At 49.7% G+C, this 72089-nt stretch overlaps 1 protein-coding gene across 2 annotated transcripts; it reads left to right on the top strand.

The window, feature by feature from the left end:
- The first annotated feature begins 36396 nt into the window (after nucleotides 1-36396).
- On the top strand, nucleotides 36397-63261 carry LOC140405567 (ovarian cancer G-protein coupled receptor 1-like). 2 transcript variants are annotated; one of them, XM_072494132.1, is made up of 2 exons: nucleotides 36397-36793; nucleotides 60691-63261. In XM_072494132.1, the coding sequence occupies exon 2, from the start codon at nucleotides 60794-60796 to the stop codon at nucleotides 61775-61777; it is 984 nt and encodes a 327-aa protein (XP_072350233.1). In that variant the 5' UTR covers nucleotides 36397-36793; nucleotides 60691-60793; the 3' UTR covers nucleotides 61778-63261. The 2 variants fall into 2 exon arrangements, with proteins under 2 accessions (XP_072350233.1, XP_072350229.1); XM_072494128.1 differs by having other exon boundaries at nucleotides 36398-36789.
- The last annotated feature ends 8828 nt before the right edge of the window (nucleotides 63262-72089 follow it).

The raw sequence follows: 72089 nt of genomic DNA, 5'->3' as shown, positions 1-72089 counted from the left end.
TCATTTGGTCATCTACACGCGAAAAACACATATCAAGATTACAAAAAGTATTTCAACCTGTGCACAAGTAGGGTCTAAAGCTGAGCAGAATCAAGTGTAGTTTCAGCATTTCGACATTAAAATTCCTTGGAGACCAGGGACTGGATTTTCCAAAAATGGGGCTATGTCCCCACGCCAGCGTAAAAACGCTGGTGTTTCCTTAAGAAAGTCCTGAGCGATTCTCTACCTGGATTCTCTACCTGCAGGGAGCTGGCAGGGCCCTCTGCTTCTCGCAGCTCTACCTGCGGATACGGGGCCCCGCACTTCCGGTCGGGAGTGCGCGCATGCGCACGGCTGCCTGCGGTGGCCGCTCCATGCAACATGGCAGACTCTTACTGCGGACCGTCATCAAAAATGTAGCCCCCCCCCCCAACCGAGATTGCGTGGGCCCGCGGGTCCGTGCTGCCCAATTGCTCCCCTGGCCGTCAATGAGCCCCTCCCCCACTCCCCCCGGTGATCAATCCCCCTGCCCCCCGACTGAATCCGCAGCCGCCACCCAAGGATCCCGACGATCGATACATGTTTAGAACTCGGGAACTCGGCCAGTTTTGCGTGGAGAATCACGGGGGGAGCCTTTGTCGGGTCAATGGCCCTCTACCCAAGCCGGGGACCGGAGAATCGCTTGAGTGGCGCCGGTCCCGATTTCTGGGTAAAGGGCCATTCTCCGCCCCCGTGCCAAACACGATTTCAGCGCGGAGGCTCGGAGAATCCAGCCCCAGATTTCTGAACATGGTGTGCGACCTGACAATGACAAGATTGCTGGCATTCAACGAACGAAAGTTCCAGAGGACAAGAAGGCAGTTCTACGTTTCTTAGGTGCTGTGAGCTTCCTGCGCAAATTTATTCCAAACCTTCGAAATTTGAGAAAGAAGTCTACTACATTCGATTGGACAACCGATCATCAAAACACAATGGCTCGACTTCAAATCTCAGTTAACAACTGCACCTCTTCTTTCGTCCTTTGATCCAAATAGAGGGACAAAAATTTTGACTGATGCTAGTCAGGACGGAATAGGCGCAGTTCTGTTGCAAAAGGACAACACCTCGTCTTGGTTACCTGTTGCATACGCATCCAGAACGATGACTCCAACAGAACGTCGATATGCACAGATTGAAAAAGAGTGTCTTGGATTACTCACAGCAGTATTAAAGTTCCATGATATGTCTATGGACTTCCTACCTTCACTGTGGAAACAGACCACAGACCAGGATTCGGATTCTGTATGATACGTACTGTCATAATATACACCAGTATATCATGGTGCAGACACACACTGATGGACACAAGTGGGACCAATCAACACACACAACACCGTAGCCAATCACCAGTTAGAGCACACACACTATAAAGACAGGGGGCATCAGAGTTCCCGCTCATTCGAGCTGCAGCTAGCTAGGAGGACAGAGCTCACAGCCTGCAGCACAGACATTCACCATGTGCTGAGTGCATCGACTGGTTAGGACAAGGCAGAGGTCTTTAGTTAAAGCTAGTATCGTGTTAACCCACAGTGAGAGTATGTTAAAAAATTAATGATTCAATAAAATAGTGTTGCACTATTTCAAGTGTTGGTGACCTGTATGTGTTCCATGGATCCAGAGCACCCAACACAACACGTACCACTTGTACATATCATACAGAAGGATCTCAATGATATGGCTCTGCGACTCCAGAGACTATTGATAAAGCTTAGAAGATACAACTTCAACCTTATCTACACTTCTGGAAAAGACTTGATAATTGCAGATACTTTATCATGCTCGATCACTTCAGAGAGTGAACCGTTTGAATTCATTTAGCATGTAGAATCTCAAGTACAGCTGTGTGCTAAAAATCCTCCTGCCTCGGATGTGAAAATCAACCTCACCCGGGAAGAAACAGAGAAGGATGCAATGCTTCAACGAGTCATACACCATCTCAACAATGGATGGTCGAAAGGGCATTGTTCTCAATTCAGAAATATTCAAGAAGATTTGACAGTTGTGGATGGGCTGTTACTTCGGCTTGACAGAAATACTAATTCCAGTGTCTCTCCGACCCATGATGCTCAACCAAATTCATGAAGGTCACCTTGGCATTGAAAAATGCAAGAGAAGGGCAAGCCAAACTGTTTACTGGCCAGGTAGTAATCATAAGATCACAGATCTGGGGCGAGATTCTCTGACCCCCCCCCCGCCGGGTCGGAGAATCGCCAGGGGCTGGGCCCGCATGGGCCGAAGTTCCGCTGCTAAAATGCCAGTCCCACCGGCGTAGATTAAACCACCTACGTACCGGCGGGACAAGGCGGCGCGGGGGGGCTCCGGGGTCCTGGGTGGGGCGCGGGGCGATCTGGCCCCGGGGGGTGCCCCCACGGTGGCCTGCGATCGGGGCTCACCGATCCGCGGGCGGGCCTGTGCCGTGGGGGCACTCTTTTCCTTCCGCCTTCGCCACGGTCTCCACCATGGCGGAGGCGGAAGAGACTCCCTCCACTGCGCATGCGTGGGAATGCCGTCAGTGGCCGCTGACGCTCCCGCACATGCGCCGCCCGGAAATGTCATTTCCGGGCCAGCTGGCGGGGCACCAAAGGCCTTTTCCGCCAGCTGGCGGGGCGGAAATTCGTCCGGCACAGGCCTAGCCCCTTAAGGTTGGGGCTCGGCCCCCCAAGATGCGGAGCATTCCGCACCTTTGGGGCGGCGCGATGCCCGACTGATTTGCGCCGTTTTGGGCGCCAGTCGGTGGACATCGCACTGATACCGGAGAATTTCGCCCATGGTTCTTGGAATTGAAACTTGTCAGAAGTTTCAACCTGCGCAATGCAAGGAGAAGTTACAACAACCTCTCCATGGGCTAAAGTTGGCATTGATCTGTTTCACAGCAATGGTCATGATTATGTCCTTCTAATCGACTATTACTTGAATTTTCCAAAAGTCATGAAGTTAACAGATCTCACATCTCGATCTGTCATCAAAGCAAGTAAGGAAACTTTTGCCAGACATGGTGTTCCTACCACTGTCATGTCTGACAATGGGACATGCTTCGACAGTCAAGAATGGGTAGAATTTCCTCAAAAGTACAACTTTGCTCATATCACATTGAGTCTGCATTACCACAGTGTTACAACCTGCATTCATACCATTGGCTGGGGACTAATGACAATCCCACAATCCTGTGGGAGTATGAGCTTCCCCAATGAGGGGGGCGGAAAACCATTAGTAAACTCCAAGTATAAATAAAGCTGGCCATTTTGGAACCAGCAGGAAGGAGTGTGCAGCAAGGGAAGTTGCTGTTGCTGTTGCTGTTATATATATATGTTATTGTAAATAAATGTTATTTCTTTGTATCCTTAAAACTCGTGCTGGATTCTTCGTGGCCCTCACAAAACTGGCGACGAGGGTTAAAGTGAATCGCTGTCTACACTGCTGAAGCCACCTCCCTGGGTTTTTGTTGGATACAGGTTGGAAGTTGTTTTCTATTATACCATGCCTCTGTATGGACGTTTGGATGTTTTTGATGCTGCGCTGGAAAGCTGGAACCAGTACGCACAACGGATGCGTTACTATTTCCGGGCAAACAATATCACCGAAAACGAGCACCAGGTGGTCATATTGCTCACCGCCTGCGGCCCGCATACATTTGGGGTGATTAGGAGCCTTACGTACCCAGCTGCGCCGGACACCAAAACGTTTGATGAACTTGTGAATATAGTGGGGCAACATTTTAACCCAACCCCGTCCACGATAGTCCAGCGTTACCGGTTTAATACCGCTGAGAGGACCCCTGGAGAATCCCTTGCCGATTTTCTATCAAGGCTACGCAGGATTGCGGAGTACTGTGACTATGGTGAGACCTTGTCAGAAATGTTACGTGACCATTTGGTTTGCGGTATTAACAATGCGGCCACCCAGAGAAAGTTGTTAGCTGAGCCAATTGACTTTTCAACAGGCCATTCAAATAGTATTGTCCCGAGAGAGCGCAGAACGAAGAGTGCAGGAGCTACAGGGAATGGAAGTGCATGCCTTGGGGCGCAACCCCTTCCGTCCGAAAACGCCCCCCCCGCACTCCTGCGGTACCTTGGGCGAGGCAACGTCTGGACCGGCGCCAGTGGCCATCGGACATTCCTCCCCGAAGGGAGCCTTCTCCAGAACCAATGGATGAGGAGCCATGTCCGTGTCAGACTTGTAGGCGCCGACCCCGTCGCGGACACCCGAACCGGGGCCGTCGTTCCGACCGAAACTGGAACCAGCCCAGGGGCCGTACCTTCCATGTGGATGAACCTGCGGCGACTACTCCTGAGGATGTGGAGATGGAGGACGACTGCCTGCAGCTGCATTGTGTGGCAGCTCCCCGTGTGGCCCCCATTAAGGTGACAGTACGGGTCAATGGTCACCCGCTTGAGATGGAGTTGGACACTGGCGCAGGGGTCTCCGTGATCGCCCAGAGGACATTCGACCGCATCAAGCAGGGTATACAGACCCTTACATTAACCGACTCACAGGCCAGGTTGGCCACCAACACGGGGGAACCACTGGACATTGCAGGAACGACAATGACCCCTGTTGTTTATGGATGCCAGGAGGGGCGTTTCCCACTTATCGTGGTGCGCGGCCATGAGCCCAGCCTGTTGGGTCGGGACTGGTTGCGCCATTTGCGGTTGCAATGACAGCACATCCTCCAAACAGTTTCTGAAGGGTTGACTGAGGTGCTAGGACGATACCCAGATGTATTCCAGCCTGGTTTGGGGAAAATAAAAGGGGCCGTAGCCCGTATCCAGGTCGAACCAGGAGTCACGCCGCGCTATTTCCGGGCGCGCCCGGTGCCTTACGCCTTGCTCGAGAAGGTAGAAGGGGAGCTCACTCGTTTGGAGAGTTTGGGTATTATCAAGCCTGTCCATTTTGCTGACTGGGCAGCACAAATTGTACCTGTAATGAAGCCAGATGCCACAGTTCGCTTGTGTGGCGACTATAAACTTACAGTGAATACGGCTTCCCGACTCGACCAATATCCAATGCCTCGCATAGAGGATCTCTACGCGAAGCTTGCAGGCGGACTCTCCTTCACAAAATTAGATATGAGTCACGCCTACCTACAGTTGGAGCTGGACCTTGCCTCCCGACCATATGTAACGATTAATACACACCGGGGCCTGTATGAATATATACGGTTGCCCTTTGGAGTATCCTCTGCCTGAGCTATTTTTCAACGTGTCATGGAGGGCATTTTGAGAGGTTTACCACGTGTTGCTGTCTACTTAGATGACGTTTTGATTACAGGGACGTCGGAGCAGGAACATTTGGAAAATCTGGAGGCTGTCCTTAGATACTTTTCGGAGGCTGGGGTCCGTTTACGTCGCACAAAGTGCGTATTTCAGGCAAAGGAAGTAGTCTACCTAGGTTATCGGGTGGACCGCGAAGGTTTGCACCCCGTCGCAGAGAAGGTGCGTGTGATTCAACAGGCCCCCGCCTCGACTGACACTTCGCATTTTCGTTCTTTTCTCGGTCTCGTAAACTATTACGGGAAGTTCCTCCCCAATCTGGCAACTACGCTGGCTCCGTTGCACCTTCTGCTAAAGAAAAATCACACCTGGGTTTGGGGTCAGCCGCAAGAAACCGCTTTCCGGCGGGTAAAGCAACAATTGTCGTCGTCTGGGTTACTAACCCACTATGATCCTGGAAAGCCTTTGCTCGTCCCATGTGATGCATCCCCGTATGGTATTGGGGCCGTCCTGTCCCACAAGATGGAGAACGGGGCCGAGCGACCGATAGCTTTCGCCTCCCGCACATTGACTGCAGCGGAGAAAAAGTACGCACAGATCGAGAAGGAGGGCCTGGCAGTGGTTTTTGCGGTGAAACGTTTCCACCAGTACGTGTATGGCAGCCATTTCACTATCGTGACTGATCATAAGCCTCTGCTGGGATTTTTCAGAGAGGATAAGCCAATACCGCCCATTGCTTACGCACGGATCCAGCGCTGGGCTTTGTGGCTTGCTACATACGAGTATTCTCTGGAGCACAAACCAGGAATGCAGATAGCAAATGCCGACGCACTGAGCCGATTGCCTTTATCGACTGGCCCCATGTCGACCCCCACGACCGGTGAGGTGGTTGCAACCCTAAATGTTATGGACACCTTGCCTGTCACGGCATCACAGATCCGTGAGTGGACCCAGTCGGAGCCAGTCCTGTCTAAGGTTCGGCACATAGTCCTGTATGGTGGGCAGCATAGACAGCTCCCAGGCGAGTTGCGGGCATTTTCCTCCAAGCTGTCAGAATTCAGCGTGGAAGACGGCATCCTCTTGTGGGGGACGCGTGTGATTGTCCTGGAAAAAGGCCAAGAGCTGATACTAAGAGACTTGCACAATGGGCATCCAGGTGTGACCAAAATGAAAATGTTGGCCCAGAGTTATGTCTGGTGGCCAGGCCTCGACACCGACATTGAGAAGGTGGCCCAAAACTGCTCCATTTGCCAGGAGCATCAGAAGCTTCCGCCGGCCGCGCCCCTACATCACTGGGAATGGCCAGGACGGCCTTGGACACGCTTGCATGCAGATTTCGCAGGCCCTTTTCAAGGATCCATGTTCCTTCTATTAATCGACGCCCAGTCTAGATTTCATAGATTTCATAGAATTTACAGTGCAGAAGGAGGCCATTCGGCCCATCGAGTCTGCACCGGCTCTTGGAAAGAGCACCCTACCCAAGCACACACCACCCTATCCCCATAACCCAGTAACCCCACTCAACCAACACTAAGGGCAATTTTGGACACTAAGGGCAATTTAGCATGGCCAATCCACCTAACCTGCACATCTTTGGACTGTGGGAGGAAACCGGAGCACCCGGAGGAAACCCACGCACACACGGGGAGAACGTGCAGACTCCGCACAGACAGTGACCCAGCCGGGAATCGAACCTGGGACCCTGGAGCTGTGAAGCAATTGCGCTAACCGCTATGCTACCGTGCTGCCCCGATGGGGTAAATGGATAGAGGTGCATAAGATGCAGGGGACAACATCCTGCGCAACAATTGAAAAGATGCGTTTGTCTTTTAATACACATGGCCTCCCCTAGGTGCTGGTCACAGATAACGGCACTCCATTCACAAGTGAGGAGTTTGCGAGGTTCATGAAGATGAACGGCATACGCCATATCCGCACTGCCCCTTACCACCCGGCTTTAAATGGGTTGGCAGAGCGCGCAGTGCAGACATTCAAAAGAGGCCTAAAGAAGCAGTCTTCCGGATCAATGGACACGAGACTGGCTCGCTTTTTGTTTACGTATAGGACCACCCCCCATGCAGTGACTGGGGTAGCTCCCGCAGAACTCCTAATGGGCCGGAGACTTCGCACCCGCCTTAGTATGGTTTTCCCGGACATTGGCACAAAAGTACGCCGCACACAAGAACGGCAGGGACAGGGATTTTCTTGGCACATCATAAATGTGTTCAATCAGAACGATTATTTATTGTTTGACACGTGGGAAGATAACGAATAGATCTATGTGCAAACTAAGTTACTCAAGTCTCTAAGGGGCTACTCTAAGTGCGACTGTCCAACTAACCGTGCTATCACCAACTGCTGAGTCACGTCAGTCCCATGATGCATGACTGGCGTCACCCACTGGCAGGACGTCAGACCCGTGATTACATACTTTGATAAATTGGCTTTATACATTTGCAAAGCTATATACAGATGCATATCACCACACCTGATGTCTGCACCAACGCCTTCGGCAATGCTCCTCAGTGACTGGGACATGTTCTACAGCGCCTCGGCAATGCCCACCTGCGTTTGGGACAAGCTCTACAGCGCCAAGGCCATGCCCTTCTGAGAGCGGGACATATCCACCTCACCAAGGTCAGCCTGGTACTGGGTCACATCACCCAGAGAGTCGGATATTCTGCCGACATCCTCAGCCATTGCCATCGACACCTTCACCAATGGTGTCGCCGTCGTGCACCAGCTCTCCACTGCGGTCGCCACTCTAGCAGTGTTGGTCTCGGTGCCTCGCATTGCCGGCGACATCTCCTGCACCCGTAGCCTCTGAGGCTCCTCCAATCGGCTATGTACCTGCTGGTGTGTCGCTGACATCTCCCTCTGAATGTCCGGCCACATTCTATCGTTTCCATCAGTTCCAGGTAACCCTGTACCAGAGGCTCAGCATCAGGCTGGGGCCCAGTTGGATCCTGGATCCAGCAGACCTCCGACTGCTGTCACGGCTGGGGGTTCCAGGCCCAACCTGATGTGCATCAGCAGCTGTGTGGTGCTCACAGAATGTCCCCCAGAAGCCTGACAAACATTTCCACCGAGGTGCATGTATCTGCACTTGCGGAGGGTGGGGATGACAGCTGAGATGCATTGATCGTGTTTTCCTCGGTGCTCTCCTCCGAGGTGTTCTCCTGGGAGTACACCTGGTCCATATGGGAGAAGTAAGAAAACTCCTTTGCCCTCAGCCTCCCAAACCTCCATGTGACAACCCCCCATTTCCCCACCCCCACTCCGCATGCATTCCATAAGCGCCCTGAGCTCCTTCGCCACTACCGACCTACCGACACCCTTGAAGGCTTGGGCCTCGGCCGGTCCAAGCTCAGTTCTATGACAGTATCAAAATCCCGCCCCATAATCTTCCCTAACACCAGCCTCATAAAATCCTCATCATCCTAATTTCGGGGCACAGACATTAACCAGGATCCACTAACCATCATATATCGCCACCCCCCCCACCCCCCAAGCCCGGCCACAGAGCTCCCCACCTCGAATGCAACCCGCTTATAGACCAACACGGCCACCCTTCTCATCTTCATATCCAGCCCTGAATCCACCCATCCCTTTCTTAATCTCGTCTGTCCCCCAGCTCCAAGTGCATCTTCTGCAAAAAGGCAATGTCCGCCCTCAAACTCCTCAGATGCATGAACACGCAGGACTGCTTAACCGGCCCATTCAACCCCCTCACATTCCATGTGACCAGTCTGGTTGGGGGGTTCCCCGTCCCCATCCCCTGCCGATCAGCCATGTCCCTTTTTGAGCCAGCCCCTGGCCCACATCACACAATCCTCCAAGCCCACCCTTGGATGTCCACCACCATCGATTTCTTCCCAGCTGTGCCACACCAACCACACCCTTGTCAGGCCACCCTCAAACAAAGAATCAACTGCATCCCCCCCCCCACTACGCCTGCCTCCTGGCAACCCCCAATCTCACTCGCGTTAACTAGCCTGCCCAGCTAGCATGGTGGCCCCTGCTCAAGGCCACCAACCATCCCTCCTCCCGCCAGTTCCCCAACCCCTGACCATCCATCCCTAAAGAGTAACAAAAGGCACACTATCATTGCTCTCCTGTGAAAACCTTCCCCCAAACGCCCAACACCAAACACTTAAAAAAACACACAAAACTCCTCCAACGTTCAATGTCCTCACACTCCTCCCAGTCCACGGTCCTTCATAAATTCTATCGCCTCCTCTGGTGTGTCAAAATAAAGCTGTTACTTCTGGAAAGTCACCCACCGATGGGCCAGTACAACTTCACCCCCTTTTTAAAGAGGTCAGCCGTAACCCGGTTAAACCTTCTCTTCGCCAGCTCTATACCCAGGTCCTGGTACACCAACAGCACGTTCCCTTCCCGGGTACATTTCCTGGTCTGCCTTGCCCGCCAAAGGATATTCTCCTTGTCCAGATAGAGGTGCAACTGCACCACCATCGCCCACGGCTCTCACCCACTTGCGACCCCCTCCTCAGCGCCCTGTGCGCTCGGTCGACTTCTGTGGGCCGGTCAAAGGCCCCCTCCCCAATCATTTCTCCAACATCCTTATCACATGCACCATAGCTCTGCACCTTCAATGTCTTCAGGCAACCCAGCAATCCTGAGGCTTTGCATTCTGGAATGATCCTCCAAATCCTCCACCTTCTCCCTCAGCTTTTTCTTGCTCTCCTGCATCATTCCCACCTCCGCCATCCACAAGGCCAACTGCTCCTCGTGATCCTCCCACTGCCTCCTCCACTCTCTGAATCGCCAGGCACTGGGACTCCAGCCTCTGCTCCACTCGCTCGCTCCCAGATCTCAGCGGTCCATCACCTTGGCTAGGTTCACCAGGGCCTCTTTCCTCTGCTGCCGAAACCCATTGTTCAAGAACTCCACCAACTGCTCCGTCGACCACTGGGCAGGCTGCGCGCCCCCCTTGCCTTCTGCCATCTTTTCCTGTGGCGCATCACGAAGACTCTCCTGTCGCAGCAGCTTTCTTCCCAGCACCACTCCTCATCTGTGGATCCATCCACCAGCCATACCAGACAAGTATACCTTCCCCAAGCACTCCTGCACCTCTTGCTCTCAAATAGTTTGCCCTTCGGGCAGGGAAAAAAACAAAAAAGATCCGCCTTCAGCTGGAGCCAGCAAATGTAGGACCACTTCATGGTCGCCTCCTGAAGCCTTCCTTATATATTTCTAAACACTCAACTTGTCCCGAAGTGTTTTCCTCCTGCCCTGATTTATATATTGGGTTTTATATAGTACCTTTTACATCCTCAAGACTGCAATTTGTGAAGTGTAGTTGCTGTGAAAGTGTAAGAAAGTGTGTCGGGAAATGCTCGACAAACAAGAATGAGAGGATGAGCAGAAAATATGTGGTTTTTAGTAATGGTTAATTGGAAATAAACCAACTGTTTGTGAGTCATAGGTCTTAGTCACTGAGATATCAGTTTTTAATCTCTGAAAGCATCTCATTCGGTCACCATATTTGGGCCAGGGATCGCGAATCGTGATCAGACGGAGAATTGCGCGTAATCCAAAAATTGAGGTTTGCACCCGTTGCCAATTCTGACTCCATGCTCCGGACCTTGCTGGCGACAAATTCAAAGTTTGTACCCCACGCCAGCGGGTCCATGCAAAAGTGTCATTTGCATGGATTTCAATATCATTAGCGGGTTAACACCTCTCCATGATGTTCTGCCCCTCTAAGGTGGTGGTCACGCAGACACGGACTGGTGCACGTATTTAAAAGCGTGGTCTGGGTGCCATGGCTGCTGAGGGGGAGCGAGAAGGTAAGAAAACTCTTTAAAACTCTCCATAATTGTCAGTCTTGTCAGGAGGGGGGGGGGGGGATGACTTGGTGTCCACTCTGTCCCTCTCGGGATCAGGGTGGCCTGACGCAGACCTCCATTGCTGCACAGAATGTGTTTCAAATGTACCCCTTTGGTGCTACTCACAGGCCCCAGGATGTTCACTTTGCTGACTGCTCACTGTGTCCTGTGAATGTTCAGTGAACCTCTGGTCATCTGGGAGCCTACCCAGGCCGCTCCTCTGGAACCCTCAGACCCCAGGTGTATCATCAATGGGATCGGCATGGCCAAGTTCAATCAGTGGGCCAGCAGGTGGGAATCCTCAGTGCACACCTCAGAAGCAGAGCCCCACTGCAGGGGGATAGCAGAGCTCACCTCCAAACAAAGAACACATGCACCGTGGCCTTTGGCACCCTCCCTGGCGCACTGCCCTTCAGGGCAGAGGTCTCACCAGTTACACTATCAGCTAGCCCACCCCTCAGGAGCACCAGCTGCCAGGGCACCACGCCCCTGCTCCCATCCTTCCTTCCCCTTGTTAGGTTGTCACAACTTGTGTGTCAGGGCAGCACGGTAGCACACGTGGCTAGCACCGTGGCTTCACAGCGCCAGGATCCCAGGTTCGATTCCCTGTTGGATCACTGTCTGTGCGGAGTCTGCATGTTCGCCCCGTGTCTGCGTGGGTTTCCTCCAGGTGCTCCGGTTTCCTCCCATAGTCCAAAGACAAGCAGGTTAGGTGGATTGACCATGTAAATTGCCCTTAGTGTCCAAAAAAATGGTTAGGACGGGTTATTGGGTTATGGGGTTAGGGTGGAAGTGAGGGCTTAAGTGGGTTGGTGCAGACTCGATGGGCCGAATGGCCTCCTTCTGCACTGTATGTTCTATGTTCACACCCAGGATCCACATCAGACTCTAGCTAAGCTCCCGCCAGACACACTTTCCTCGTTTACCCCATCTGTAGGGCCTGCCCACACACAAGCAGCGACTGGTGGCACGCGGTAATCTTCCCCATCGAACAACTAGGTGGGAAACACGACAGAGCCGATCACTGACACGGGTTGCGGCAGCCACTGGTACCCCGGCTGACAGGGACGGGCAGTGAGGATAGAGGATCCCCACATCACAGGCCTGGTGGCACTCACTGATGGGGACAGGGGTTCAGTGCGGACAGGGTGGGCGTGGTCGCGGGGGACATATTGGGAATGCACAGCAGCACAAATCAGGGTTTTGTAACCTGTTGATGTTGGATGATCAAGGGAATTCTCATCTTGCAAACATGGTTTATTTTTGCCTCCTCTGCAGAGAATGAATTTCGGAGTTCAGCCAGCTATGCTTGCTATCCACCTGGCCGCAGCTGCCTTTGCAGATGCACAGAGGCTGGAGGGGCAAGGCCAGCTCAGGGAGAACCATGCACAAGAGGCGTCTGCCCCAGAAGAGCAGGGGCCAGCCAGTGAGGCTTGAGTGGCAGCCATTCAACCGGCCGAGGAGGTGCGAAGGAGGTGCCGCATCAGGGCACATTATAGGCACCTGCCTTTGAGGAGCTGCTGTCTGTGCTGCAGAAGACTAACCATTGAGACCGTTTGCCACCTGTGCCCGGTGATGGCACACTTGACACTGTGGGGGTTTGGAAGATACCTGCTCCCATCAAGGTGACGGGTCTTTCGAGCGGGGACCTTTGATGGATTTCACAAACATCTGCACTCAGGTGCATCCGTGATAAACCGGATGTCCTATGAGCCTACACAGAGGACGATATAACCTTCAGTCTGGGCCAAACCCATCAGGGTGCCCAGGCAGCAGGATTTGCCGCCACTGCTGACATGCCCCAGGTCCAGGGGCTGATTGATGGCACACATGTCCCCCACGAGCATCGGTTCAACAGGGGTGCTCTACATCAATAGAGAGGGGTTCCACTCCCTGAATGTGCAGTTGGTATGTGATCACCAGCCACAGATCATGCACGTCTGCACCCGATATCCAGGCCGTGTGCACGATACTTATATCCTGGTGCACTCTTGAGGTTCACGGCACCTTCAAGGCACTTTCTCAGGTGTGGGGTTGGCTATTGGGTGACAGTGCTTACCCACTGAGGTCAAGGCTAATGATACCTGTCTGGAGGCCCCAGACCGATGCAGAAACCCGTTATAATGACGCTCATGCAGTAACCAGGAGCTTCATTGAGTGGTGCAACGGTGTGCTGAAAATGCACTTCTGATACCTGGACCTCTCTGGTGGGCCCTCCAATATAGCCCCAGGAGGGTCTCATGCTGGCTTGCTGCGTCCTTCATAACATCACCCAGCAAAGGGGCGACATGCTGGAGGAGGTGTAGGAACGTACGGCCTCATTTGATGAGGAGGGTGTCCAGAACGAACCGGGCGTGGAACCCAGGCTGGCAAGGAAGGCAACTCAACGTGTGCTCCAGGGCCGCTGCACATGGGACAACTGATCAATTCCCAAAATGCCAACAAAGAGGCCTGGACACCGGCAGCTCTACTGCCCTGTCCTATCTCTCTACTCCTCCCCACCCTTCCAAATGGAACCTCTTTCCCCAAAACTGCCCACACCTTCCCTGCCCCTCCTCCCTTCACTCCACCTTCCCTGCCCCTCCTCCCTTCACTCCACCTTCCCTGCCCCTCCTCCCTTCACTCCACCTTCCCTGCCCCTCCTCCCTTCACTCCACCTTCCCTGCCCCTCCTCCCTTCACTCCACCTTCCCTGCCCCTCCTCCCTTCACTCCACCTTCCCTGCCCCGCCTCTCTTCACTCCACCTTCCTTGGCCCTCCTCCATTCACTCCACCTTCCCTGCCCCTCCTCCCTTCACTCCACCTTCCCTGCCCCTCCTCTCTTCACTCCACCTTCCTTGGCCCTCCTCCATTCACTCCACCTTCCCTGCCCCTCCTCCCTTCACTCCACCTTCCTTGGCCCTCCTCCATTCACTCCACCTTCCCTGACCATCCTTCCTTCACTCCACCTTCCCTGACCCTCCTCCATTCACTCCACCTTCCCTGACCCTCCTCCATTCACTCCACCTTCCCTGACCATCCTCCCTTCACTCCACCTTCCCTGACCATCCTTCCTTCACTCCACCTTCCCTGACCATCCTTCCTTCACTCCACCTTCCCTGACCATGCTCCCTTCACTCCACCTTCCCTGACCATCCTCCATTCACTCCACCTTCCCTGCCCCTCCTCCCTTCACTCCACCTTCCCTGACCATCCTTCCGTCACTCCACCTTCCCTGACCGTCCTCCATTCACTCCACCTTCCCTGACCCTCCTCCATTCACTCCACCTTCCCTGCCCGTCCTCCCTTCACTCCACCTTCCCTGACCCTCCTCCATTCACTCCACCTTCCCCGTCCCTCCTCCCTTCACTCCACCTTCCCTGACCATCCTCCCTTCAATTACACCTTTCCTGTCCCTCCTCCCTTCATTCCACTTTCCCTGTCCCACAGCCCTTCACTCCTTCCCATCATTCCAGCTCCCCTCACCCCTCTGAGAGTCCTACCAGCATCACCACATGTTGTTGGCCCTGGATTGGCAGTATCAGCAGGTCTTGTCCATGGGACGGAGGAGGATGCCGAATCGCTGTGAGATGAGCTCTGGTGCTCTGCATCGTTATGACAAAGTCTGACTCTGGGCTTTAGGATCACCTTTCACTGTCTGCCCAGGTGATCCCTGCGTATGTGTTGGCCAATCCATCTCACGGGCCCATATGTCCTTTTAGGGGGAGGGGTGTTTTGAGATGGTAAGCAGTTAGGGCTAAATTATCATACAGGGCGGGCTCACACTTCTGGTCCCGCACTCTGCCACCTCTCGTTGAGGGTGACACCAGGTAGTACATTCAAATGTCATGGGACCCTCCAGCCCTCATACCCGCTCCAACCACGCACACCCTTTGCATCAGGGCCTACCCCATCCCTAATACCCTTCAGTCAGAGGATTGAGTAAGGCCAGAATGTTGGTGTAAAAAGTGTTTGACGGTGACCATGTGGGCCGGGATTCTCCGATATCGCGGCCAAGTGTTGACGCTGGCATCAAAACTGGCGCGAGCGACGCCAGCGTCAACGGACCTCCAGGCCCAGTAATTCTCCTGTTCTTCGGGGGCTAGAACGGTGCCGGAGTGCACAGTCGGCACGGGTCCGCGCATGCGTGCAATGGCACACGCTTGCCGTCTCCGCGTCGGCCCCCACGCAACGTGGCGGAGCCCTACAGGGGCCCAACGTGAAGGAACATAGCGCCCCCCCCCCCCTGGAATGAGCGTGCCTACCAATTGGTAGCCCCGATCACGGGCCTGGCCATCGTGGAGCCCCCCCCCCCCCCAAGAGTCGGATCCCCCCGCCCCGCAACCAGGACAGCCCCCGCAGTCAGAATGCCGAGGTCCCGCCGGGTGGGACCATATGTAAACCACGGCGTCGGGACTCGGTGGGCACTCGGCCCGTCGAGCGCGGAGAATCGCCACGGGGCCGCTTTCAACAGCCTCTGACCGGCGCCGCAGCGACCGCGTGGGCATGATTGGAGAATCGGCGGCCCGGCGTCGGAGCAGCGGGATTCTCGCACCCCCTCCCCCCCCGGCAATTTTTCGACCCGGCGCGGGCTCGGAGAATCCTGGCCCATATATATTGTTGTGCCCTAACCCCTAACTCTCACCTACGTGCTACACCCGTGCCAACTTAAGTGGTGTCTAACTTTCTAATTTGATGTGGCCAACTGCTCCTTCTAGGTGTTACCCCAGACAGCACATCAAGAGTGGAGATGGCCTGCTGCCTGTCTCTCCTGCTCCTGCCCACCTGTGATGCCTTTGGCGGTTGTCCTCGGGAAGAACTGGACCTGGATGGATCCGATGTCCGCGGAGTCACAGCTGAGGTCATGTCACCCAGATCTTCCTGCTTCCCATCAGATATGCTAGCACCAGGTGGGGGGGATTCAGAAGCACTGAGGTATTCCAGTACCTCCCCTGCGGGAGGCACCAGCATGGGTCCTGTATATTCCTCCTCCTTTGGGGTGCTTGATTGCTCCCAGGCTACTCCATGGGATGGAGGTGAATCCAGAATGAGCTCCATAGGCTCCACCATCAGCTGGCACTATCAGTCCTGGAGGCCCGTTCTCATCTGAGCAATGGTCTCGATGCCCTCAATCATGAAGCACTAAGACTGGGATACGTCCCTCAGCGAGTGAGACATCTCTCTCACTGCCTCAGTCATGTCCCGATGGCAATATACAATATCCCTCTGAGCTGAGACTGCCATGTTCCTCTGCATCTGTGAAATGTACCCCTATGACTGGCCCAGGTCTGTCAGCACCCATGGCTCTTGGTGACTGGGCCAAGCTCTGTGAAGTACACGCAATTCAATTCTGTGAACACTTAGGGGCGCGATCCAATGGCCACGCTGCACCGTGGGACTTACCCGGCTCACAACGCCTCAAGGGATTTAATGTTTTACGAGATGTTGCGATGCAAATCGCGCCCATTGTAGGCGGGTTCACTTTTTGGTAAATCTGCATATTAGAGCGGGACAGTAAGTCTCACTCTAATGTGCAGATTCCCAAGGTACCTGAGCTTTGGGATTCATTCCTGGTTTAGCACAGGGCTAAATAGCTGTCCACGTGGGTGGACCAGGACAGATTTTTGGGATTTGCACCCCTAAGAATTTGAAACTGCTAACCATCTCCACCTCGGCCCCGTTGATGCTGACAGGGGTGTGTACAGTACTTTGCTTCCTGAAGTCAATTACCAGCTCTTTAGTTTTGCTGTCATTGTGGGAGAGATTGTTGTCGCTACACCACTCCACTAGGTTCTCTATCTCCCCCCTGTATTCGGACTCGTCGTTATTCGAGATCCGGCCCACTATGGTCGTATCGTCAGCAAACTTGTAGATGGAGTTGGAACCAAATTTTGCCACGCAGTCGTGTGTGTACAGGGAGTAGAGTAGGGGGCTAAGTACGCAGCCTTGCGGGGCCCTGGTGTTGAGGACCATCGTGGAGGAGGTGTTGTTGTTCATTCTTACTGATTGTGGTCTGTTGGTCAAAAATTGAGGATCCAGTTGCAGAGTGGGGAGCCAAGTCCTAGGTTTTGGAGCTTTGATATGAGCTTGGCTGGGATTATGGTGCTGAAGGTGGAGCTGTAGTCAATAAATAGGAGTCTGATGTAGGGGTCCTTGTTGTCAAATGCTCTAGGGATAAGTGTAGGGCCAGGGAAATGGTGTCTGTTGTGGACCGGTTGCGACGGTATGCGAATTGCAGTGGATCAAGGTGTTCTGGGAGTATGGAGGTGATGCGCTTCATAATCAACCTCTCGAAGCACTCATTACGACTGAAGTCAGGGCCACCGGACGGTAGTCATTGAGGCATGTTGCCTGGTTCTTCTTTGGCACCGGTATAATGGTGGTCTTCTTAAAGCAGGTGGGGACCTCGGAGTGGAATAGGGACAGGTTAAAGATGTCCATGAATACCTCTGCCAGCTGGTACGCGCAGGCTCTGAGTGCACGACCAGAGATTCCATCCGGGCCTGTCGCCTTCCGAGGGTTCAGGAAGGCTGATCTGACTTCGGAAGCTGTGATGGTGGGTATGTGTGAGTTATGGGCTGCTGGGGCACTCGACAGCGGATTGTTGGTTACCTGCTCGAACCGAGCATAGAATGCATTGAATTCATTGGGGAGGGGTGCGCTGCTGCCGGAGATACTGTTTGGCTTCGCTTTGTAGCCCGTTATGTTGTTCGGTCCTTCCCACAATCGCCGAGAGTCTGTCTGTGACTCTAGCTTGGTTTGATATTCTCTCTTGGCATCTCGGATGTCTTTGCGGAGGTCGTACCTGGATTTCTTGTATAGGTCAGGGTCGTCTGACTTGAACGCCTCAGATCTGTCCTTCAGTAGGGAGTCAATCTCGTGATTGAGCCATGGTGTCCGGTTGGGGAACGTACGTACTGTTTTCTTTGGCACTCAGTCGTCCACACATTTGCTGATGAAGTCTGTGACGGTGGTGGCATACTCATTTAAGTTGGTCGCTGTGTTCTTAAATATGGACCAGTCCACTGTCTCTAAGCAGTCACGTAAGAGCTCTTCTGTTTCCTCGGACCAGCACTGCACAACCTTCTTAGCTGGATTCTCCCGCTTGAGTTTCTGCTTGTATGCCGGGAGAAGGAGCACCGTCTTATGGTCTGATTTCCCAAAGTGCGGTCGGGGGATGGAACGGTAGGCGCCCTTGATTTTTGATTAGCAGTGGTCAAGTGTGTTGTCGCCCCTGGTGGGACAGGAAATGTGCTGGTGGAATTTTGGCAGGCCAACAGCGCGGGTTCAATTCCCGTACGAGCATCCCCGAACAGGCGCCAGAATGTGGCGACTAGGGGCTTTTCACAGTAACTTCATTTGACGTCCACTTGTGACAATAAACGATTTTCATTTTCATTTTTCATTTCTTTGTCTTGGAGACATTCGGCAAGTGCCATTCAGCACTGGTCCCCACAAATGGGACCAGATGGAACGGCACTTGTAGGGGGGTCTACCAGGGGATTCGAGGGCCCCAGCTTCATGCCCTTTGGGAAGGGTGGTGCCTTGGCACTGCTGGTGCCACCTGGGCACCCTAGCAGTGCCAGCTTGTCACCTTAGTAGTGCCAACTGGGAATTCTGGCGGTGCCACCTGGATGCCAGTCTGGCACTGCCAAAGTGCCCAGGTGGAATTTCCAGCTAGCATGAGCACTGCCAAAGTGTGAGGTTGGCACTGCCAAGCTGACATTTTCTACATATGTGTGATTGGGCTGGTGTGCCCTGTGTGTGTGTGTGTGGGGGGGGGGGGGGGTAGGGGGTCTGGTGTCGCGGGACCCCTCCGATCGTGCATTCGGGCTGGGGGGATGGTTGGGGATTTAAAATGGTGTCCCGATCTCTCGCTACACTGGGAGAGTTCTGGCGAGCAGAGCTCCCCGGTGTACAAAACGGGGCTATGTGCGGCCCGAGCCGTGTGTTCCCTGCTGAGCCCCCTTTTACAACGCGAGTCGCATTCAATATCCATGTGTTTCTTGGCACTGCAAGCGCGGGGAACCACGCGGCTAAAGACACTCGCCATGGGACTTTATTCCCATTCAGTTGAATCAAGCCAAAATGTCACCCAAATCGATAATTCCAGCCCTGATGTTATCAATTTGCTTCAAAGGGAGCAATTTTTGATTTTATTAATTCCCTAAACTTAAAGCTCTGCCTTTTCTGGTAAATATAAATTTGAGGGATCAGGAGATATGAGTTCCTGTTGCATGACCTGTCGTCCATCTTAAGGGTTTGGGTGAGGACAATGGGGAACCGGTTAGGAACCTGGTAGTGCCTGGTGAATCCTGTGAGGTGGTGGAGAAGTTCCCAGCTGAGTTTGAGTACTGACTGCCATGTTTCAGGAATCCCTGTCTGGAGGCTGAGCAGATCAAATTCGATGGAGCACATTTAATCCTGTCTCCAAGGCCTAAGGCTGGGTTGGTCTCCCAACCTCTGTGTCTGTGTGGTTTAGTTTATGTTGTCGTTCAAGAGAGGTTGGGGGTCACCTGAGCAGGCCGAGCTGGGCCTTTCGTCCTCTGGAGTCTAGGTAATTGGCCACCTAGGTTTGGTTGAGTCGGCATGTTGGAAGTAATGAGGTCTGAGTTCTGGTCATTGGAATAGTTGGAAGATCCTGAAAAGTGCTCTCCTTTCGGATCCTGGTTTATCCTGGATGTCTACTTCCTTTGTGCGGCAGTGCAGTGGTCTTTATCCTGATGACTGCCTGGTTCCTCATGTGTTATCCAGGTCTTTGTTCCCCAATAATAATGTTGTTGACTGCTAATGGTATCAATTTATCAGTTTGCAGGGAAGTAAATATTTCGGGTGCGATGTCCTGTATTGTGGGTTATCCTGATTTAATAAGATTTTATCATGTTCGGCTGAATGCTGATTCCGGGATTTGTACACAGTCCCTTTATCCTAATATATCCTTGGGGGGAAGATGAGCAGAGCTGGAGCATGTGGAGGGCGTTGTTGGTAAGGTTCGTTCTGCCCTCACTATGTTCGAGGAAGTTCACCCTAGTTAGAGTTTTTTAACTTTTGGCTGTGCCTTTTCTTCTTCAGACCCAAGTGGACTCTGTATTATCCTGTCTCGACAGGGCTCTTAACCGTGTCCGACCCATCTCCTACATCTCTGCCCTCATCCCTCTCCCCCCTCCCTGAACCAGGATAGGGTCCCCCTTATCCTCACTTTCCACCCCACCAGCCTCCACATTCAAAGAATGTCCTCCCCACGTACCACCATCTTCAGCGTGATTCCGTCACCAAACACATCTTCCCCTCACTCCCTCTGTCAGCATTTCACAGGGACCATTCCTCCAAGATACCCTGTTCCACTCCGCCATCAGCTCCAACACCTCACCCTCTACCCACGGCACCTTTCCATGCAATCGCAGAAGGTGTAACACTTTCCCCTTTACCTCCTCCCTGCTCACCACCTCAGGCCCTAAACACTCTTCTGAACTGAGGCAGTGCTTCACGGGCACCTCCTTCAATCTGGTGTATTGTATTCGCTGCTCCCAGTGCGATATCCTCTTCATTGGAGAGACTAAAAGCAGATTGGGTGACTGCTTTGCAGAACGCCTCGGGTCCATCTGCAAGCAGGACCCAGACCTTCCTGTCGCTGCCATTTCAACTCACTGTCCTGCTCTCACGCCCACATGTCCGTCCTTGGCCTGCTGCAATGTTCCAGTCAAACCCAGCGTAAGCTGGAGGAACCGCACCTCATTTTACGATTAGCCACATTACTCATTCTGGACTTTAAACGTTTCAATCAAGTTGTCATAATATACATCAGTACATTATAGTGCAATCACATACACACACTGACGGAAATGCAGTAGGACCAACAAGCATACATAACACCACAGCCAATCACCAATGAGAGCACAAGCACTATAAAGACAGGGGACAGGAGAGTTCCCGCTCATTCTAGCAGCAGCCAGCTCAGAGCACAGAGCTCACAGCCTGCATCACAGACATTCACCATGTGCTGAGTGCCTCACCAAAGCTAGTGATAGGAAAGGGTCCACAGTTAAGCTGGTATTGCTTATACCCACGTTTACAGTGTGTTAGCATAGTTGAACAGTTACTAAAATAGCGTTACACCACTTCCAGCATTGTTGACCTGTTTGTGAACCAGAACACCCAACACAACATGGTGCAAGGAGTGGCCGCAATCTAGCACTTGTGAGACCTACCTGCAATTTCTCAGCATTCCGGCATCCTACAGCATGGAGAACATTAACCTGCCACTGCCGCTCCGCATCACTGGCAATCTCGGGGTAAATTGGAAGATATTTAAACAGCGCTCCCAGCTTTTCCTTGAGGCCATGGACAGGGAGAATACATCGGACACCAGGAAGATAACCCTTCTTCTCTCCACGGCTGGGCAACATGCCATCCACATCTTTAACACCCTGACATTCGCGGACGACGAGGACAAGACCAAGTACAAGACGGTGCTCCTCAAATTCGACACACACTTCAGTGTTGAAGTCAACAAAAACTTCGAAAGGTACCTGTTCCAGCAGCGCTTGCAGGGTAAGGACGAGCCTTTCCAATCATATTTAACACATCTCCGCATCCTTGCGCAATCCTACGGCTACGGGCCCACCTCCGACTCCATGATACGCGACCAGATTGTTTTTGGGGTCATGTCGGACACCCTGCGTCAGCAGCTCCTTAAAGTTAAGCAACTAACCCTAGAGACTGCCATCGAGACCTGTGTCCTGCATGAGAATGCCACCAGCCAGTACTCCTACATACAGGCAGCTGAAATGGCGCGGCATGGGCCCCATGAGGCAGAACGGGTCCAAACGATCGAACACCTCCCGGGCCGCCATCTGGAGGAGGGCGGCTATTTTGCGCGCTTTCCGAGGCCTCCCGCGCTTGTACGCGCCAAACGAGGGGACGGTGACGTGGAGGAACGCGATGCGCAGGCCCACACCGCACAAGACCGTACCGCGATGCGCGGTGGCGCAACGAACGCACTGACGTCACGACGTGCGGCAACTGTGGCTCCGCTCACTTAAAGCGGCAATGCCCTGCAAAATCGCGACAGTGCCTTTGCTGTGGCAAGCTTGGCCACTATGCTGCCTGCTGTCAAGCAGCCCAGCCTGCCAACTTGCAACGATTTAACCAGCCTCGTAGGAATGTTCAGGCAATCCAACCCACCTTCACCGAGTCCGATCCTGACATCATGCAGACCATTGACACCGAGGACAGGGAGCCTTTTCGAGTCGCTGTCATAACCAAGAACAGGCTGTCCCCGAATCAAAAGCACCAGCCGCTGTTGGTACACAGCATTGATCCGGACGAGGAGTGGTGTGCCACCTGATGGTCAACCGATCCCAGATCAGATTCCGTCTGGACACTGGTGCTTCTGCCAATTTCCAGCATTTCAAACCTTGGGGGTCAAACCAACAATTCTTCCATCCAATTGCCAACCGGTCGACTATAATGGTAACGTCATCCCCGCCACCGGGTCATGCCAACTCGAGGTGAGGCACAACTTGCGAAAAGTCACCCTACCCTTCGAGATTGTGGGCTCCTCAAAGGACTCTCTGTTAGGTGCACAGGCATGCAAGCTCCTCAACCTTGTGCAGCGCGTACATTCCCTCTCTCCAGAGGACACGTCTGACTTCCAAGATGCGGACTTCAGGGCGCAACTAATTGCCATCATCACTCAACACCGAGATGTCTTCGAAGGCATGGGCACACTTCCCTACACATACAAAATCCTGCTCAAACAGGACACCACGCCTGTGGTTCATGCACCTCGCAGAGTCCCAGCACCCCTCAAGGACCGCCTCAAGCAGCAGCTGCAGGACCTCCAGGACCAAAGCGTGCTTTCCAGAGTGACGGAACCAACCGACTGGGTCAGTTTCATGGTGTGCGTCAAGAAGCCTTCCGGCGAGCTCCGGATCTGTATCGACTCGAAGGATTTAAATCGTAACATCATGCGGGAGCATTACCCTATCCCCAAGCGTGTGGAGATCACGTGCGAGATGGCTCAAGCCAACATATTCACCAAGCTGGATGCATCAAAGGGCTTCTGGCTGATTCAATTGGACAAGTCCAGCAGAAAGCTGTGTACTTTCAACACCCCATTTGGCAGGTACTGCTACAATAGAATGCCATTTGGAATCATATCAGCATCTGAAGTGTTCCACCGCATCATGGAGCAGATGATGGAGGGCATCGAGGGTGTGCGCGTCTATGTGGACGACATCATCATCTGGTCCACCACCCCGCAGGAGCATATCAGTCGCCTCCAACGCGTTTTTAAGCGAAAACGGGACTAAGGCCTGCGCCTCAACAGAGCCAAATGTTCTTTCGGCCAGACCGAACTCAAGTTTTTAGGAGACCACATCCCCCGGTTGGGTGTGCGGCTGTTGCGGACAAGGTGGCAGCCATCACGGCCATGCAGAAGCCGGCGGATAAGAAGGCGATGCTCCGGTTCTTAGGAATGGTCAACTTCCTAGGAAAGTTCATCCCTAACCTCGCTTCCCACACCACGGCTCTCCGTAACCTAGTTAGGAAGACAACGGACTTCCAGTGGCTTCCTGCCCACCAGCGTGAATGGGAGGAGCTCAAGGTCAAGCTGACCACCGCCCCGGTATTGGCGTTTTTCAATCCTGCAAGGGAGATGAAAATGTCAACGGAGGCTAGCCAATCTGGCATAGGGGCGGTGCTCCTGCAACGAGATGACGCCTCGTCATGGGCCCCTGTTGCCTATGCGTCATGGGCCATGACCCCCACAAAGCAGCGCTATGCGCAAATCGAGAAGGAGTGCCTAGGCCTGTTGATCGGTGTCGACAAGTTCCATGACTACGTGTATGGCCTTCCCCAGTTCACTGTGGAGACCGACCATCGCCCGCTGGTCGGCATCATCCAAAAAGACCTCAATGACATGACCCCTCGCCTACAACGCATTCTGCTCAAGCTCCGGAGAAACAATTTCCAGCTCGTGTACACAACGGGTAAGGACCTGATCATAGCCGACGCTCTGTCCAGGCCAGTCACCACTCCATCCGACCCAGAGAGGTTCGTTTGCAAAGTCGACGCCCATGTGGCCTTCACGGCCGCCAATCTGCCGGCCACGGATGAACGCCTAACCCACATTTGCCGTGAGACTGCGGCTGACCCCATGCTACAACGTGTGATGCGCCACATGACGGAGGGGTGGCTCAAGGGACAATGCCCGCAGTTCTATAATATTCAAGACGATCTGGCAGTCGTTGATGGCGTCCTCCTGAAGCTGGACCGCATCGTGATCCCACACAGCATGCATCACCTGGTTTTAGAGCAGCTGCACGAGGGCCATCTCGGCGTAGAGAAGTGCCAACGGAGGGCCCGAGAGACTGTCTACTGGCCTGGCATAAATGAGGACATTGCCAACACTTGTGCTCTATTGCCCTACCTGTCAGCGGTTCCAGCCGGCCCAACCACGGGAGACCCTTCAGCCCCATGAGTTGGTCACGTCCCCTTGGTCTAAGGTTGGCGTGGACCTGTTCCTTGCGCTCGGCAGGGACTATGTTCTCATAGTTGATTATTTTTCCAGCTATCCCGAGATTGTACGCCTGCACGACATAACGTCATTGGCTGTTATCCATGCCTGCAAAGAGACCTTTGCTCGTCACGGCATCCCACTCACTGTGATGTCGGACAATGGCCCCTGCTTTGCGAGCCATGAATGGTCTAACTTCGCCAGCAGGTACAACTTTGTACATGTGACGTCCAGTCCCTTGCCCCCCCAGTCAAATGGCAAAGCAGAAAAGGGCATCCACATCATAAAGAGGCTCCTCTGCAAGACTGCTGATGCAGGATCCGACGACTTCTGCCTCGCCTTGCTGGCTTATCGCTCGGCTCCACTGTCCACGGGCCTGTCACCAGCCCAGCTGCTGATGGATCGCACCCTCAGGACCACTGTACCATCCATTCACATCCCAGACCTCGACCATGCTCCGGTCCTTCAGCGGATGCAACAGTCTCACGCGCAGCATAAGGCGGCGCATGATGCTCGAGCGACTGATCTTCCTGCTCTGCCGCCAGGTGACAACGTCCAAATCCATCTTCCGGAGGGTGGCTGGTCTGCGACTGCTGTGGTTCTTTGGCTGGTGGCTCCCTGCTCATTCCTGGTTCGTCTGCCTGATGGCTCCATTCACCACCGCAATCGGCATGCCCTTCGTCTGGTTCCACGCTCGCTACGCGATCCTCCACCGGTGCCACGCCCTCCTGTTGTCCCCGACCTGTACTTTGTAGAGCTTCCGGATACTCTGCATCCTCCTCACTTGGCTGTGGCCCGGCCTGATCCTCAGCCGGTGGCGCCTGACCCATCCTTGAGGTGGTCAACCCGAATTCGTCGCCCACCTCAGAGACTTGATTTATGAGCTTTCCAATGTTGGACTCAATGCTTTTGTTCTTTCATCCTGTTTCAGCATTTCACTAGTTTGTTTATAGCATTCGTTATTAATTTTGTTGTTGGTGTAACACCTTGTTTTTCTTTTCTCTGCACCAGGCACCTTCCCGTGTATACAGACTAGCCTCATGTACATAGTTTTGTAAATACTGCACACACATGGTCAGATACACTCATTACACATTATTTATTCTCACATAGGCACATGTTCTTTGTAAAAAAAGGGGGATGTCATAATATACATCAGTACATTATGGTGCAATCACATACACACACTGATGGACATGCAGTAGGACCAACCAGCATACATAACACCGCAGCCAATCACGAGTGAGAGCACAAGCACTATAAAGACAGGGGACAGGAGCGTTCCCGCTCATTCTAGCAGCAGCCAGCTCAGAGCACAGAGCTCACAGCCTGCATCGCAGACATTCACCATGTGCTGAGTGCCTCTCGTAACAGCCTTCCCGAACAGGCGCTGGAATGTGGCGACTAGGGGCTTTTCACAGTAACTTCATTTGAAGCCTACTTGTGATAATAAGCGATTTTCATTTCATTTCATCAAAGCTAGTGATAGGAAAGGGTCCACAGTTAAGCTGGTATTGCTTATACCCACGTTTACAGTATGTTAGCATAGTTGAACAGTTAATAAAATAGCGTTACACCACTTCCAGCATTGTTGGCTTGTTTGTGAACCAGAACACCCAACACAACACAAGTCATCTCTTACTCTTCTAAACTGCAGTGAATACAAGCCTAACCTCATAAAACAATATGCCCATTTCAGGTATTAGTCGAGTAAACTTTCTCTGAACTGCTTCTCATGCACTTATATCTTTCCTTAATATAATAATAATTTTTATTAGTGTCACAAGTAGGCTTACATTAACACTACAATGAAGTTACTGTGAAGAGCCCCGAGTTGCCACATTCCGGCGCCTGTTCGGGTACATTGAGGGAGAATTCAGAATGTCCAATTCACCTAACAAGCACGTCTTTTGTGACTTTTGGGTGGAAACCCAGAGAACCCGGAGGAAACCCACGCAGACATGTGGCGAATGTGCAAACACCACATGGACAGTGACCCGGGCCGGGATCGAACCTGGGTCCTCAGCGCCGTGAGGCAGCAGTGCGAACCACTGCGTCACCGTGCCACCCTATTTGCCTTATCTTCCTAATACAAATGTCCATTCATGCTGTTCACTGGTCCCATCTTAGCCCTGCTCAATTTCCACTTCAAAACACATACTTCACACCTAACTCCATTTTAATGTCTTAATCTTCAGACTAATTAAATTATTCACACCCCTACATATACATGCCTGTTTCACAGTACATCACAGAAATATTGGGAAAGTGGTGAAAAATATTATATTTTCATGACTAATTACCGTACATCCACCCTTTCTCCACAGCACAAGTGACTTCTTTAAAGAACTCCAATTAATTGGTTAAACATGATTCTTCCCCTTGGAATTTTTCTTTATCATAGTAACATATACCTTTGTATTCTGAAATATCGTCTTAAATATCTGCCGCTGCATGACTATTTACCTAGCGCATTATCTCATTTGCCAGTTCAGTTTAGTTAGCTCTGCTTTCATCCCGCATGATTGCCCTTATTTAAGTTTAAAATACTAGTCTGCAAAGCACTCTTTTCTCCCTCAAACTGGATGCAAAATTCAATCATATTATGATCGCTGTAATTTCTATCAGATTGTACATAATACCAGTTTATATCTTTTGTTTTGAATGCTACATGCATTTATATACAGAGCCTTTGGTTTTGTCCTTTTATTATTTTTGTAGCATTGAGCCTTTTCTGTTGATTTGCTCTCTGTCCCTTGCTGTCACGGTCTCTTTATAATTTCCCACATTAAGTACCGTTTTCTTTTGCCTTATCTCTACTCTTCAGTTTACCACAACTTCCCAAATTTGATCCCATGATTCTGGTGAAGACTGGGTTTGGGCTAGAATTTAAGGCCAGGATTACGATTAGAATATAGATTTGGGGAGATAGGATTGGGTTGGATTTGAGTTTCAGGGTGAGATTGGGGTTGGAATAAAGTTTTTGATAAAATTTGGGGTTAGAATTTAAAAGAAAGATAATGGGCCCGACCTAAGTTTCTGTGTCATTTGGGGCGGGTTTTGCTGGGAGTTTCCCACTGGCTCTGTCGCCATGCCGTGTTCTCGAATGGTGTGAGCACAACTCGCCGTCGGGAACTCGGCCGGTCGGGGTCGGAGCATCGCCTGAGGCCGTGGATAATTGGCGCGGCGTACTCCTAGAGTACGCCACTTTTCTGGGGGCGGAGAATTCAAAAACCAGTGCCGCTCCCCATTTTGCGGCCGAAACAGATTCTCCGATTTCGGCGTCAGGGAGCGAAGAATCCAGCCCCACTTTTCCTAAGGGATGAGTCAATTGAAATGGCTAAGATTCAATTGCAAATGAAAAGACTTGAATTGAAGGCGAAAGAAAGAGAAAGAGGAAAGAGAGGAAAGAGAAAAAAAGAAGGTAAAAAGAGAATGTTTCAAAGATAGCATAAAGGCAGGAGCGATATAAGGCAAGAGAATGAGAAGAGAAAAGAAAGGAAGGATAATAAAAAATGGTGAAATTAGCAAAAGAGGAAAGAGAGGAGGATAAAAAAGGAAGAAGAATTAGAAATAGAGAAGGTTGCAAAAGAGGAAAGAGAGAAGGATAAAAAGAGGGATTACCAGATTAGGAGGCTGGAATTATAGAAAGAGTCACAGACTGTGGGGAAGAACTTACTTCCAAACCAGATCTCAGTGGGGGGGATGTTTAAATTTGTACAAACCTTCTCAAAGCTTGAGGATAGGGATTAGAGGCATTCTTTATTTCATTTAAGATGGTAGATAAGCAAATGAAGTGGCCAAGTGGACATTGGTGGTGTCCGCATCGCTGTCAGAAGTGGTTTCTGTGGAGTAAAGAAAACCATCCTGAGCGCATCTGAGTTGGTTCTAGGTGTTTTGTTTTGAAAATAGAAGTGTTCCATTAGCCTCCAACATAATAAGTAAACAAATTAAAATTTTAAGAGATACAAAGACGGACCAATCATTTACACAATTTGAGTTTTATGAAGGAAAAAAAAGGGATATTAATGCAATTTATGAACCTGTTTCTTTGTGTAAATTTAAGTTGAAGTGACTTTGTATTACCAAAGGGATAAATTTTATTCTGGTAATTTGGCTAGTGGAGGCAGTAATGTGAATGTGGCGAAGACTGGATTGCGGCAGATGGTTGATCATGTTGATCCGAACAAACTTCTGAGAATTTTGTACACTTCAATGAGTTTACCCAGTCTCCTTAATCTCTCCTCTTATGAATGTCAGCAGACGAGGGCAGAGCAGCCGGCCTGATCCTGTCCTCAAATGAAAGCCAAAAATGGCTCTCATAATAAAGGATAGCATTGCGACAGCCTCCTTGATTGAATGCTGCACGCCATACCAAATTATTGTGATTCATGCAGAAGAACACCTAGATCCCTCAGCATTCTGCAGTTGTTCTCGATTTAAGTAATATTTTGCTTTTATATTCTTCTTGCAAAAGTGAACAACTTCACACTTTATACTTAATCTGCAAGACTTTTGCCCACTCATTCAACCTATCTATATCCTTCTATAAACTCTGCATATCTTCTTCACAACATACTTTCTTATCTGTGTGTCATCAGCAAATTTAGCTACCATGCCTTCACACCCCTCATCTAAGTAATTGGTGTAAATTGTAAAAGTGGAGGTGCCAGCACAGACCCCTGCAGAACTCCACTTGTCACATTCTGCCAATCAGGAAATGACCGATTTATGCATACTCTGCTTTCTGCCAGCCAGTCAATCTTCGCCTCAGGCTAATACGTTACGCCCTACACCATGAGTTTTTACTTTCAGCAATAAACTTTGATGTGACACCTTATCAAATGTGTTCTGGAAATCCAAGGACAGTGGGCGGGATTCTGTAGAGGGTTCCATCTCTGCTACTCCACTACTGGGCCGATATCTGGGGTTTGAGTATCTGTGTGTGTCTCTCTCCAGCTGGCACTGAAACTTCAGAGGCCAGGGGATGCCGCACTGGGACACCTCCACGGGAGAGAGCACTGAATCAAGCCTGCCGTTTATCCCTAACCGGAAGCCTGAGGCTTATATCACACAGATATCCAGACCCCCACCAATGCCCAGGTGATTCTCTGTCTTGCCGGTGGTGCAACACCCACCCGGTTCCTACTTCGCTGGAGTAGCTTTCCCAAGAGAGAGAATAGGACACTGCTGTTTATTACCTAACCAGCAGCCTGTCCTGAGTGAATCGTTCAAGATGACCCTAGATTCTCGACCCCGGAATTAAGGTGAGGAATATCTTAACAATGACTTGGTCAGAGATCGCTGGTGAGAGATTGAAGAATTTAAACGACTCCAATTATCAGCAAATCAAGGTTTATTGCAAAACCCAGGTCAAAATCATCAAACAGAAGAAATTATAATAAAATCTTAAACTCTAACACAAACTAAGTCTATTCAGAAAGTACTATAACGGACACAACGTTAAATCTTATTGTTACACAGTTTTAGTAATGACACAGAACACAAATCAAGTCCCCTTCCCCAAAGCCTCAACCACTATCAAAGTCAAGGGAGTTTCGCAAGCTGCTGCAGGGTACTTACAGTCACAGGCTGCAGGAGGTCAAGTCAAAGGTGGAGAGGTCAAGCCAAGAGACCCTCAATCGAAACACAGCCCCTTTTATATCCATTTTACCTGGCTTTTTCCTGTGTTCGGCCAGCCCCTTTTGCATTGAATCCATAAGGTTTAAAGTTCCCGCTGGTCCTGCCCCCTTTGAGCCGGTCAGACCTGTCAAGATAGGAGTACCTCCCCTAGGTCCGCCTCCAGTCTGCTTTTTGAGATAACGAGGTTGAGCTCCCTTGTGAAGATTTTCAAAGTCTTCCATCTGCTCTGGAGATCGCTGCTATGTTGATGGGGTGTTGATTGGATTCTGCTCTGGTGGAGGCATAGTCATTTACATCTGCATGGGGCTATGACCATCCCATTGTCCTGCTTGCAGGCAGGCCCCTTGTGTATTCCCGTGCCCCTTTGTCTGTGTTTTAATCTTATCTAGTTGTCTGGCTCCTTCTTCCTTGTAGCTCCTGGGGGGGGTTTGTAAATACCTATGCCCCTACTCAGGTCAGCGGACCAAGCCTACTGGGAAATCTGGTTACGTTCTTTTGGCTGACAAATGTCCAGTTTACAGTCTCTGGGTTTTATTCTTGGGCAGTCCAAAAAGGGCCGAATTGCCCGAAAACCTTACAATTCTCTCAGCCCGGGGCCGGGCCAAAGAATCCCTGCGACCGGCGCAAATCGCGCCCCGCCGCCCCGCGATTCCCCGCAGAGCGGAGAATCGGCGCCATTGGCGCTGGCATGATTGGCGCGGTGCCGGTCGGGGGCCACTCTACACGGCTGGCCCACCGATTCTCAGCCCGGGAAGGGCCGAGCGGCCGTCGTGAAAACGCCAAGTCCCGCCGGCACCGTTCACACCTGCTCTCAGCCGGCGGGAACTCGGCGTGGAAGGGTCGGGGGCAGCCTGTGGGAGGGGATGGGGGGTCCGACCCCAGGGGCGGCCTCCGATGTGGCCTGGCCCGCGATCGGGACCCACCGGTCAGCGGGCTGGCTTCTCTGGCTGGGGGCCTCCTTTCCTGCGCACTGGCCCCTGTAGTCCTGCCCCATGTTGCGTCGGGGCCGGCGCGTTGAAGGAAGCCACTGTACATGCGCGCGTTGGTGCTCGCGCCACTGCACATGCACGGATCCCGCGGCGCCTATTTTGCGCTGGGATCAGCAGCTGGAGCTGCATGAACCGCTCCAGTGCCGTGCTTGCCCCCTATAGTGGCCAGAATTAGTCATTAGTTCGGCTCGTTCATGCTGTCGTAAAATGCGACGGCGTTTACGACGGAGTGGACACTCTGCCGCGGGATCAGAGAGTCCCGCCCAGTATGTCTACAGGCTGCCTGAACGAGACAGAAGCTTAGCCAAAGAGATAGGTTTTAAGGGAGGAAATGAGGTAGAACGGTGGAGGGGTGTAGAAAGTGATCAGCGATTTGGACCGACAAACCTGAAAGTGGGCAATTACTGGTTAACAATTAAAATTGCAGATATTCAAGAGGCCAGAATTTGATGAGCACAAATATTATGAAGGGCTATAGGGTTAGGGTATATTAGAGATATTGGGAAGGGAATGGTGTGGAGTGGCAGTGTTAAAGGATGCAGAATGATATGGAGTGACAGAGTTTTTGTTTTAATAAACATTTTATTGAGGTATCAACAATGTACATAACAAGGAAAATATTAACAAATACCGCCTCTCACTCCCACAGGTCCTACCATTGTTTACCCCCCTAATCTATGCTAACCTAACCCCGCCCCCCGGCTCCCCCACCTCTGCTGAAAATTAGTTCTCTGCGAGGAAGTCGACGAATGGTTGCCACATTCTGGCGAACCCTAACAGAGACCCTCTCATGGCGAACTTAATTTTCTAGCTAGCTATGTCAGATAGCCAGGTCTCTGATTTCGGGGCCATCGAGTCCCTCCATGCTAGTAATGTGCGCCTCCGGGCTACCACGGAAGCAAAGAACATCTGCCTCTTTCTCCTTCTGGATTCCCGGATCCTGCGACACCCCAGAAATGGAGTGATAAGAGTTAAAGGATACAGAATGTAGTGTTATAACCTGCCTGCTTACCATTGGCTGGGGACTAATGACAATCCCACAATCCTGTGGGAGTATGAGCTTCCCCAATGAGGGGGGCGAAGAAATCATTAGCAGACTCCCTGTATAAATAAAGCTGGCCAGTATGGAACCAGCAGGAAGGAGTGAGCAGCAAGCGAAGTTGCTGCTGCTGCTGTTGTATACATATGTTATTGTAAATAAATGTTATTTCTTTGTATCCTTAAAACTCGTGCTGGATTCTTCGTGGCCCTCACAAAACTGGCGACGAGGGTTAAAGTGAATAGCAGTCTACACTGCTGAAGCCACCTCCCTGGATTTTTGTTGGATACAGATTGGAAGTTGTTTTCTATTACACCATGCCTCTGCACGGACGTTTGTATGTTTTTGATGCTGCGCTGGAAAGCTGGAACCAGTATGCACAACGGATGCGTTACTATTTCCGGGCAAACAATATCACCGAAAACAAGCGCCAGGTGGTCATATTGCTCACCGCCTGCGGCCCGCATACGTTTGGGGTGATTAGGAGCCTTACGTACCCAGCTGCGCCGGACACCAAAACATTTGAAGAACTTGTGAATATAGTGGGGCAACATTTTAACCCAACCCCGTCCACGATAGTCCACGATAGTCCAACGTTACCGGTTTAATACCGCTGAGAGGACCCCAGGAGAATCCCTTGCCGACTTTCTATCCAGGCTACGCAGGATTGCGGAGTACTGTGACCATGGTGAGACCTCGTCAGAAGTGTTACGCGACCGTTTGGTTTGCGATATTAACAATGCGGCCACCCAGAGACAGTTGTTAGCTGAGCCAACATTGACTTTTCACCAGGCCATTCAAATAGTATTGTCCTGAGAGAGCGCAGAACGAGGAGTGCAGGAGCTACAGGGAGAATGGAGGTGCATGCCTTGGGGCGCAACCCCTTCCGTCCGAAAACGTCCCCCCGCGCTCCTGCGGTACCTTGGGCGAGGCGACATCTGGATCGACGCCAGTGGCCATCGGACATTCCTCCCCGAAGGGAGCCTTCTCCAGAACCACTGGATGAGGAGCCATGTCCATGTCAGACTGTAGGCGCCGACCCCGGGGATAGCCGATTAAACTGCAGATGTCTGGGTTGATGGGCTGTTAAGAGTCCTGAGTATAACTGCAGATATCTGGGTTGATGGGCTGTTAATAGCCCTGAGAATCGATCTGGGCCGACTTCCCCAGAGCCGAATATGATATTCTGCCTGCAGCTGTCCGTTTGTGTCTTGTTACCTGCTTTTCCCATCAGCCTTTCCGGTTAGCCATTTTGAATCGGGTTTTGGCCAAATTAATCGGGAAGCAGCCATTTTACGTGGCTACATATCTTACCAGGTGCAAGCCCAGAGTCGTCTCCAGTGCAAACATGTAGACCACCTTCGGTCCAGAAGACTATCCCTTCCAAAGATTCCCCGCCCCCGGAGCTCATTTCTACAGCCGCAGAGACCAGAGACAATGGAAAGTAGTCCTTACAATCTTCCGATGGTGCCTCACTCAAAGCCTGCGCAGGTCGTTACAGAACCGCGTGGAGATAGAGACGCCAAGATGACGGAGGCAGCAGACTCTGACTCCGAGATGGAGACACAGGACGCATCAGAGGGGGAATTCTCGGGCCCACGGGCCGTGGATGTACAACCGTTACGCCGTTCATCATGGAAGCGCCGGTCTCCGTCTCGTTACACGCCGCACGATCCAGCGCCTCGGGCAAATGGTCTCCGGCCTGTGGCAAAACGAGTCCGACGCCCTCCTTCGCCAGGGTCTTCGGTGGATTCCTTGGACTTTGGGGGGGGAGGGATGTTATAACCTGCCTGCTTACCATTGGCTGGGGACTAATGACAATCTCACAATCCTGTGGGAGTATGAGCTTCCCCAATGAGGGGGGCGGAGAAATTATTAGCAGACTTCCTGTATAAATAAAGCTGGCCAGTTTGGAACCAGCAGGAAGGAGTGAGCAGCAAGCGAAGTTGCTGCTGCTGCTGTTGTATATATATATGTTATTGTAAATAAATGATATTTCTTTGTATCCTTAAAACTCGTGCTGGATTCTTCGTGGCCCTCACAAAACACTGTTAAAGGATACAGAATGGGGTGGAGTGACAGTGTTAAAGGACACAGAAAGGTGTGGAGTGACAGTGTTAAAGGATACAGAATGGTGCGGAGTGAGTGTTAAAGGGTACAGAATGGTGTGGAGTGAGCGTTGAAGGATACAGAATGGTGTGCAGTGAGTGTTAAAGGATACAGAATGGTGTGGAGTGACAGTGTTAAAGGGGCAGCACGGTAGCATTGTGGATAGCACAATTGCTTCACAGCTCCAGGGTCCCAGGTTCGATTCCGGCTTGGGTCACTGTCTGTGCGGAGTCTGCACATCCTCCCCGTGTGTGCGTGGGTTTCCTCCGGGTGCTCCGGTTTCCTCCCACAGTCCAAAAATGTGCAGGTTAGGTGGATTGGCCATGATAAATTGCCCTTAGTGTCCAAAATTGCCCTTAGTGTTGGGTGGGATTACAGGGTTATGGGGATAGGGTGGAGGTGTTGACCTTGGGTAGGGTGCAGACTCGATGGGCCGAATGGCCTCCTTCTGCACTGTAAATTCTATGATACAGAATGGTGTGGAGTGACATTGTTAAAGGATACAGAATGGGGTGGAGTGAGTGTTGAAGGATACAGAATGGTGTGCAGTGAGTGTTAAAGGATACAGAATGGGGTGGAGTGACAGTGTTGAAGGATACAGAATGGTGTGGTGTGGCAGTGTTAAAGGATACAGAATGGTGTGGAGTGACAACGGACCCAGAATGCTCTGGAGTAGCAGTATTAATGAATACAAGTTTGACAGTAGCATGTTAATGCAGAGAATGGTAGCACCGAATACCAGTGTTAGGGGAAAGCCGCTGTGTGTCTGTGCTGCGGGGGACACATATTGCCAGCATTAATTAGAGGGTGTTTAATGATAATTTTAAACGCAGCATGTAGACTGTCAGAGGCAGTGGAGAAAAGGCTTAACAGCTCTAGCAGTAATCAATGGGAAGCATGGGAGCTAGTTTTGAGGGTTTTGGGTGTTCGTTTAGGAGGGGGAAGGGGGTGGGGGAGAGTGTACAAACTTGATAACAAATGTGAGGTAGCTGTTAGAATTGTATCAGGTCGAACAAGATTTGAGAGGGAGAATCTGAGGTTGAAATACGAAAGGAAAGAAAACAGGTACCAGCAGCAGGTAGAGAGAGAGAGATGGTGAAAAAGAGAATCTCTGTGAAGTGGAATTGACACCCAAGTATTACATTTTTAAAACTATTAATTGTGAAATACAAAAGTGGTTCAATTTGTCAAAACACAACCATTTTAATGTCAAAAGCTTCCATATCATTGCTGCAGGTATGTTCTTGCCCGTCTCCTTGTTTTCAGATGGCAAGTCAGTTCTTGCGCAGCCAGGATGTGATGAGGGAATGTGGACGGGTGGGTGCATGCAATCGTGTTTCCATGAAAACTTGGTGTATGTTTTTAGTTGCTCCGGCTGAAAACTAAAGCCTGGGAGCTCCCTGCCCTAAAAGGCTGAGTGCTGAAGTGTGCAGAGAAATTTCCTTCTGCCAGCTCCACAAATTGATCTTAAAATCATGAATATTGCAGCGTGAACACATGATGTGTGTATAAAACTCAAACAATTTGAAACCATTGATCCTCTGCCGTGCAGTAGGAGGCCATTCGGCCCATCGAATCATTTGGATGTAGACGTCTTTTAGCCTCCCTCAGGGTTCAAGGAGAAAAGATTGCTTTACAGAGTTTCATTTGGGCTTCTCATTAGTAATTCTATCTGACCCATTAACACAAGTGAAGGTGAGTACAGTGCAAAATGAAGGAGATAGAACTTACCAACTGGAATAATAAGCCGGCAGCAGATAGCGAGAAGGATGGAGAAAGAGAGAAAATCTGTGAAGGGGAATTGACATCCAAGAATTCCATTTTTAAAAGTATTTACTGTGAAATACAAATGAGGTTCAATTAGCGAAAACACAACATTTTAACGTTAAAAGCTTTCATGTTCCTTTAACAGGTATATTCTTGCTCGTCCCCTTGTTTTCAGATGGCAAGTCAGTTCTTGAGCAGTGAGCATGTGATGGGAGTGTGTGGGCGGGTGGTGGGGTGGGCTGGATGAGATAGTTTTTCCTTGAAAATTTTGACATCTGTTTCTAGTTGTCTCAGTTGCAGTCTATAAGTCTGGGAACCCCCTGCCCTCGAAGGCTGAGTGCTGAAGTGCTCCACAAATTGATTTTAAACTTGTGAATATTGCAGTGCGAACGCAGGATGTGTGTATACTTTTGGATGTAGACGTCATTTAGCCTTCGGAAAGTTTTGAGGAGAAAGATTGCTTTGAGTTTCATGGGGGCTTCTCATTAACAATTTTACCTGACCCATCAACACTGTGATACAGTGATACTGCAAAACGAAGGCGACAGAATTTACCAATTGTAACATAAGAATCGCAATCTTCAAATCGCTCAATTCAGCCAAGACGGAAATTCGGGAACTGATCCAACTTTCTGTGGGAAATAGACAACAGGATTCTTTCAGGAGTAGGTATTCCATTTTTTTCTATATCTCAAAAAACAGGGTACAGAGCGTAGACAATGTATTTGGAGAAGTAATGTTTGCGTAACTTTAAGAATGTTTCTTTAGACAAATTTGTAAACTGCCGAAGTTTTGGTTGAGGTAGGGATTAGGTTGTAGGGTTACAGGCTGATGGGAAAGAGAGAGAGGGGCGAGGCCATGGAAAGGGTAAATGACAAGGATTAGAATTTTGAATCAGAGATGGTGGAGTCCGGTTGTGAGAGATTGGCAAGGACAGAGGTAATGGGTGGGGCATAGATCTGGACAATGTCTGGGAACTCCAGGACTGTGGCATTATTCATACAGCCCATGTGAAATGACATGTCATCCACTAATGTAGTGATCCACCACTACAGTGACAGGAGTGCTTACCATCCACAGTGTGCACTGGAATAAGTTGATACATCCACACACCTCCCAAACCACCATCCACCAGCTAGAACAGGAGAGTCAAACCCTTTTGCATGAGGGCCCACATTTCTTTTTTTCTCACTCGAGGGGCTGATAAGACAATTTTGGAAAGATAAGGTTTGGCACAACATTGAACATTAATTTTAAAAAGGAATCAATATCAAAGCAACAAATTGATCATTATAAAAAAGGCAATTGATAAGAATGGCCATTAAAAACTGGGACATAGCCGAGCTAACCAAAAAAGCATTTTTGCCTTTTAACTTAACCATAGAATTCCTACAGTACAGAAGGAGGCCAATCGGCCCATTGAGTCTACACCGATCCTCTGTAAGAGAACACTATCTAGGTCCACTCCCCCACCCCATCCACGTAACCCCACCTAGCCAGGACACTAAGGGGCAATTTAGCATTGTCAATCCACCTTACCTACACATCTTTGAACTGTGGGAGGAAATCAGACCAGCACCTGGAGGAGACTCACACAGACATGGGAAGAACGTGCAAACTCCACACAGGCAGTCACCCAAGGCCGGGTCCCTGGAGCTTTGAGGCAGCAGGGCTAACCACTATGCCATCGTTCCGCTTAAGAAACAGAGCTAGAGAGAGACAGAATTGACCCCAACTCTTGGTCATCAGGAAAGGGGAAGGGGACCGGCTTGTTTTTCGTAAAGTTTTTCGGAAGTGAGGAGGAGGGCCGATGGGTGTGTGTGTCTCGACTTACTCAGTCCCTGGGTTCTTGCTCGTACGCGTACATGCACACACTCATACACACACTGTCACTCACACTTAAACATGAACACTCTCACTCACACAGACTTACTCTCGCTCATACACAAACACACTCACTCTTGTCATGACATCCACATCAGCATATCATGGTGCAATCACACACACACTGATGGACAGGTAGTTGGACCAACCAACACACACACAACATCGCAGCCAATCACCAGTGAGAGCACACGCACTATAAAACAGGGAACACCACAGTTCCCGCTCAATCTACCAGGTGATAGCTCAGAACACAGAGCTCACAGCGCGCCACTCAGACATATACCATGTGCTGAGTGCCTCACCAAGATAGTGATAGGGCTGGGTCCACAGATTAGCTGGTGAAGCACGAACCCAAGCCAGCAGTTAGTAGTTGTCATTGTACAAGACAATAAAACAGAGTTGTACCATCTACATGCCATGTTGGATCATTTGTGCATCGGAACACCCAACACGACATGATACCAGTAGTGGAAACTAACCAGCAACTGTGAGACCTACCTGCACCCTTTCAGAAATCTGCCATCCTGCTCCATGGAAAACATCAGCCCGCCGCAGCCGCTCCGAATCGCTGGAAATCTTGGCGTCAACTGGAAGCTGTTTAAACAGCGCTTCCAGCACTTCCTAGAAGCCACAGACAGGGAGAATGCATCGGACACCAGGAAGATCGCCCTCCCCCTCTCCACGGCGGGGCAACACGCCATCCAAATCTACAACTCCCTGGCATTCGCAGAAGGCGAGGACAAGACTAAATATAAGACGGTGCTTCTAAAGTTCGAGGAACACTTCAGCGTGGAAGTCAATGAGAGCTTCGAGAGGTACCTCTTCCAGCAGCTCCTGCAGGGTAAGGATGAGCCTTTTCAATCTTACTTGACTCACCTCCGTATCCTCGCGCAGTCCTGTGGCTATGAGGCCACCTCTGACTCCATGATACAGGATCAGATAGTTTTTGGGGTCACCTCGGACATCCTACGCCAGCAGCTCCTCAAAATAAAGCGCCTCACGCTAGCGACTGCCATCGAGACTTGCGTCCTCCATGAGAACGCGACCAGCCGGTACTCCCAAATCCAGGCGGCCGAAACGTCACGGCATGGGTCCTACGAGGCAGAGCGGGTCCAGTCAATCGAGTTCCTCCCGGCCCGTGGCCCGGACGTGGGCGGCCATTTCGCGCGCTTTCCGAGGCCTCCGAGGTGTTCCTCTTTTGTACGTGCCAGAAGAGGGGACGTTGGCGCAGAAGGACGTGATGCGCAGGTGCGCTCTACGCAGGACCGCACCACGCATGCGCGGTGGCGCAACGAATGCCATGATGTCACGACATGCGGCAACTGTGGCTCCGCCCACTTAAAGCGGCAATGTCCGGCCCAAGCGCGACAATGCCTCCACTGTGGTAGGATGGGCCACTATGCTGCCTGCTGTCGAGCAGCTCAACCTGTCAACTCCCAACAATTCCGCCAGCCTCGCAGGGACATGCGGGCAATTCAGCCCCCATACACTGAGTCATATCCTGACAGTATGCAGACCAGCGATACCGAAGACAGGGAGCCCTTCCGCGTTGCGGTAATCCACAAGAACTGGATGTCTCCAAGTCGGAACCACCAGCCGCTGCCAGTGCACAGCATTGATCCGGGCGATGAGTGGTGTGCCACCCTAACGGTCAACCGATCACAGATCACATTTCGCTTGGACACTGGTGCCTCCGCCAATCTCCTCGCATGGTCAGCCTTCCAGACCTTGAAGGTTGAACCACCGATTCTGCCATCCCATTGTCAGCTGGTTGACCTCAATGGAAACGTCATCCCGGCCACGGGGTCCTGCCAGCTCAAGGTTACACACAACTCACACAAAGCCACATTGTCGTTTGAAATAGTTGGATCCTCGAAGGACTCTCTGTTAGGCGCACAGGCGTGCAAGATCCTCCACTTCGTTCAGCGGGTACACACTCTGTCTCCAGAAGGCACGTCCGATTTCCTGGATGCAGACTTTAGGGTGCAGCTCCACTCACTCCTCGTGCACAACCAGAAGGTTTTCGAGGGCATGGGCACACTGCCCGACACGTACAGAATACGGCTCAAACCGGACGCCATCCCGGTCATTCACGCACCTCGTAGAGTCCCAGCACCACTCAAGGACCGCCTCAAGCAGCAGCTGCAGGACCTGCAGGACCAAAGAGTGCTTTCCCGGGTCACGAAGCCAACGCCATGGGTCAGCTCCATGGTGTGCGTCAAGAAGCCCTCCGGCGAGCTCCGGATCTGTATCGACCCAAAAGATTTGAATAACAACATTATGAGGGAACACTACCCCATACCCAAACGAGAAGAAATCACGAGCAAAATGGCTTGGGCAAAAATATTCACCAAGCTCGATGCCTCGAAGGGTTTTTGGCAGATTCAATTGGATCAGTCCAGCAGGAAGCTGTGCACTTTCAACACTCCATTTGGCAGATACTGCTACAATAGGATGCCGTTCGGCATCACCTCGGCCTCCGAGGTGTTCCATCGCATCATGGAACAAATGATGGAGGGCATCGAAGGGGTACGCGTCTATGTAGACGACGTTATCATCTGGTCCACCACACCACGGGAGCACATTAGTCGTCTCCAGCGTGTCTTCGCACGGATACAAGATCAGGGCCTGCGCCTCAACCGAGCCAAGTTCTCTTTTGGCCAGACTGAGCTAAAGTTTTTGGGGGACCACATCTCCCAGTCGGGTGTGCGGCCGGATGCCGACAAAGTGACAGCCATCGCAGCCATGCAGCAGCCGTCAGACAAGAAGGCAGTGCTGCGCTTTCTCGGGATAGTCAACTTCCTGGGGAAGTTCATTCCTAACCTTGCCTCGCACACAACTGCTCTTCGCCACCTGGTCAAAAAGACAACGGAATTCCAGTGGCTGCCCGCACACCAGAGTGAATGGGAGGAGCTCAAGGTCAAGCTCACCACCGCCCCGGTACTGGCGTTTTTCGATACCACACGGGAAACAAAGATCTCAACTGACGACAGCCAGTCCGGCATAGGGGCGGTACTCCTGCAACGGGACAACACCGCATCATGGGCCCCGGTCGCCTATGCGTCGCGGGCCATGACCCCCACAGAATGAAATGAAATGAAATGAAAATCGCTTATTGTCACAAGTAGGCTTCAAATGAAGTTACTGTGAAAAGCCCCTAGTCGCCACATTCCGGCACCTGTTCGGGGAGGCTGTTACGGGAATCGAACCGTGCTGCTGGCCTGCCTTGGTCTGCTTTCAAAGCCAGTGATTTAGCCCTGTGCTAAACAGCCGCTATGCGCAGATTGAGAAGGAGTGCCTAGGCTTGTTGACCGGCATCGACAAATTTCACGATTATGTGTATGGTCTTCCGCAGTTCATTGTGGAGACCGACCATCACCCGCCCCCTGGTCGGCATCATTCAGAAAGACCTCAACGATATGACCCCTCGCCTCTCACGCATTCTGCTCAATCTCCGGAGGTGCGACTTCCAACTTGTCTACAGCCCGGGGAAGGACCTCATCATCGCGGATGCTCTGTCCAGGGCGGTTAACACACCGCCCGAATCGGAGGGGTTCGTTTGTCAGGTCGACGCACAAGTAGCCTTCACATCGGCCAATCTGCTGGCCACTGACGCACGTCTGGCCCACAATCGCCGTGAGACTGCGGCTGACCCCCTTCTACAGTGTGTAATGCGCCACATGACGGAAGGGTGGCTCAAGGGGCAGTGCCCACAATTTTACAATGTCCGGGACGACTTGGCCATCATTGATGGTGTCCTCTTGAAGTTGGACTGGATCGTGATCCCACACAGCATGCCGGTACCGGCTTGTCCTCGAACAACTGCACGAAGGCCATCTCGGAGTTGAAAAGTGCAGGCGGAAGGCCCGAGAGGCTGTGTACTGGCTGGGCATCAGCGACGACATCGCCAACATGGTGCTCAACTGCCCCACCTGCCAAAGGTTTCAGCCGGCGCAACCCCCTGAGACACTTCAGCCCCATGAGTTGGTCACGTCCCCCTGGGCGAAGGTGGGCATGGACCTCTTTCATGCGCTCGGCAGGGACTACATTATTCTGATTGACTACTTCTCAAACTATCCGGAGGTCATACGCCTGCACGACATAACATCATCAGCTGTCATCCGGGCGTGCAAAGAAACCTTTGCTCGCCATGGAATTCCGCTCACCGTCATGTCTGACAATGGGTCTTGCTTTGCGAGCCAAGAATGGTCTTCCTTTGCCACTTCATCCAACTTCACGCACGTGACGTCCAGTCCCTTGCATCCCCAGTCGAATGGCAAGGCGGAAAAGGGCATCCACATTGTGAAGCGGCTCCTCTGCAAGGCTGCCTGTGCCAGATCTGACTTCTGTTTAGCCCTGCCGGCCTATCGCTCGGCCCCACTGTCCACGGGCCTCTCGTCAGCCCAGCTGTTGATGGGTCGCACCCTCAGGACCACTGTGCCATCCATTCATGTTCCTGACCCCGACCATGCTCCAGCACTGCGAAGGATGCAACAGTGTGCTCAGCAGAAGGTGGCACATGACGCTCGGGCGACTGATCTTCCTGCTCTGGCGCCTGGAGACAACGTCTGCATACACCTACCGGAGGGTGGCTGGTCGCCAACCACCAAAGTTCTCCACCACGTGGATCCCCGCTCATTCCTGGTTTGCATGCCTGATGGCTCCATTCGCCGCCGTAATCAGCGGGCCCTTCGTCTGGTTCCACACTCGCTACGAGATCATGCATCGGTGCCACGCCCTCCTGTTGTCCCTGATGTCGACTTCATTGAGCTTCCTGCCACTCTGCCTCTTCCTTTCTCGGCCGTGGCCAGGCCCATTCTTCAGCCGGTGGATCCTGACCCACCCTTGAGGCGGTCAACCCAAATTTGTCGCCCACCTGAGAGTCTTGACATATGAGCCTGTTAGCACATTGGACTCACTGAATTGTTTTACAGTACTGTTAATGTGTTTCCTTCTTGTCGTTCATTGTTCCAGAAGTTTTCTCTCGTCGTTTGCTGATTGCATTTGTTCTGTTATTGATACAACCTCGTTGCTCTGTTGCACCTGACTTCTTCCTCTGTATATAGTTTAGCCTCATGTACATGTTGTAAATATTGCACACACATACTCAGATGCACTCAGTACACATTTCTATTTATTAGCATGTAGGCACATATCCTTGTGAAAGGGGGGGATGTCATGATATCCACATCAGCATATCATGGTGCAATCACACACACACTGATGGACAGGTAGTTGGACCAACCAACACACACACAACATCGCAGCCAATCACCAGTGAGAGCACACACACTATAAAACAGGGAACACCACAGTTCCCGCTCATTCTACCAGGAGATAGCTCAGAACACAGAGCTCACAGCGTGCCACTCAGACATAGACCATGTGCTGAGTGCCTCGCCAAGATAGTGATAGGGCTGGGTCCACAGGTTAGCTGGTGAAGCATGGACCTAAGCCAGCAGTTAGTAGTTGTCATTGTACAAGACAATAAAACAGAGTTGTACCATCTACAGCCGTGTTGGATCATTTGTGCATCGGAACACCCAACACAACTCTCTCACACACACTCACTCACAAACATACTCACTATCACTCACACTCATCCACTCACACTCGCTCACACACAAATGCACCCATTTTTACTCACTCATACACAAACACTCCCACTTTCAATCACTCATACACACAGATACAGAAACACACTCATTCTCACTTATACACATACTCATTCTCACAAATGCACTCACTCTTACTCACATACATGACACACTCACTCACATACAAACATACTCACTCTCACTTATACGCACACTCATTCTCACACACACAAACGCTCACTCTCACTTGCAACCACTGTCACATGCATGCACACACTCATTCTCACACGCACGCACACAATCACTCACACGTAGACGCATGCACACACTCATACACACTCACTCATACATGCACACACACACACACTTACTCACTGATGCACTCACTCATACACATACACTCACTCACATACACACACACTCTCACTCATACAGGCACACATTCTATACGGACACACTCAATCATTATGTTCAGCAATGGGATTAACACAGGGTCCAGAGGCTGTTGGTGCTGCTGCCAGGGTTAAGTGCAAGGTGTGATTGGCTCACTTCCCAGCAGGTCCGAATGACACGAGAGCAATTAACCCACTCCTATCAATCTACCACATGAGCATGTTTGAACCCTTCTCTTTTTCGGTTTTACATTTTCGTGTCATCGTCGCCACGTCTGGAATGGAAAAGGAAGAAGAGATTAAACAAACACTTATCTCAGAGCATTTTCAGAAAAATGTAAGATTGTGCCCTTAGATCAGTTATCACCCAAACGGAAATAGTAAACCGGAAATTGTTGCAAGGTTTTCACTCACTGCTTTCATATATCTAGGCTACAGAGAGTGAGCAGGACAATGTGTACAGACCCAGTGCATCAACACGTGCACTGTGCAAATGACCAGCAGTCATGTAGAGTTGAGGGAGTCGGTACCGGTGGTTGGGGCACTGAGAACAACAGTCAGCATAGAACATAGGACAATCACTGGGGTCGACCGCATAATAAAAAAGGAGGGGACAACGTACTTCTGTGGAGGTTACTGAAATTTCCATGACTTGGCAGAGACTGGCACTGAACAAAAGCTAGTGCAGCGACATAGTTAAAGTGCACAGAATAATATAATAATAATAATCTTTATTGTCACAAGTAGGCTCACATTAACACTGCAATGAAGCTACTGTGAAAAGCCAATAGTCGCCACATTCCGGCGCATGTTCAGGTAAACTGAGGAAGAATTCAGAATGCCCAAATTACCTAACAGCAGTCTTTCGGGACTTGTGGGAGGAAACCCGAGCACCGGAGGAAACCCAAGCAGGCACAGCGAGAACGTGCAGACTCCGCATCGGACAATAATGTGGATTACCAGTATTAAAGGATACAGAATGGTGTGGAATGATAGTGTGAAAGGAGACAGAATGGTGTGGAGCAACAGTGTTAAAGGCCACAGAATGGTGTAGAGTGACAGTGTTAAAGGATACAGAATGGTGTGGAGTGACAACGTGAAAGGATACAGAATGGTGTGCAGTGAGTGTTAAACGATACAGAATGGTGTGGAGCGACAGTGTTAAAGGATAGAAAATGGTGTGGAGTGACAGTGTTAAAGGATACAGAATGGTGTAGAGTGACAGTGTTAAGGAATACAGAATGGTGTAGAGTGACAGTGTTAAAGGATACAGAATGGTGTGGAGTAAGTGTTAAAGAATACAGAATGGTGTGGAGTGACAGTGTTAAAGGATACAGAATGGTGTGCAGTGAGTGTTAAACGATACAGAATGGTGTGCAGTGAGTGTTAAACGATACAGAATGGTGTGGAGTGACAGTGTTAAAAGGATACAGAATGGTGTAGAGTGACAGTGTTAAACGATACAGAATGGTGTGCAGTGAGTGTTAAACGATAGAGAATGGTGTGGAGTGACAGTGTTAAAAGGATACAGAACGGTGTAGAGTGACAGTGTTAAAGGATACAGAATGGTTTAGAGTGACAGTGTTAAAGGATACAGAATGGTGTGGAGTGACAGTGTTAAAGGATAGAGAATGGTGTAGAGTGACAGTGTTAAACGATACAGAATGGTGTGCAGTGAGTGTTAAACGATAGAGAATGGTGTGGAGTGACAGTGTTAAAAGGATACAGAATGGTGTAGAGTGACAGTGTTAAAGGATACAGAATGGTGTAGAGTGACAGTGTTAAAGGATACAGAATGGTGTGGAGTGACAGTGTTAAAGGATAGAGAATGGTGTGGAGTGACAGTGTTAAAGGATATAGAATGGTGTGGAGTGAGTGTTAAACGATACAGAATGGTGTGCAGTGAGTGTTAAACGATGCGAAATGGTGTGGAGTGTTAAACGATACAGAATGCTGAGGAGTGACAACGTGAAAGTATACAGAATGGTGTGCAGTGAGTGTTAAACAATACAGAATGGTGTGGAGTGACAGTGTTAAAAGGATACAGAACGGTGTAGAGTGACAGTGTTAAAGGATACAGAATGGTTTAGAGTGACAGTGTTAAAGGAGACAGAATGGTGTGGAGTGACAGTGTTAAAGGATAGAGAATGGTGTAGAGTGACAGTGTTAAACGATACAGAATGGTGTGCAGTGAGTGTTAAACAATACAGAATGGTGTGGAGTGACAGTGTTAAAAGGATACAGAACGGTGTAGAGTGACAGTGTTAAAGGATACAGAATGGTTTAGAGTGACAGTGTTAAAGGAGACAGAATGGTGTGGAGTGACAGTGTTAAAGGATAGAGAATGGTGTAGAGTGACAGTGTTAAACGATACAGAATGGTGTGCAGTGAGTGTTAAACGATAGAGAATGGTGTGGAGTGACAGTGTTAAAAGGATACAGAATGGTGTAGAGTGACAGTGTTAAAGGATACAGAATGGTGTAGAGTGACAGTGTTAAAGGATACAGAATGGTGTGGAGTGACAGTGTTAAAGGATAGAGAATGGTGTGGAGTGACAGTGTTAAAGGATATAGAATGGTGTGGAGTGAGTGTTAAACGATACAGAATGGTGTGCAGTGAGTGTTAAACGATGCGAAATGGTGTGGAGTGTTAAACGATACAGAATGCTGTGGAGTGACAACGTGAAAGTATACAGAATGGTGTGCAGTGAGTGTTAAACAATACAGAATGGTGTGGAGTGACAGTGTTAAAGGGTACAGAATGGTGCGGAGTGAGTGTTAAACGATACAGAATGGTGTGGAGTGACAGTGTTAAAGGATAGAGAATGGTGTGGAGTGACAGTGTTAAACGATACAGAATGGTGTGGAGTGACAGTGTTAAAGGATACAGAATGGTGTGGAGTGACAGTGTTAAAGGGTACAGAATGGTGCGGAGTGAGTGTTAAACGATACAGAATGCTGAGGAGTGACAACGTGAAAGTATACAGAATGGTGTGCAGTGAGTGTTAAACAATACAGAATGGTGTGGAGTGACAGTGTTAAAGGATAGAGAATGGTGTGGAGTGACAGTGTTAAACGATACAGAATGGTGTGGAGTGACAGTGTTAAAGGATACAGAATGGTGTGGAGTGACAGTGTTAAAGGGTACAGAATGGTGCGGAGTGAGTGTTAAACGATACAGAATGGTGTGGAGTGACAACGTGAAAGGATACAGAATGGTGTGCAGTGAGTGTTAAAGGATAGAGAATGGTGTGGAGTGACAGTGTTAAAGGGCACAGAATGGTGTGGAGTGACAGTGTTAAAGGATAGAGAATGGTGTGGAGTGACAGTGTTAAAGGATAGAGAATGGTGTGGAGTGACAGTGTTAAAGGATACAGAATGGTGTGGAGTGACAGTGTTAAAGGGTGCAGAATGGTGTGGAGTGACAGTGTTAAAGGGTACAGAATGGTGTGGAGTGACAGTGTTAAAGGGTAGAGAATGGTGTGGAGTGACAGTGTTAAACGATACAGAATAGTGTGGAGTGACAGTGTTAAAGGATAGAGAATGGTGTGGAGTGACAGTGTTAAAGGGTAGAGAATGGTGCGGATTGACAGTGTTAAACAACACAGAATAGTGTGGAGTGACAGTGTTAAACGATACAGAATGGTGCGGAGTGAGTGTTAAACGATACAGAATGGTGTGGAGTGACAACGTGAAAGGATACAGAATGGTGTGCAGTGAGTGTTAAACGATAGAGAATGGTGTGGAGTGACAGTGTTAAAGGTTACAGAATGGTGTGGAGTGACAGTGTTAAACGATACAGAATGGTGTAGAGTGACAGTGTTAAAGGGTACAGAATGGTGCGGAGTGAGTGTTAAAGGATACAGAATGGTGTGGAGTGACAACGTGAAAGGATACAGAATGGTGTGCAGTGAGTGTTAAACGATAGAGAATGGTGTGGAGAGACAGTGTTAAAGGGTACAGAATGGTGTGGAGCGACAGTGTTAAAGGATAGAGAATGGTGTGGAGTGACAGTGTTAAAGGATAGAGAATGGTGTGGAGTGACAGTGCTAAAGGATACAGAATGGTGTGGAGTGAGTGTTAAAGGGTACAGAATGGCGTGGAGTGACAGTGTTAAAGGACACAGAATGGTGTGGAGTGACAGTGTTAAAGGATACAGAATGGTGTGGAGTGAGCGTTAAAGGATACAGAATGGTGTGGAGTGACAGTGTTAAAGGATACAGAATGGTGTGGAGTAAGTGTTTAAGAATACAGAATGGTGTGGAGTGACAGTGTTAAAGGATACAGAATGGTGTGCAGTGAGTGTTAAACGATACAGAATGGTGTGCAGTGAGTGTTAAACGATACAGAATGGTGTGGAGTGACAGTGTTAAAAGGATACAGAATGGTGTAGAGTGACAGTGTTAAAGGATACAGAATGGTGTAGAGTGACAGTGTTAAAGGATACAGAATGGTGTGGAGTGACAGTGTTAAAGGATAGAGAATGGTGTGGAGTGACAGTGTTAAAGGATAGAGAATGGTGTAGAGTGACAGTGTTAAAGGATACAGAATGGTGTAGAGTGACAGTGTTAAACGATACAGAATGGTGTGGAGTGACAGTGTTAAAGGATACAGAATGGTGTAGAGTGACAGTGTTAAAGGATACAGAATGGTGTGGAGTGACAGTGTTAAAGGATAGAGAATGGTGTGGAGTGACAGTGTTAAAGGATAGAGAATGGTGTAGAGTGACAGTGTTAAAGGATACAGAATGGTGTAGAGTGACAGTGTTAAACGATACAGAATGGTGTGGAGTGACAGTGTTAAAGGATACAGAATGGTGTGGAGTGACAGTGTTAAAAGGATACAGAACGGTGTAGAGTGACAGTGTTAAAGGATACAGAATGGTTTAGAGTGACAGTGTTAAAGGAGACAGAATGGTGTGGAGTGACAGTGTTAAAGGATAGAGAATGGTGTAGAGTGACAGTGTTAAACGATACAGAATGGTGTGCAGTGAGTGTTAAACGATAGAGAATGGTGTGGAGTGACAGTGTTAAAAGGATACAGAATGGTGTAGAGTGACAGTGTTAAAGGATACAGAATGGTGTAGAGTGACAGTGTTAAAGGATACAGAATGGTGTGGAGTGACAGTGTTAAAGGATACAGAATGGTGTAGAGTGACAGTGTTAAACGATACAGAATGGTGTGGAGTGACAGTGTTAAAGGATAGAGAATGGTGTGGAGTGACAGTGTTAAAGGATAGAGAATGGGGTAGAGTGACAGTGTTAAAGGATACAGAATGGTGTAGAGTGACAGTGTTAAACGATACAGAATGGTGTGGAGTGACAGTGTTAAAGGATACAGAATGGTGTAGAGTGACAGTGTTAAAGGATACAGAATGGTGTGGAGTGACAGTGTTAAAGGATAGAGAATGGTGTGGAGTGACAGTGTTAAAGGATAGAGAATGGTGTAGAGTGACAGTGTTAAAGGATACAGAATGGTGTAGAGTGACAGTGTTAAACGATACAGAATGGTGTGGAGTGACAGTGTTAAAGGATACAGAATGGTGTGGAGTGACAGTGTTAAAAGGATACAGAACGGTGTAGAGTGACAGTGTTAAAGGATACAGAATGGTTTAGAGTGACAGTGTTAAAGGAGACAGAATGGTGTGGAGTGACAGTGTTAAAGGATAGAGAATGGTGTAGAGTGACAGTGTTAAACGATACAGAATGGTGTGCAGTGAGTGTTAAACGATAGAGAATGGTGTGGAGTGACAGTGTTAAAGGATAGAGAATGGTGTAGAGTGACAGTGTTAAAGGATACAGAATGGTGTAGAGTGACAGTGTTAAACGATGCAGAATGGTGTGGAGTGACAGTGTTAAAGGATACAGAATGGTGTAGAGTGACAGTGTTAAACGATACAGAATGGTGTAGAGTGACAGTGTTAAAGGATACAGAATGGTGTGGAGTAAGTAAGTGAGTGTTAAACGATACAGAATGGTGTGGAGTGACAGTGTTAAAAGGATACAGAATGGTGTAGAGTGACAGTGTTAAACGATACAGAATGGTGTGCAGTGAGTGTTAAACGATAGAGAATGGTGTGGAGTGACAGTGTTAAATTGGGGTAGATTGGGGGAGACTATTGGCAGACAAAGGGACGGCTGGTAAATGGGAGGCTTTTAAAAATGTGTTAACCAGGGTGCAGGGTAAGCACATTCCCTTTAGAGTGAAGGGCAAGGCTGGTAGAAGTAGGGAACCCTGGATGACTCGAGATATTGAGACTCTGGTCAAAAAGAAGAAGGAGGCATATGACGTACATAAGCAACTGGGATCAACTAGATCCCTTGAAGAGTATAGAGATTGTCGAAATAGAGTTAAGAGGGAAATCAGGAGGGCAAAAAGGGGACATGAAATTGCTTTGGCAAATAATGCAAGGGAGAATCCAAAGAGATTCTACAGATACATAAAGGGGAAAAGAGTAACTAGGGACAGAGTAGGGCCTCTTAAGGATCAACAAGGGCATTTATGTGCAGAGCCACAAGAGTTGGGTGAGATCCTGAATGAATATTTCTCATCGGTATTCACGGTGGAGAAAGGCATGGATGTTAGGAAACGAAGGGAAATAAATAGTGATGTCTTGAGAAGTGTGCATATTACAGAGGAGGAGGTGCTGGAAGTCTTAAAGCGCATCAAGGTAGATAAATCCCCGGGACCTGATGAAATGTATCCCAGGATGTTGTGGGAGGCTAGGGAGGAAATTGCGGGTCCCCTAACCGAGATATTTGAATCATCGGCAGCCACAGGTGAGGTGCCTGAAGATTGGAGAGTGGCGAATGTTGTGCCCTTGTTTAAGAAGGGCAGCAGGGAAAAGCCTGGGAACTACAGACCGGTGAGCCTAACGTCTGTAGTAGGTAAGTTGCTAGAAGGTATTCTGAGAGACAGGATCTACAAGCATTTAGAGAGGCAAGGACTGATTCGGGGCAGTCAGCATGGCTTTGTGCGTGGAAAATCATGTCTCACAAATTTGATTGAGTTTTTTGAGGGAGTGACCAAGAAGGTAGATGAGGGTAGTGCAGTAGACGTTGTCTACATGGACTTTAGCAAAGCCTTTGACAAGGTACCGCATGGTAGGTTGTTGCAGAAGGTTAAAGCTCACGGGATCCAGGGTGAGGTTGCCAATTGGATTCAAAATTGGCTGGACGACAGAAGGCAGAGGGTGGTTGTAGAGGGTTGTTTTTCAAACTGGAGGCCTGTGACCAGTGGTGTGCCTCAGGGATCGGTGCTGGGTCCACTGTTATTTGTGATTTATATTAATGATTTGGATGAGAATTTAGGAGGCATGGTTAGTAAGTTTGCAGATGACACCAAGATTGGTGGCATAGTGGATAGTGAAGAAGGTTATCTAGGATTGCAACGGGATCTTGATCAATTAGGCCAGTGGGCCGACGAATGGCAGATGGAGTTTAATTTAGATAAATGTGAGGTGATGCATTTTGGCAGATCGAATCAGGCCAGGACCTACTCAGTTAATGTATAGCGTTGGGGAGAGTTATAGAACAAAGAGATCTAGGAGTACAGGTTCATAGCTCCTTGAAGGTGGAGTCGCAGGTGGACAGGGTGGTGAAGAAGGCATTCGGCATGCTTGGTTTCATTGGTCAGAACATTGAATATAGGAGTTGGGACGTCTTGTTGAAGTTGTACAAGACATTGGTACGGCCACACTTGGAATACTGTGTGCAGTTCTGGTCACCCTATTATAGAAAGGATATTATTAAACTAGAAAGAGTGCAGGAAAGATTTACTAGGATGTTGCCGGGACTTGATGGTTTGAGTTATAAGGAGAGGCTGGATAGACTGGGACTTTTTTCCCTGGAGCGTAGGAGGCTTAGGGGTGATCTTATAGAGGTCTATAAAATAATGAGGGGCATAGATAAGGTAGATAGTCAACATCTTTTCCCAAAGGTAGGGGAGTCTAAAACTAGAGGGCATAGGTTTAAGGTGAGAGGGGAGAGATTCAGAAGGGCCCAGAGGGGCAATTTCTTCACTCAGAGGGTAGTGAGTGTCTGGAATGGGCTGCCAGAGGTAGTAGTAGAAGCGGGTACAATTGTGTCTTTCAAAAAGCATTTAGATGGTTACATGGGTAAGATGGGTATAGAGGGTTATGGGCCAAGTGCGGGCAACTGGGACTAGCTTAATGGTAAAAAACTGGGCGGCATGGACTGGTTGGGCCGAAGGGCCTGTTTCCATGCTGTAAACTTCTATGATTCTATGATTCTAAGTGTTAAAGAATACAGAATGGTGTGGAGTGACAGTGTTAAAGGATATAGAATGGTGTGGAGTGAGTGTTAAACGATACAGAATGGTGTGCAGTGAGTGTTAAACGATGCGAAATGGTGTGGAGTGTTAAACGATACAGAATGCTGTGGAGTGACAACGTGAAAGTATACAGAATGGTGTGCAGTGAGTGTTAAACAATACAGAATGGTGTGGAGTGACAGTGTTAAAGGATAGAGAATGGTGTGGAGTGACAGTGTTAAACGATAGAGAATGGTGTGGAGTGACAGTGTTAAAGGGTACAGAATGGTGTGGAGTGACAGTGTTAAACGATACAGAATGGTGTGGAGTGACAGTGTTAAAGGGTACAGAATGGTGCGGAGTGAGTGTTAAACGATACAGAATGGTGTGGAGTGACAGTGTTAAAGGGTACAGAATGGTGCGGAGTGAGTGTTAAACGATACAGAATGGTGTGGAGTGACAACGTGAAAGGATACAGAATGGTGTGCAGTGAGTGTTAAACGATAGAGAATGGTGTGGAGTGACAGTGTTAAAGGGTACAGAATGGTGTGGAGTGACAGTGTTAAAGGATAGAGAATGGTGTGGAGTGACAGTGTTAAAGGATAGAGAATGGTGTGGAGTGACAGTGTTAAAGGATACAGAATGGTGTGGAGTGACAGTGTTAAAGGGTGCAGAATGGTGTGGAGTGACAGTGTTAAAGGGCACAGAATGGTGTGGAGTGACAGTTTTAAAGGATCGAGAATGGTGTGGAATGAAAGTGTTAAAGGGTGCAGAATGGTGTGGAGTGACAGTGTTAAAGGGTACAGAATGGTGTGGAGTGACAGTGTTAAAGGGTAGAGAATGGTGTGGAGTGACAGTGTTAAACGATACAGAATAGTGTGGAGTGACAGTGTTAAAGGATAGAGAATGGTGTGGAGTGACAGTGTTAAAGGGTAGAGAATGGTGCGGATTGACAGTGTTAAACAACACAGAATAGTGTGGAGTGACAGTGTTAAACGATACAGAATGGTGCGGAGTGAGTGTTAAACGATACAGAATGGTGTGGAGTGACAACGTGAAAGGATACAGAATGGTGTGCAGTGAGTGTTAAACGATAGAGAATGGTGTGGAGTGACAGTGTTAAAGGTTACAGAATGGTGTGGAGTGACAGTGTTAAACGATACAGAATGGTGTAGAGTGACAGTGTTAAAGGGTACAGAATGGTGCGGAGTGAGTGTTAAAGGATACAGAATGGTGTGGAGTGACAACGTGAAAGGATACAGAATGGTGTGCAGTGAGTGTTAAACGATAGAGAATGGTGTGGAGAGACAGTGTTAAAGGGTACAGAATGGTGTGGAGCGACAGTGTTAAAGGATAGAGAATGGTGTGGAGTGACAGTGTTAAAGGATAGAGAATGGTGTGGAGTGACAGTGCTAAAGGATACAGAATGGTGTGGAGTGAGTGTTAAAGGGTACAGAATGGCGTGGAGTGACAGTGTTAAAGGACACAGAATGGTGTGGAGTGACAGTGTTAAAGGATACAGAATGGTGTGGAGTGAGCGTTAAAGGATACAGAATGGTGTGGAGTGACAGTGTTAAAGGATACAGAATGGTGTGGAGTGACAGTGTTAAAGGGTACAGAATGGTGCGGAGTGAGTGTTAAAGGGTACAGAATGGTGTGGAGTGCCAATGTTAAACGATACGGAATGGTGTGGAGTGACAGTGTTAAAGGATACAGAATGGTGTGGAGTGAGCGTTATAGGGTACAGAATGGTGTGGTGTGACAGTGTTAAACGATACAGAATGGTGTGGAGTGACAGTGTTAAAGGGTACAGAATGGTGTGGAGTGACAGTGTTAAACGATACAGAATGGTGCGGAGTGAGTGTTAAACGATACAGAATGGTGTGGAGTGACAACGTGAAAGGATACAGAATGGTGTGCAGTGAGTGTTAAACGATAGAGAATGGTGTGGAGTGACAGTGTTAAAGGGTACAGAATGGTGTGGAGTGACAGTGTTAAAGGATAGAGAATGGTGTGGAGTGACAGTGTTAAAGGATACAGAATGGTGTGGAGTGACAGTGTTAAAGGATACAGAATGGTGTGGAGTGAGTGTTAAAGGGTACAGAATGGTGTGGAGTGACAGTGTTAAAGGATACAGAATGGTGTGGAGTGACAGTGTTAAAGGATACAGAATGGTGTGGAGTGAGCGTTAAAGGATACAGAATGGTGTGGAGTGACAGTGTTCAAGGATACAGAATGGTGTGGAGTGAGCGTTAAAGGGTACAGAATGGTGTGGAGTGAGCATTAAAGGATACAGAATGGTGTGGAGTGACAGTGTTAAAGGGTACAGAATGGTGTGGAGTGAGCGTTAAAGGATACACAATGGTGTGGAGTGACAGTGTTAAAGGATACAGAATGGTGTGGAGTGACAGTGTTAAAGGATACAGAATGGTGTGGAGTGACAGTGTTAAAGGATACAGAATGGTGTGGAGTGAGTGTTAAAGGGTACAGAATGGTGTGGAGTGACAGTGTTAAAGGATACAGAATGGTGTGGAGTGACAGTGTTAAAGGATACAGAATGGTGTGGAGTGAGCGTTAAAGGATACAGAATGGTGTGGAGTGACAGTGTTCAAGGATACAGAATGGTGTGGAGTGAGCGTTAAAGGGTACAGAATGGTGTGGAGTGAGCATTAAAGGATACAGAATGGTGTGGAGTGACAGTGTTAAAGGGTACAGAATGGTGTGGAGTGAGCGTTAAAGGATACACAATGGTGTGGAGTGACAGTTTTAAAGGATACAGAATGGTGTGGAGTGACAGTGTTAAAGGATACAGAATGGTGTGGAATGACAGTGTTAAAGGGTACAGAATAGTGTGGAGTGAGCGTTAAAGGATACAGAATGGTGTGGAGTGAGCGTTAAAGGATACAGAATGGTGTGGAGTGAGTGTTAAAGGATACAGAATGGTGTGGAGTGAGTGTTAAAGGGTACAGAATGGTGCGGAGTGAGCGTTAAAGGGTACAGAATTGTGTGGAGTGAGCGTTAAAGGATACAGAATGGTGTGGAGTGAGCGTTAAAGGATACAGAATGGTGTGGAGTGAGCATTAAAGGATACAGAATGGTGTGGAGTGACAGTGTTAAAGGATACAGAATGGTGTGGAGTGAGCGTTAAAGGATACAGAATGGTGTGGAGTGAGCGTTAAAGGATACAGAATGCCAGGTTTATGAGAAAGCTGTTGCATGTTCATGTTGAAGTGGAAGCATGGTTAGCCAATATTAATGGAAAGGCTCATTGTGTCAGTTTTAAAGGCAGCGTGAGGATTGGCAGAATTTGTGCTGAAAAGAGTTAACAGACCCAGCGTTAAAGAATGGGAAGTGAGTGTGCGGAAGAGAGAGTGGCAGCTTGATAAGATACGTATGGGGATTGTTGGAACTTTATCAGATTGAACCAGATTGAAAAGGGGGAAGAACGATAGGTCAAAATAAGGACGATAAAGAAAGAAGAGAAATGGATGGGGATTGAATAAGTGAATGAATGTCACAGGTTTGCTCTTGGCCATCTTCTTGTTTTCAGATGGCAAGTTTGTTCTTGACCAGCCAGGATGTGATGGGGATTGTGAGTGGGTGGAGGGGAACAGGGGATGAGTCAGGTTTTTCCTGAAATTTTTTAGTGTCGTTTTCTCGCTGTCTCAGTTGCAATCTATCAGTCTGATACTACCCTTCACTATGGGGCGGGGGTGCTAAAGTATTTTGAGGAATTTCCTTCTGTCAAATCCACAAGTTTGCAAAGTTTGTAGAACAAAAAGAAGATGTCCCTATATTTCTGGTGCAGATATCCCTTTGCCTCTCTAATAAGATACAAAGATAAAGCTTGCTTTGGGTTTCATGCGGGTTCCTCATTTGCAATACGATTAGAAGCATAAAAACTTGTGAATGCGATACGTTGCAAAACAAAGTTACCAACTGTAATATAAGTAAAGGATCACAATCTTCAAATCGCCCAATTCAGCCAAGGTATTCCATTTTATTCTGCATCTTGAAAAACCGGGAAGGAAATGAAGTGGAGGGCACAAAGGGGCAGAGAGAAGACAAAGTCAATGGAGAAACAATGTTTGAGTGACTTTAAAAAAGTTTTTTTCTCGACGTTTTTAAACTGCAGAAGCATCAATTTTCTCCTAAGCCAATCAAGGGAAAGTGTCTGGGTAAAGTTGTACAACTGCAGTTTTACAACTCGCCTGATTATGTCCTCTATTAAAGTCAATGAAGGCAGGCACTGGGATTTAGGCTGAGAGAGATGGGCAAAGACAGGTGGAGTTCAGTGAGAGGGAGGAATGGGGAGCAGAACTATGGATGAGTAATCCAGGCTTATGGCATTAACCAGGACATGCTTGATCTGGCATGTCAATCATTAACCTGATGCATCATGGCAGTTGTGTGTATCATCCACGGGGTGAAGTGCAATAATTTAGTAAGTCTTCTTCGACTGCAACTTCCAACCATCAACAATAACAACTGGAAGGACAATGGCACCAGGTGCATGGTAACACCACAACCTGTAAGCTCCCCTCAAAGCCACACATCATCCTGGCAGGGAAATATTGCTGTTCCTTCACTGATGGGAGTCGCGCTTCTGGAACTCTTTCCCTGACTTCGCTGTGGGTGTACCTATACCACATGGACTGTTGCAGTTCAAGAAAGTAATCACTGTAGTGATATCATGGTTGTGTTGTAATTGGAGACTAGATACAGGGCTGTTAGCGGATGAGGAGATTTGTGAGCAAGTGAGAGAGGCCATTGGGGGGTACATAAAGATCAATGACACAGGAGAGATTGCGGCTGGGGTGGTTTGGGAGGCACTGAAAGCGGTTATTAGAGGGGAATGTATTTCGATTCGAGCCCACAGGGATAAAACTGTGTGGTCGTTGCTGGACAGGTTGGTAGGAGAAATCTTACAGATGGACAGGAGATATTCGGATATCTCAAATGAGGAGCTCCTGAAGGAGCGTCAGAGACTTCAAATGGAGTTTGGCTCCTTTCCACTGGTAAGACGCAGGGTCAGCTGAGGAGGGTAAAAGGGGCAATATATGAGCATGGGGAGAAAGCTAGCAGGATGCTGGTGCATCAGCTGAGGAAACAGGAGGCCTATGTCATAGGGAAAATAAAGGATATGAGGGGGAAGATGGTGACGGACCCAGGGGCAGTGAATGAAGTCTTCCGGGAATTTTATAGCCAGCTATACGAGGCGGAACCCCCTGTTGGGGAGGAGGGCATGAATCAATTCCTGGGGAGGCTAGAGTTCCCGAAGGTAAATGAGGAATTGGTGGAGGCCCTGGGGGGCCCGATTGGGCTTGGGGAGGTGATAGATGGACTGGGGGCGATGCAATCAGGTAAAGCCCCGGGACCTGACGGATTCCCAGTGGAATTTCATAAGAAGTTCTCTGGGTTACTGGGGCCGCTCCTGGTTAAGGCTTTTAATGAGTCCAAGGAGTTGGGAGTACTCCCCCCAATGTTATCACAGGCATTTTATTGGCAAAGGTCCTGGCCACTCGAATAGAGGATTGTGTCCCGGAGATAATTGGGGAGGATCAGACAAGATTTGTGAAGGGCAAGCACCTGACATCAAGATTAGACAGCTTCTTAATGTAATTATGATGCCAGCGGAGGGGCGCGAGGCTAACGCGGAGAAGGCTTTCGACCGGGTGGAGTGCAAGTATCTATGGGATATTTTAGGCAGGTTTGGGTTTGGGCAGGGATTTGTGTAGTGGGGTCCGGTTATTGTACCGGGCCCCGGTGGCAAACGTAAGAACTACCCGAGTTTGGTCGGAATACTTTAGTCTATGTCGGGGGACAAGGCAGGGACGCCCGCTCTCCCCATTACTGTTTGCCCCGGCCATAGAACCCTAAGCAATGGCCCTGAGAGCAGCGAATGCCTGGCGGGGTATAGTGAGGGGGGGTGGAACACAGGGTCTCTCTCTATGCGGACGATTTGCTGCTTTATGTCACAGACCTGGTGGGGGAATGACCGGAATCATGGAGGTAATAGGAGAATTTGGGCGATTTTCAGGCAATAAGTTAAATATGGGAAAGAGCGAGATGTTCGTGGTCCAGGCACGGGGGCAAGAAAGGAGACTGAAGGAGCTACCTTTTAAAGTGGTTGGGAGGAGTTTTAGGTATCTGGGGATCCAAGTGGCCAAGGTTTGGGGGAAGCTTCACAAGTTAAATTTGGGCAAAGCAGGGGATCAAATGAGAAGCGAGTTCCATAATTGGGACATGCTGGTGGGGAGGGTTCAGGCGGTGAAGATGATGGTCCATCCGAGACTGCTTTTCTTTTATCAATGTCTCCTGACTTTTGTCCCAAAGGCTTTTTTCAGAATTATGAATGCGGCAATATTGAGGTTTATATGGGCGAGTACAACCCCAAGAGTAAGGAGGGCACTCCTGGAACGCAGAGAAGGGGGCTTGGCTCTCCTGAGCTTTATTAACTATTACTGGGCTGCCAACATATCGATGGTCAGGAAGTGGGTAGTGGGGGAGGGGTTGGTTAGGGAGCGGATGGAGACAGCATCCTGCAAAGGTACGAGTTTGGAGGCTTTACTGACGGCGCCCCTGCTGGTCTCGCCGGCTTGGTACTCTACATGTCTGGTGGTGGTGGCAGCCCTAAGGGTGTGGGGGCAATGGAGGCAGCATATGAGACTGGAGGGGGCGTCGGTGTGGTCACCGATCTGTGACAATCACCGGTTTGTCTCGGGGGGCTGGATGGGGGCTTTAAGGTATGGCAGCGGGCAGGGATTGAGAGGTTTGGGATCTATTCATCCAGGAGGGCTTTCTGACCTTGGAGACATTAGAGGAGTTTGATTTGCCGGGTGGGAACGGGTTTCGGTACCTTGAAGTGTGGGACTTTGTACGGAGGCAGGTCCCAAGCTTTCCTCATCTCCCCCTGAGGGGACTACAGGATAAAGTGCTGTCAAAAACATGGGTTGGAGGTAGTAAGGTTTCGGAGATATACAGGGAATTGTTAGAGTGGGAAGGGGCCCCTATCAGAGAGGTGAAGAGGAAGTGGGAAGAGGAGCTAGGAGGGAAGCTGGAAACTGAACTGAGGGAAAAAGCCTTGAAAAGGGTAAATGCATCCTCGTCCTGGGCTAGACTTAGCTTAATTCAGTTCAAGGTAGTCCACGGGGCCCACATAACGGTAGCCCGATGAGTAGGTTCTTTGAGGACGTGGAGGACAGATATGGACGATGTGGGGGTAGTCCGGACAATCATGTTCATATGATTTGGACATGTCTGAAACTGAGGGAATTCTGGCAGGGATTTGCGGATGTTATGTCAGAAGTCCTGGAAGGCAGGGTAACTCAGAGTCCAGAATTGACAATATTTGGGGCGTCGGAGGATCCGGGGGCAAGGGTGGGGGGGTGGGGGAGGCCGATATCCTGGCCTTCTCCTCCATGGTGGCCCGGAGACGGATCTTGCTGAGATGGAGGGACTCGGAGCCCCCGAAATCAGGAGTGTGGGTCAGCGATATGGTAGGGTTTCTCAGTCTGGAGAAAATCAAGTTCGCTCTGAAAGGATCAATACAGGGATTCGCCCGGAGTTGGCAGCCGTTCACCGATTTCTTTAACAAAAATTGAAAGTCAGCAGTGAGGGGGGTAAAGGAAAAGGTGGGGGGTGGGGAGGAAAACAGGAGGCTGGGTAATGTTAAATAAGGACAGGGAGCTTCGTAACTGGGGACAGGGCGGGAGAAGTGGGGGACATGGTTCATTGTTCTTTTAGGGGTATTTTATGCCTCGACCCACGCGGTTGTTTTAGAAATGTCAACATGTTAAATTGTGGAAATTACAAATGCTTCAATAAAGTATTTTCAGGAAAAAAAATGGTTGTGTCGTAATTCACCATTAGGAGTCTCATTAGTATATTAGTGAATGTTAGAGTCAAGTGACCTCAGACTGACTGGAGACCTGGGAAAGAGGTTGCTAGTGCATGTTCATACTGTTATTCATCTGTTGTTTTGTGTATAGTTGATTCCAGTATATGTTAGTAAATCGTTTATAGCTTTAGCTACAGTGTTCTTGTAATATAAATAAGGCCATCTGACAAGAACATTACGCTCACCACTACCTTCAGGGGCAATTTGGAATGGGAAATAAATACTGAGCTCATCGGTTATGTTCACATCTGAGAATGAATATTGAAAAAGGTTGCATAACTGGGAGGTTAAGAGAATAATGTAGAGGGTGATAGGGATTCAAACCTCCCAACAGATAGCTGGTAGGATCAAGTCCCACTTCGTAAAAAACGAAATGGTATGAAGGAAAGGACAAGTGGACAGGACAGATTGGATTTGGATCTTTCAGATAACTGACGTAAAAAAAAAAAAAAATGGTCTCCTTCTGTTCTTTAAAGTTCCACTACTATACTGTTTCATAACTTCTCTGTTTCCTCTCTAGGGAGACGAGTTTCAGAAAAGAAGATTTAAATCGACAATGATCATAAAATATTAGCTACCACACCTGTGAAAATATTTGAAGAAAAGTTCCAGTATTGTTTTCCATGATGACCAACTGTACTGTTAACCACAGAATCCATCAGTTCCTGTTTCCTCCTGTCTACATTGCTGTCTTCATAATCGGCCTCCCAACTAATCTCCTGTCCCTGTATCACAGCTACCTACAGATCAAACAAAAGAATGAGCTGGGGGTCTATCTCTGCAATCTGACCATCTCAGACATGCTGTACCTCATTTCCTTGCCCTTCTGGGTTCAGTATATGCTGCTGCACGATGACTGGGTCCACTCTCGGGCACTCTGCATACTCAGCGGTCTGCTCCTCTACCAGAATATCTACATCAGCATTGGCTTCCTCTGCTTCATCTCCATTAATCGTTGTCTTGCTGTTGCCTACCCTCTGAAATTTAAATTCTTACACACCAGGAGGGCTGCAGTGATCATAAGTGCTCTCATTTGGCTCAAGGAGATACCTGCCTGCGGCTTTTACATCCAGTCCCAGGTTCTCAGTGTAGACAAGGAGAATGACACCTTGTGTTTTGAACAATATCCCATGCAGACAGAGGACAGATATTTAAACAGTTACAAGCTCTTGTTTGGGTTCCTCCTCCCTTTGATTTTATTTCTCTTTGCTTACAAGAAAGTTTTGACCGTTGTCCATATGGTCCGCGGGCTTCAACATGAGCAAAAATTGAGAATAAAAAAATTGGTTTCTGCGTCAATCATAATTTTCCTGTTTTGTTTTGCTCCTTATCACCTTTTCCTGTTGGTTCGGGCCATATTTGAGCATGACTGTAAATTTGTTAACAGTGTTTTTGAGGTTTATCATATTGGTGTTCTGTTGACATGTTTAAACTGTGTGGCTGATCCCATCTTGTACTGCTTCATATCTCCGAGCTCAAAGGGCTGGTTAGGCAGATTTCTGGATCCTATTACAAAACTCCTTCCTTGCAGAAAGACAGAGGCAATTGAGGCCTCAGAAATACAGGTCAAATCAAGACTTATGCATAAAACTGAATTAGCATGTTAAGCTTTCCAGGGTGTGGAGGATAATAGTCCTACTTAATGGGTGATGTATCGGGAGTCATCAGGACACCTTGCATAACCTTGATTTATGTTTCCTCTCGAATAAGAAGTTACAGGGTGACCTGATTCATGTGTTTGAAACATATTTAGTAGGGCATATAGAGAGAAAGTATTTCCCTTGATGAGGAGATGAAGAACAAGGGCACAAGTGTTAAAATTAGCGTGAGGCCAGTTCCACACAGCAGGTAGTGGAAATCAGAAATTCTCATGCCTGACAGCGTATAAATGCTGGATGTCAACGGGTGTTTTTTTACACTGGTACTGAAAGCTTTGTGTTAGGTAAACAAATCAAGAGATATGGTGGTAAGGTAGGTGATGCAATTGAATGATGGAGTAGGTTTGAAGTGGTGAATGGTCTCTTCTTGTTCTCTTATCCAACATTACAGAATTTGTACATGTATGTTAGGGTTTGTCACCTATTTTGTAAATCCTCATTTTGCTCTTTAAAAATATCACCTTGCTTCCACATTTTTCTCTCTTTCCAGAAGGAAAGAATTTTGATTTATGTAATACTTTTACAACTTCAAGTCTTCACAACTTTACAGCCAAAGATGTACTTTTGAAATTGATGGGGTCCTTCCTGTTTATTTCCCCTTTCTTATATTATTGATGTTACATTTTTGGAAAACAGCCTGCACCTTTAATTCAAACAGCAAACTCCAAAAGGTTGTGCTGGTTTAAATTTGTGTTGTAGACTGGTTGGCCCCAAGGACAACTGGGACTCAGTTTGATTGCTTTGGCTGGTGGCCAATGAATTGGTTCAAGGGGCTGTGCTCTGCCTGGTAGCAGGTGGTGATTGGATCTTATGCCAGTAGGATGGTTCAGAGACCTAAGGAGGTTTCAGTTTTGATTCTGGCTGCACTATGGAGACCCAGATAATCGCTCCAGAAAACCTTCTGTGAGACCCGTCTCTCTCCAGAAAGATCCAGCCAACTCTCTCCAGAAAGCCTGCTGTGAGGCTTGTCTCTCCCTGGAGAAAGATCCAGCTAACTTGCTCCAGAAAGCCTGCTGTGAGGCTTGTCTCTACCTGCAGAAAGTCCCAGCTAACTATCCCCAGAAAGTCTACTGAGAGGGCTGTGTTTTGGTCCAGTAGCCCGTGGAGTGTTGGATTCCTGAAGCTACAGAGGCCTGCAGACAAACCACGAACCGAACGCAGAGTTTGACGAAACAAACATTCTGTGGTGACTGGACTTCAAATCCACAGGAAAGACTGTAACAAACTGCAAGCCAAATACTTTAATCTGCAAGTTTACTGTGAAGAAGGTATGCTAAAAACCATAATCTGAAACAAATACTTTCTTCCTTTCACCTATGATCTTTACCCCTTCTCACCCCTGTGTTTTCTGTGCTATTTGTGTGTAGAGGGTGGGTAAGTGGGGGTTAGGTATTAGTTAATAGTTACCCAACTGTATCTGCTGTGTATTTCATTATAGTTGTTGTTATAAATAAACAGTAATTGTGTTTACATTTACAAACCTTGTGACTGTAATTATTGGGCAGTTAACGGCCAAAGGGTTTGGGTATTTTTATAAGAATTATTGGTTAATTATTTTAAAGTACTTTTATTGACACTTTTCAAATTTTATACATATACAATAAACAAACCCCTGAATCCCCCCCCCCCCCCACTGTGCGGCCCGACAGAAAGACTCCCCCTCCCCGAGATCCCCCCTCCTCATCTAACAATTAATGGTGACCAACTTTTGAAAGTACACAATAAATGGCTGCCATCTCCAGTAGAACCATTCAATTGCTCCCCCTCACGGTGTACTTAACTTACTCGAGGTACAAAAATTCCATAAGATACCCCAGTCATATTGAGGCACTGAGTATATAAGCTGACCTGCACCCCAGCAGCCTGCTCATCCTGGATTTGATAAAATGGGCCCTATGCACTACCTTCAACTGTATCAGCCCTAACCTTGCACATGATGATGTTGCATTCACCTTACACAGAGCCTCACATCACACCATATCCTCCATCTCCGACCACACTTCCCCCACTTAGCTTTCACCCCCTCCACAGACACTGCCTCTTCCGCAACAATCCTACCATAAATCCCCAAAATGCTCCCCTCCTCGCTCCTGCTAGCGACAAAATCTTCCCCGAGGAAGGAGGCACCAAAGGAAATGTCAGAAAGACCTTTTTTGTGAACTTGCGAACCTGTAGGTACCTAAAACCATCCGTCTGTGAAAGCCCAAATTTCTCCAATAACTCCTCCATGCTCGCAAATCACTCCTCTAAAAAGAAGCCTCTCATCCTTCCACCCCATTCTCCTCCCATCCCTTAAAAATAGCATCCAGCCTTGCCGGCGCAAACAAATGGTTCACACAGATCAGCGCCAACTTCGATTCCGTCCCCAATTTAAAGTGTTGCTGAAACTGTCTCTGTATCTTCAATGTGGAGACCACCACAGGGTTTGCCGAATATTTCCCCAGAGAAAACGGCAGTGAGGGCATCACTAACGCCCTTAACCCCAATACCCTACATGACCCCACCCGCACCCATCAAAAGACATGCTGTTAGGAAATTTTGATATTCTGAATTCCCCCTCTGTGTACCCGAACAGGAGCCGGAATGTGGCGACTAGGGGATTTTCACAGTAACTCCACTGCGATGTTAATGTAAGCCTACTTGTGACACTAAAGATTATTATTATTACAGCCTCTGGATACTCCACACTACCCCAGCACCTTCTCCACATTCACTGCCCAATAATAATATATCCGGCTCAGCAACGCCAAGCCCCTGACTGCCGGTCCCTCTGGAGGACCGACTTCCGAATCCTAGCCACTTTACCCGTCGAAATAAAAGACAAAATCAATTTCTCCACTGCCCCCCAAAAAAGGATTTTGGCAGAAAAAACAGTGCGCACAGGAACATAAAAAGGAACCGCGGCAAAACATTAATTTTCACCTATTATATTCTGCCCGCCAAGGACAGAGGGAGGCTATCTCACCTCTGCAGTCCATCTTAATCCTGTTCACCAAACTTAAGAAGTTCAACTTCCGAAGCTGGGCCCAATCCCGAGCTACCTTCACCTCCAGATACTTAAAATGGGAACCCGTTAAGTGGAACAGCAATGCCCCCAGATTGGCTCCCCTCCCCAGTGGAGTGACCCAAAAACACTCACTTTTCTCCCAATTCAATTTATACCCCAAAACGTTTCAGCAGCACCATGATATCATCCATTGTGGGGATCCGGTCTGTCACATACAAAAGAAGATCATTGGCATACAAGGACATCCTATGCTCCACCAATGTGCTCCCCCCCCCCTCCCCCCCCCCCCCCCCCCCTCCCCCCCCCCCCCCAACCACCATTGTCCCCTTCAACCTATAAGAGGCTAATTGCCAATGCAAACTAGAGGGGGAACATAGAGCACCCCTGCCTTGTTCCCCTGTGTAACTCAAAATAACCGGAACATTGTTTGTATGGACCCAGGCCTTGTGTAGCACCTGGACCCACACTACCGATTAAGGCCCTATCCCAAAATGTTCTACCACCACAAACAAAACCCCCCATTTTATCCTATCAAAAGCCTTCTCGTCATCCAAAGCCATAATATCCTCTGCAACCTTCTGGCGGGGACAAAACTATGTCTCATATTTAAAGACAACCGCCGCCCCTTCACAAACCCGGTCTGAATTTCACCAATAACCTGAGGGAGATATTCCTCCAGCCTCAATGCTAAAACCTTGGCCAAAATCTTGGCACCCACGTGAATAAAGAAATCGGGTGGGATGACCTACAATCCACTGGGTCCTTATCCTTCTTTAACAGAAGCGAGCTGGACGCTTGCATCATTGTCTCTGGAAGAGATTAGGGTGGGGTTAAAGAGACCCCCATGTTATCGAGTCCTCAAACATCTCCAGCAATAACGGCACCAGTCGATCAGCAAACGTTTTATAAAATTCCACCGGTAACCCATTTGGCCCTGGCGTCTTACCCGTCTGCATGCACCAATTGCTGTCAGGACCTCCTCCACCCCCAATGATTACTCCAGTCCTTCCCAGTCCTCTTCCTCTACCTTGCGACACTCCAACCCCTCCTGAAATTCTCATATATCCGACACCTCCCCTGGTGGCTCCGACCTATAGAGTTTCTTGTAAAACATCTCAAAAGCCAGTTGGCTTTATCCTGCACCGACACAAGTCCCCCACCTGAATCCTGAATTTGGACAATCTCTCAGGAAGCAGCCTGTCACCTCAACTGACCGGCCAGGCGACGACTGGCCTTCTCGCCCTATTCATTTGTTACCCCCCTCGAATGCTGCAACTTATGCACCACCTTATCTGTAGATAATAGATCAAATTGCCCAGGCAACTTCTTTTTACTAGCCAAAAGCTCTGGGGTGGGGTTACTCGAGTATCTTCCGTCTGAGGCACGATCAATTTGACTGGAGACGAAGTTGAATCCAAACTGAGGCTTTATTAGTATCAGATGTGTGGCCTCCCACAGCAGCTGGTGAATGGCTGCGAGCTGGAGGCCATGCATATCTATAACCCGCCTCCTGGGCGGAGCTAGCATGCAGGGGCAACAGGTGAACCTGTAGTGCAGGTTCTACTGTACAACCGCTAATATCAGAACACAGTGGTTTACCACATTCACCCCCTGTTAAAATTGAGTCCGGCGGGGGTGGTGCATAACTATATACAATTAGCAATTTTTTATATTTACAGAGCATAAAAAACTGTTTCTGGTTATCCGGGTCGGTCAGAGGTTCAGCCGGTCCAGCGCCTTGATGGTCCTTTGAGATCGACGAAGTGGTGACGGCGATGTTGGCGCTGTCGTGGTCGAAGATGACTCCGGGAGCGTGCCGAAATCCTCTTCATTAACAGTGGTGGGCAGGAGGAGGACGGACGGTCCTAGGGGGGGTGATGGGGGTGGCGGGGGAGGGGAGGGTGGCGACGAGGGTGGTGTGGGGGTGGAACCTGCTGGTGCCAGGTCCCTGAGGGAGACGGTATCCTGGCGGCCGTCGGAGAACGCCACGTAGACGCACTGTGGGTTTGCGTGGAACAGGTGCACCCTTTCCACCAACGGATCCACCTTGTGGAGCCGCACATGTCTACGGAGAAGCACGGTTCCCAGAGCTGTGAGCCAAGTTGGGAGCGATACCCCGGATGTGGACTTCCTGGGGAAGGCAAAAAGATATTCATGTGGTGTACTGTTAGTAGCAGTGCAGAGTAGTGAGTGGATGGAATGTAGTGCATCAGGGAGGACCTCTTGCCAGCGGGAGGCCGGGAGATTTCTGGACCGCAGGGCCAGCTGGACGGCCCTCAATACCGTCCCATTCTCCCTTTCTACCTGTCCGTTTCCCGGGGGTTGTAGCTCGTCGTTCTGCTGGAGCCGATACACCTGCTGAGCACGAACTGACGTAGATCATCACTCATGAATGAGGATCCACTGTCGCTGTGGATGTGGGTGGGGAAGCCGAACAGAGTGAAGACAGAATTAAGGGCTTTAATGACGGTGGCAGACGTCATGTCGGGGCATGGGATGGCGAAGGGAAAACAGGAGTACTCATCGATCACACTGAGGAAATATGTGTGTCAATCGGAGGAGGGGAGGGGGCCTTTGAAATCCACGCTGAGGCATTCAAATGGGAGGGAGACCTTCACCAGGTGCGCGCGGTCCGGCCGGTAGAAGTGCGGCTTGCACTCTGCACAGACCTGGCAGTCCTTGGTGATTGTCCTTACTTCCTTGACGGAGTAGGGCAAATTTTGTGCCTTAATGAAATGGTACAACCGAGTGACCCCTGGGTGACAAAAGCTGTCGTGCAGGGTCCGGAGTCGGTCTACTTGTGCGCTGGCACATGTACCTCGGGATAGGGCGCCTGGGGGCTCGTTGAGTTTGCCAGGGCGATACTTAATCTTGTAATTATAGGTGGAGAGCTCGATTCTCCACCGCAAGATATTATCATTTTTGATCTTGCCCCGCTGTGTGTTGTTGAACATGAAGGCTACCGACCGTTGGTCAGTGAGGAGAGTGAATCTCCTGCCGGCCAGGTAATGCCTCCAATGTCGCACAGCCTGAACGATAGCCTGGGCCTCTTTTTCGACGGATGCGTGCCGAATTTCGGAGGCATGGAGGGTGCGGGAAAAGAATGCCACGGGCCTGCCTGCCTGGTTGAGGGTGGCGGCAAGGGCGACGTCCGATGCGTCGCTTTCTACTTGGAAAGGAAGTGTTGAGTCTACAGCGTGCATTCCAGCTTTGGCAATATCAGCTCTGATCCGGGCGAAAGCCTGTTGGGCCTCGGCCGTCAGGGGGAAATGAGTGGACTGTATAGTGGGCGGGCCTTGTCCGCATAGTTTGGGACCCACTGCTCGTAATATGAGAAGAACCCCAGGCAGCGTTTGAGGGCCTTGGGCCAGTGGAGGAGGGGGTGCTCCATGAGGGGGCGCATGCGGTCAGGATCGGGCCCAGAACTCCGTTCTGGATCACATAGCCGAGGATGGCTAAGCGGTTTGTGCGGAACACACACTTCTCTTTGTTATACGTGATGTTGAGGAGAGTGGCTGTGCGGAGAAATTTAGTGAGGTTGGTGTCGTGGTCCTGCTGATCATGGCCGCAGATGGTCACATTGTCTAGGTACGGAAACGTGGCCCGCAAGCCCTACCGGCCGACCATTCAGTCCATCTCCCTTGGTGACGCCGAAGGGGACCCTAAGGAAGTGATACAGTCGGCCGTCTGCCTGGAAGGCGGTGTATGGCCGGTTCGATTTACGGATGGAGAGCTGGTGGTAAGCAGATTTCAGGTCCACCGTTGAGAAGACCCGGTACTGTGCAATCTGGTTAACCATGTTAGATATGCATGAGAGGGGGTACGCGTCGAGCTGCGTGTACCTGTTGATGGTCTGGCTGTAGTCCACGACCATTCGTTTTTTCTCCTCAGACTTAACCACGACCACTTGAGCTCTCCAGGGGCTGTTGCTGGCCTCGATGATGCCCTCCCGCAGCAACCTCTGGACTTCGGACCTGATGAAGGCCTTGTCCTGGGTGCTGTACCGTCTGCTCCTGGTGGCGACGGGTTTGCAATCTGGGGTTAGATTGACAAAGAGGGAAGGAGGATCGACCTTTAGGGTCGCGTGGCCGCTCACAGTGAGGGGTGGTAAGGGTCCGCTGAATTTAAGGGTCAGGCTCTGGAGGTTGCACTGGAAGTCCAGGCCAAGGATAAGTGCAGCGCAGAGGTTAGGGAGGACGTAGAGGCGAAAGCCGTGGAACTCTACGCCTTGGACAGTGAGCATGACGTGCAGTACCCCCGGATCGCTACGCGATGGGATCGGAGGCCAGGGAGATAGTTTGATTGGTAGGGTGTACCTTAAGAGAGCAGCGCCTTACCGCATTTGGGTGTACAAAGCTCTCGGTGCTCCCGGAGTCCAGTAGGCAGGAGGTCACATGGCCGTTGACTTTCATGGTGGTGGATGCGTTGGTCAGATTATGTGGTCGGGACTGGTCGATTGCCATGGAGGCAAGCCGTAGTTGATCGTTGGGTAGTGAGGCCGCCGTTGAGTTGAGGTCCTGGAACGTCGTTGGTGTCCATGTGCCGCAGGGTGGACAAGATGGCGGCGCCCGGAGATCCTGGGGATTACAAAATGGCGGTGCCCATGGAACGCACGTTGCGGGGGTGGAGCAAGATGGCGGCGCCCATGAAACGCATGTGTTGTGCGGGGGAGAAGATGGCGGCGCCCATTGGTCGCACATGGCCTGGGAGGAGAGGAGGATGGCGGCGCCCGTTGTCAGTGACTGGGGGGGTGGGGGCGACCGCGGCCGCTGAGCGCGCCTGGCACACCGCAGCAAAGTGGCCCTTCTTCCTGCAGGCCTTACAAAGGGCAGCGCGGGCCGGGCAGCGTTGGCGGGGGTGTTTTTGCTGGCCGCAAAAATAGCATTGGGGCCCCCCGGAGATCACTGGCTGGCGCGTAGCGCAGGCGTATTGGGTGGGTAGCCCCCCCGCTGGGGCAGCTGCATGTGGGGCCCATGAAGCGTAGGAGGAGTGGGCCGTGCAGTTGGGGGCGTAGGACTGGACATCGCGCAGGGCGACCGTCATGGAGAGCGCTAGTGTTTTAGTCTCTGCCAGGTCACGTGTGGCCCCTTCTAGGTTCCAATAGTTACAATATTTGGATCTTCTGAGCCTCTGGAACAGGGGTCGGCGCCGCGTTGATAAACGCTTCAAAACAAGCTAGCCAGTGCTGGAAGTCCTTTCTGGTGACGCTTGCGTTTGGATCCAGCTGCAGGCGGTCTGGTTTAATCCGAGGTCCATTTTCTGAATCTGATACTAATAAATTGAGGCACGATCAATTTGACTGGAGACAAAGTTGAATCCAAACTGAGGCTTTATTAGTATCAGATGTGTGGCCTCCCACAGCAGCTGGCAAAATGTCTGCGAGCTGGAGGCCACGTATATTTATAACCCGCCTCCTGGGCGGAGCTAGCATGCAGGGACCACAGGTGAACCTGTAGTGCAGGTTCTACCGTACAACCTCTAATATTAGAACACAGCGGTTTACCACACCGTCCACCTCTAAGATCTCATCAATCAACCATTGGCACTCTTCCCTTGCCTCCCTAACCACTTGCTCCTGGTGTGATATCTCCACTCTCACCACTGCCTTCAGGGCTTCCCACAGCACCCAGGGCGACACCTCCCCATTCTTATTAAATTCCACATACACCTCAATCACCCTGGCCACCTTCACACAAAATTCCAAATCTGCTAACAGCTCCACATCCAAACCCCACGCGGCCGCTGGGCCGACCCCATCTCCACGATCCCATCCACCAGGTGCGGGAATATTCCACTTTCTTCACCCCTGGCAGCAGAGACCTCCCATCACAAAAGTGTCGATGTGCGAGTATACATTGTGCACCGGTGAGAATTTTTCCCAATTAAGGGGCAATTTAGCGTGGCCAATCCACCTACCCTGCACATCTTTGGGTTGTGGGGGCGAAACCCACACAAACACGGGGAGAATGCGCAAACTCCACACGGACAGTGACCCAGAGCTGGAATCGAACCTGGGACCTCGGCGCCGTGAGGCAGCAATGCTTTTAAAAAATATATATTTATTAAAGTTTTTTAACACAATTTATCTCCCTTACAAACAATAACACCCCCCCCCCCCGTAACAAAATAACGAGAAATCGCACTGAGCAAGATATATACATGGCAAAATGATATATTTACATTGCTTGTACACTGGCTCTCTCCCGCACTTTCCCCAGCCCTTCATGTTATCGCTTGCTCATCCACCCCCCCATTCCCCCCCCCCCCCCCCTTCCCCAGGACGTTCCCCCCCCCACCCGGGTTGCTGCTGCTGCTGACCGACCTTCCTCTAACGCTCCGCAAGGTAGTCTAGGAACGGTTGCCACCGCCTGTAGAACCCCTGCGCAGACCCTTTCAAGGCAAACTTAATCCTCTCCAGCTTTATGAACCCAGCCCAGGTCATTTATCCAGGCCTCCACGCTGGGGGGCTTCGCCTCCTTCCACATTAGCAAGATCCGTCGCCGGGCTACTAGGGACGCAAAGGCCAGAATGCCGGCCTCTTTCGCCTCCTGCACTCCCAGCTTGTCCACTACTCCAAATATTGCTAGCCCCCAGCTTGGCTTGACCCGGACTTTCACCACCTGAGATATTGCTCCCGCCACTCCTCTCCAGAACCCCTCCAGTGCCGGGCATGACCAAAACATATGGACATGGTTCGCCGGGCTCCCTGAGCACCTTCCACATCTGTTCTCTACCTCAAAGAACCTACTCAACCTCGCCCCCGTCAAGTGCGCTCTGTGAACCATCTTAAATGTGAGGCAGCAATGCTAACCACTGCGCCATCGTGCTGCCCTCTCTTTTGTAATTAATATCGCCAACCTCCAGGCTTTGCTTTCAAAGCCCGGGTGGAAAACCTGGTTCACCCAACCCTTACAAAGCCTAATTTGATCCTTCACCTGCAGATGAGTCTCCTGCATAAACAAACCAGCCCTTAAACTTTTCAAATGAGAGAAAACGCTTGCCTCCCAATACCCGCACATTCCACGTAACCAATCGAACTGGGCGTCTCTCACCCCCCTCCCCTTCAAGTCAAAGTCCCATCGTAGTGGGTCGGATCTCAAACAATGATTAGTCAGAGTACAGGAGGGAGATAGAGAACCTAGTGGCATGGTGCAAAGACAACAATCTCACCCTCAACGTCAGCAAAACTAAGGTGTTGGTCATTGACGTCAGGAAGGCAAAGTATCGTATACACCCCTGTCTGCGTCAACGATA

The sequence above is a fragment of the Scyliorhinus torazame genome, chromosome 2 (genome assembly GCF_047496885.1).
Source record: "Scyliorhinus torazame isolate Kashiwa2021f chromosome 2, sScyTor2.1, whole genome shotgun sequence".
Taxonomy (NCBI): Eukaryota; Metazoa; Chordata; class Chondrichthyes; order Carcharhiniformes; family Scyliorhinidae; genus Scyliorhinus; species Scyliorhinus torazame.
The sequence above is the reverse complement of the archived record's forward strand: the minus strand, read 5'-3'. Positions and strand labels throughout refer to the sequence as shown.

What these genes read in the sequence shown, in the direction of transcription:
- LOC140405567 (XM_072494132.1), top strand. Translation starts at nt 60,794, where the DNA reads ATGATGACCAACTGTACTGTTAACCACAGAATCCATCAGTTCCTGTTT.